The 68638-nt window shown below is 60.1% G+C and overlaps 2 protein-coding genes and 1 long non-coding RNA gene across 4 annotated transcripts; 1 reads left to right on the forward strand and 2 right to left on the reverse strand.

The window, feature by feature from the left end:
• Positions 1 to 11146: 11146 nt before the first annotated feature.
• On the reverse strand, positions 11147 to 42127 carry FBXL18 (F-box and leucine rich repeat protein 18). 2 transcript variants are annotated; one of them, XM_047779466.1, is made up of 5 exons: positions 42024 to 42127; positions 35175 to 35390; positions 30460 to 32003; positions 25152 to 25370; positions 11147 to 11379 (listed from the first exon to the last, which is right to left on the reverse strand). In XM_047779466.1, the coding sequence occupies exons 2-5, from the start codon at positions 35385 to 35387 to the stop codon at positions 11223 to 11225; spliced, it is 2133 nt and encodes a 710-aa protein (XP_047635422.1). In that variant the 5' UTR covers positions 35388 to 35390; positions 42024 to 42127; the 3' UTR covers positions 11147 to 11222. The 2 variants fall into 2 exon arrangements, with proteins under 2 accessions (XP_047635422.1, XP_047635421.1); XM_047779465.1 differs by lacking the exon at positions 42024 to 42127 and adding an exon at positions 41113 to 41275.
• A 6212-nt stretch (positions 42128 to 48339) lies between these two features.
• Positions 48340 to 51800, reverse strand: ACTB (actin beta). The gene is made up of 6 exons (XM_047779467.1): positions 51648 to 51800; positions 50806 to 50934; positions 50434 to 50673; positions 49548 to 49986; positions 49268 to 49449; positions 48340 to 49122 (listed from the first exon to the last, which is right to left on the reverse strand). Exons 2-6 carry the CDS (start codon positions 50926 to 50928, stop codon positions 48979 to 48981), a joined length of 1128 nt encoding a protein of 375 aa, XP_047635423.1. The 5' UTR covers positions 50929 to 50934; positions 51648 to 51800; the 3' UTR covers positions 48340 to 48978.
• A 6424-nt stretch (positions 51801 to 58224) lies between these two features.
• Positions 58225 to 59016, forward strand: LOC125126708 (uncharacterized). Its single transcript, XR_007134760.1, has 2 exons — positions 58225 to 58405; positions 58830 to 59016. It is a non-coding gene; the product is annotated as an uncharacterized LOC125126708 (long non-coding RNA).
• Positions 59017 to 68638: the final 9622 nt, after the last annotated feature.

A 68638-nucleotide genomic window follows, 5' to 3' on the forward strand; every position in this document is an offset into this window, starting at 1 on the left:
GGGCCAGGGTTGGCAGCACTGAGGCTGGAGTTACTCTGGGGACCACACTCGTGCGGGGCCCTGCAGTCTGGCCCATGGCCAGTGCCCAAGCCCTGCACAATTACCCAGGACCTACTGTGCACTGGGCGGGGGCGGGGGGGCAGGTGGTGTGTGTGTTTAGACAGCAAGCAGCACCATGGGGCCAGGGAGGGTCCGCAGTGTTGGGACTGGCTGGCTTCTTTTCTCTGCCACCTGCGGGTGTGTCACTCGCCTGCAGGCCCAGCACCACCCACACCCACGTAAAGCTGGACAATGACCCTACTGCATCCAGGGTTTGCTGTGCTCGACTGTTGGCTTAAGATTTAAAACTTTATTTTATTTTTGCTTTTAACAGCCACACCCACAGCATATGGAGGTTCCCAGGCTAGGGGTTGCGTCCGAGCTACAGCTGCCGGCCTACACCACAGCCACACCAGTGCCAGATCTGAGCCGCATCTGCCACCTACACCACACCTCACAGCAACACAGGATCCTTAACCCACTGAGCGAGGCCAGGGATCAAACCTGCAACCTCATGGCTCCTAGTTGGATTCGTTTCCTCTGCGCCACAACGGGAACCCCGAGATTTAGAACTTTAAAGGCATTCTAGGAACAAAAATCTCTAGTGTCAGTTTTTTGCTTTTGTTTTGACAGTCACAAGGGTTCCCAAAGCTTGACTTGTGACAAACTGGTCGGAAGAATTGCTACCTTTTCTTCCTTCTTTGATTTTTTTTTTTTTTTTTTTGGACAGCTCACGGAAAATCCACTGAGGGAGGCCAGGGATCGAACCCACAACCTCATGGATCCTAGTCGGATTTGTTTGTTTCCATTGCGCCACGACGGGAAGTCCTCTTCCTTCTTTGTGTGAATCCAAGTCCCCAGATACTGAGCGGCCAAGCCCAGCCGATGCCCAGCCTGGGCACTGGGACCGGAAAACGGACCAGCATCTGCCCCGGGAGTGGCTTCTTATCATCCAGGTGGGGATGGAGGAGCCCGTGGGGCCCCAGGATGCAAACCGACTCCTGCTCAGTCCCGGGACGAGGCGTCTGTTCTTTCTGGGGATGGACGAGCCACGTGCACTGACACCTCCAACCCCAAACACCTTTGGACCCTGAAATTTTCTTCCTAAGAATGCTTTCTGTCCTGAAGAAAAAACTAGGCGCAAAGACTACGTTTATAAGAAGGCTCACCACAGCATTGTTTGCAAAAGCCAAAAATGAGAAACCGCCTCGATGGCGAATCATTGGGGATCAGATAATAACTCGAGTAAATAATTAGAGCTGTCACCAGTCTTAGTGCGGATTACGGGAGGCAGAAATAGGTGCACCACAGAAACCATCAAAATGAACACTGGGCAGGAGCTCCCGCCGTGGGGCAACAGGATCAGTGGCGTCTCTGGAGCCCTGGCACACAGGTTGGATCCCCAGCCCAGCACAGGGGGTGAAGGATCCGGGGTTGCTACAGCGGCAGCGTAGGTCAAGAGTGTGGCTTCAATCCGATTGCTGGCCCAGGAAGTCCATATGCTGTGGGGCAGAGGGAAAAAAAGCATTACTTGTTAAACTAGATTGAAATCAGCATGAAAGAATACCTTCACAAGAAGACTTGAACCTGAGTCTGATGCAGCTTCCAGTTTGCAGGAAACACAGATGAGGCTGAGCGGCTCGGAGGGAGGCCGTCAGCAACATGCAGACAGCGGGAAACTCTCCGGGCCAGTTGGCGCAGGCTCTCAAGCTGTAAATTGTTCAGGAGAGAGACAGAGGGATGGGATCCTCTGGCCAGGACTTTTGGATCAGCAGATGGAAACTGTGCAAGAGCGAGTGAGCCGAGCTGCGGGGCTGCGAGGCTGGTCCGAGAAGCAGCGAAGGGCGCGCTGGCTGGACAGGCAACATGGGAGGGGGGCGAGGGAGGTGGTGGTGACCCGAGTGGCAAAACTCTGCTTCCACACTCGATGATAACTCATCAAGCTCTTTGTTTTCTGCGATTTTCGGCAGTCATTTTTTTTTTTCTCTTAAGAAAAGGTTAAAAGAAATGCAGGCCTTTCACGCCCTCCCCGCCGAGGAGGAGAGCGGGGCTTTGCGGCTTGAAACCACACAGTGTCCCCTGGCATGCGGCCCGGAGCAGGTGGCCGGCGGCAGGCCGTGGCTGCAGGGAGGGAGCAGAGCCCCCCTGGCCTGTTCTGCAGAGCAAGGTAACAGGGCACAAAGCATATGGCTTCTCTCTGCTAAAAACCCGGCGAAGTCTTTGAAGGATTTGCCCTCGGCCCCCGGAGCCAGGGAGGGGTGCCTGGGCCTCCTCGAGGGCTGGCGCCGAGCTCTCCTCCCCCCACCTTAGGAAGGGCTCGTCCCTATCACCAGCGAGACGCTGAACCGACCTCACAGGATCCAGCCTCGTTCTGGGCAGCCCGCTCCCCCAAAGACCCCTCCACAAATAGCTGGTGAATCCGTGTGCTGCTGGTCCAGATTTCGCTCTGCACCAGCTCCTCCTGCGAAGGCCTCTTTTTGAACCAAACTAGGTCATCATATCCTGAAGGGAATCTTGCGACTTGCCTTTGGGATTAATACACCGTGAACGGTTTTCTGTTTTATTAGATCTACAGAAGATCTGATCTTGCTGAGAGCTTCATTCTAGAATATGCTTTTGTTTTCGGATTTTCTGTTTTTGTCTTTTTGTCTTTTTAGCGCTTCACCCATGGGATACGGAGGTTCCCAGGCTAGGGGTCCATTCGGAGCTGTAGCCGCCGGCCTACACCACAGCCACAGAGACGGGGGATCTGAGCCGCATCTGCAACCTACAGCACAGCTCAGGGCAAAGCCCGATCCTTAACCCACTGAGCGAGACCAGGGATGGAATCCGTGTCCTTATGGATGCTAGTCAGATTCATTAACCGCTGAGCCACGACGGGAACTCCTAGAATATGTTTTTAATGACATTTTTTTGGCTGCACCCATGGCATGTGGAAGTTTCTGGGCCAGGGATGGACCCCAAGCCACAGAAGTGACCTGAGCTCTAGCAGTGACAATGCCAGATCCTTAACCCACCAGGCCACCAGGGAACTCCCTAACAAAATTATTTTATTCACTTCATGGATTTTTTTCTGTTTTTGTCCGCTCCAGGGGCATGTGCAAGTTCCCAGGCCAGGGACTGAAACCGAGCCACAGTAGCAACCCAAGCTGCTGCGGTGACAACACTGATCCTTAACCTACCGTGCCACAAGGGAACTCCTCATCACTTTGTTTTTATGTGGATGTTTTTTGCTTACATCTCAGAATTAATTTCATCTGTGCCCAACAGAAAATCTGGAAAAAGAAGAGAATTAAAACACACACACAAGGCGTTCTCCGGTGGCCTGGTGGTTTAGGAGTCCCTCCTGTGGCTCAGGTTCTCTCCCTGGCCTGGGAATTTCCACATGCCAGGGGTGCAGCCGAAAAATAAAATAAAATGGAACGCACACATAGAGAAATCTTTCTACCTGCAGGAAATGCACCTGCATTTCCTTCCTGTCATTCTTTGCACCCGAGGCATATGGAGGTTCCCAGGCTAGGGGTCGAATCGGAGCTGCAGCTGCCGGCCTACACCCGAGCCACAGCAACGCTAGGTCCGAGCCGCCTCTGAGACCTACACCACAGCTCACAGCAATGCCAGATCCTTAACCCACTGAGTGAGGCCAGGGATCAAACCCGCCCCCTCATGGTTCCTAGTCGGATTCGCTTCCGCTTCGCCACGACGGGAACTTGCTTTCCCGTCATTCTTGGACTCGCCTGTTCTCCTCCCTCACCTTGCAGGCGGCCCGTGAGTGCGGGAAGGATGGGAGAGGGAGCGGGGACGCCCCTGATGGTGCATCCCTGACTTGTTGCAGACACTGTGTCACTACCACAGGCTTCGTGGTTTAAAACAACCCGAGTCAATTTTCTTACAGTTCTGGAGGTCAGGAATCGGACTCCAGTCCCACTGGGCTAAAATAAAGATGTCACCGGAGCTGGGTCACTCCGGCGGCTCCAGGGGAGAGTCCGTTTCCTGGATTTTCCCAGCTCCTGAAGACCACCTGCACCCTTAGCCTGCGGCCTCTTGCTCCAGCGGCGTTGGGCTGAGTCTTCCTGCTGCCGCCTCCAGGTCCCCCTCGATGAGCAAGGGCGCTCTTGATTCCAGCGGGTCCGCCAGGACAACCTCCCCATCTCAAAGCTGCTGATGCGCAAGCCCAATTCCACTCTGCCGGTGACCCGGCACGGCCGCAGGATCTGGGGACGAGGGCCTGGACATCTTCGGAGACATCTTCTACCTTGGCAGGTGGCCTGTCCTGGGGCTGCCCCCAGGGCCCCCGTGGGAGGTGAGTGGGAGCGAGAAGCTGGGCTCCTCTGACACCACACCCCCCAATCCTGGAAGAACCCACTGGGGGTCGCCGCCCTCCCTGGACACAAACGCAAATGGTGGGGTGTCACCATTCGACAGGACTTACGTCCTCTTCCATTTATTAATTTTAGGAGTTCCCGTCGTGGCTCAGAGGAAACAAATCTGACTAGGAACCATGAGGTTGCGGGTTCGATCCCTGGCCCTGCTCAGTGGGTTAAGGATCCGGCATTGCCGTGAGCTGTGGTGTAGGTCGCAGACGCGGCTCGGATATGGCGTGGCAGTGGCTGCGGTGTAGGCCGGCAGCTGTAGCTCTGATTGGACCCCCAGGCTGAGAACCTCCATATGCCACGGTGTGGCCCTAAAAAGCAAAAAAAAAAAAAAGAAAGAAAGAAAGAAAATTAATTCTAGTTTATCTGCACTGCTCACCCGCATGGCTTAATGATCATCTGTGTCCTGGGGAATCAGAACATTGGAAATCAGGGCAGCAAGTAAAGCCCCCTCCCCGTGCAGGGAGCGGTCGCTGGGGGGCCTCCTCGTTCCGAAGCCAAGGGCTGAGCTGCGGGCCCCCATCCTCTGCAAAGACGCTAAACCCGCCCCTCAAAGGCAGCTCTGCTTCTCCGGCTTCCCGAGAGCTCCTCCCAGCCTTAAACAGTTCCTCCTTAGACCCAGAAATTTCACCACCAAGAGTCTCTCCTAAGGGAAGAATTCTAAATACAGACAAACGCTCGGGCCCGAGGCTATTGGAGGCACGTGGCGCTAACGGGGCCGGAGGGCAAAGCCACATCCCTACCCTGACGGGTCGGGGGCAAACACAGCAGGAGGCTGCCGCCGTTGGGGGGCGTCAACCAGGACCCGAACCCGCCGATCCGGCTACAGACGGTTTAAAGGCCGAGAACAGAGAACAAAGGCCCGAAAGACATGAACCAAAAGGCCGGCAGGGGTTCCAGGGGATTGTTCCCTCGCTGTGGTTCCTCCTGTCGGCGTGTGTCCAGGCTCCTGGGAAGAACACGACAGAGCGTTCCCCTTTAGGTGAAGCGTGTGTAAAATCAAGGCGGTCCCTTTGTGCGGGTGTGACACGGGAGTGCATGCGCGAGCCTGCCAGTGACGGGGAACTGCAGTGTGTGTCTGGATGTTGTGTGTGCAGTGTCTGCGTGTGACTGGCTGTGAACATGGATGGGTGGGCAGGTGTGAGGACGAATGCTAGCTAGGATTATCTGTGTGGGGGGGGTGTGCAAATGTACGTGTGAGTGGACGCCTGTGTGCAGGTGAGTGTGTCTGTGTACATGTGGGTGTGAAGGCAGGAGGGCACCTGTGTGGTGTGTGAGCAAAGAGGTGAATATGTGCACGTGTGAATCCCCGTAAGTGCTCGTGTGTGAGTGAGATGGGCAGGAATGTGAACAGCGAGGGTGGGTGTGAATGCAGGTGGGCGAGGGCCTCGTGAGCGTGAATCAGTGCGTGGGGCATCTTGTGTGGACTGTGGAGTGTGTGTGCCAGTGTGTGAATCTAAGTGTGACTTCACACACGTGCTTGTGAGAATGGTTGGGACATGCGTGTGTCATACAAACACGAAAGTGGGGTGTTTGTGAACCTGCCTGTGAGGGCGGTGTGAGTGTCAGGTGTGTGTGGATGTGTGCCCGTGAGCCTGTGTTAGGGTGTTTGTGAATCTGTGCGTGTGCAGTTGTGAGTGGATGAGTGTGGGGGGGGGTGAATGTTGGTGTGTGCACATGTGCGAAGGCCCACGACAGGCTGTGTCCCTGGAGGGGCAGCCCCTGTGGTGGGGAGGGGACCCCCTGGAAACCCCGCCCACTGCCCACCAGGAAGAGGCCGGGAAGCGACACCGTGGCTCCCATCCCCCCCCCCAAGGCAGCCCAGCCCCTGCTCAAGTCTGCAAACCCTCTTGGGGGGCTGCTGCAGGAGCCCCTCGCACCGTCCACCCGTGGTGACACCAACGTGGGTGACGGCTCAGGCAGCCTCGGGAAGGACGGAGGCTCCTGCCTGCACGCTACCTGCAGCTCAGGTGACTCCCGCCTCAAGGACCAATCCCGGGGCTCAGGAGGCATCACCAAGCCCTCCTCGGCCCACCTGAAGGTCCCTGCCCTGGTCACCGTCCTGCAGCACCTCTGGAACCCACCCCTGTCCACGGCCCCTCCCAAGTCCAGCGCCTCCCCAGATGCCTCCCCACTGCCCTGACCTCAATCCACCATCCATCCACCGCTGGCTGCGGGCAGATCCCTTTCCTAGAGCCCAGGTCCCCTTCGGGAAGTTTCTGCCTGAAACTGATGCTACAAACAAGCCAGTCACCAAAAGACAAACACGGTACGATCCCACTTCTCTGAGGTCCCTAGAAGAGCCAGGTTCACAGAGACAGACAGTGGGGCGGGTGCCAGGGGCTGGAAGGCGACTGGAGTTGGTGGGCAGAGGGGCGGAGTCTCCACGTGGGAAGACGGAAAGGGTTCTCGAGGTGGGCGGTGATGGTTACACGACGAGGTGAGTGTACCCACTGCCCCCGAACCGCAGCATCACAGCGGTTCAGTCGTAAACCTCGTGCTGTGTACATTTGCCACAACTGAAAAATATAAACACGGGTATTAAGTAAAAATTAAGCTGACTGGGTCCCCGCGGCCCCGGAGCCTTCATGCAGAGGGCAGCTCCAGGCCACACAGGGTCCCTGGAGGCCTGCCCATCACCCCCGGCCCCCCGCCATGCATCTCATGTCCCCATCCAGGGACCCCCAACCGGCCCCAGTCTGTCCTCAATGCCCGAACAGCAGCACCCGCCCTGGGGGGACTGCAGAGGGGTCAAAAGGGAAAGGTCAGGGGGCACCCCTGCTGGAAGCACCACACAGCTGCCTGGTTTTCTAAATCAAGTCCACTTTATTTGAAACTTTCCACATGCCACAAATTTACATGGAAATACCCATTCAAAATGTAGTTGGAACACAAAATTCAGGAGCGGCCTCCCTGGAGGACCGGGAGGTCTGTCATCGAAAGGCAGGTGACACGTTCGGTCATTTAGCACCTGGTCACACACATGCTGCGGGACACACTGGCACTCACCTCCGCCCCCCTCAAAACCACTCACCTGCTGAGCACAACCGGCCAGAGAGGGGCGCGGTCTGGGGTTGGCAAGGCCCAGCTGCGGGGTGTCAGGTGCACAGGCGCAGGCCCCTGCCCGCCCCCCTCTGCAAAGGCCCTCCCAAGTCAGATTTAGCCCAAGGGCAGCCTCTGACTCTGCCCTGGTCACCCCCATCTCCATGTCCAGCAGGCACCCCGACCTTGTGATATTAATGGAAAACCTCATACTTCAGTGTTTTTTGAAAGACCATTATTATTATTTTTTGTCTTTTTAGGGCCACACCTGCGGCATATGGAGGTTCCCAGGCTAGGGGTCCAATTGGAGCTGTAGCCGCCGGCCTGCACCAGAGCCACAGCAACGCGGGATCCGAGCCGCGTCTGTGACTTAACACCACAGCTCACGACAGCGCTGGATCCTTAACCCACGGAGCGAGGCCAGAGATCGAACCCACGACCCGATGGTTCCTAGTCGGATTCCTTAACGGCTGAACCACGACAGAAACGCCCCGAAAGACCTTTAGAGGGTACCTTAGACCACACTGGTCAGCCTGTGTCAGCCCCGCCGTTCGTTTAAATCTCTGTGGGCATCTGTCCATCTCACAAGACCTCGGACGCTTCTAATTAGAATCCTGCGCCCCGGAGGCCAGTGAGACTGGCGACCAGGCTCTGGGTGCCTGAGCCCCTCCGAGCAGCCCTGTCCCTTTCCTGTCGGAGGGGCGGGAGGGGACTCCAGCCTCCCTCACCTCGGGTCTCACCGGCTGCGGCTGCTGGTTCAGACCCTCGGGCCGGCAGAGGCCCCCCCCCCCCCACCCCCCGGCCTGGCCCGGCCTCTGCCAAGCCTCTGCCCCCGGGCCGAGTGGCCTGCGGCTCCAGGGTGACTAAGGGGTGTCGCCCTCGGCCCCCCGCCCTGCGCAGCCGGCGCCGCCCCAGGCCTGCGGGGAGGCGGCCGCTGGTCCGCGGAAGGGCAGCGGGCAGGCGGAGGGCGCCCGGGCCGCAGCGCCTGAGACTGCAGTGTCCTCAGCCCTGGGCTCGGACGCCAAGGCCCCCGCAGGCGGGCGGCGTCTGCGCACCTCCGGGCCCGGCGGCCGGCCTGCTTGGCGGCGCGGCCGCGAAGCCACCGCCCCAGGAGCGGGCCGGGCGGTGGGCGCGCGGGGCAGAGGCGGCCCCGGGAGTCGGGGGCGACTCTTCAACAGAGAGAGAAAGGCCCTCAACGCCTCCTTCACGCCCGCCTCCCGCGCGACTCGGGCGCACGCACGCACCACGCATGCGCACCATGGAGCCGCCCCCGCCCCCTGCAGACCACATGCACACGTGCGGGCACACAGATGCACGCGCACGCACACACGGGCTGCAGTGCGGACCAGGCCCCTCTCAGCAGGCAGCATATGGTCAGCCGCTTAACAGCCCCGTTCTGCCAATTGGGGACCATTAGGGTGGGTTCTTTTCCCAGCGTAAAAGGCTGCAGAATATAAATTGCAATTAACACCGGTGCCAAAATAGCACTTAGCGAGAATAAGCACATTATTAACATCTGGTGAGTCCTGTCTCGGGCGTAGAAGCAGCGGAAGTTCTTGCTCTAAGTAAAGGATGGTTGGGGGGGGCACTAAAAATACTAAGCCTACTGTTCGGGGGCTGCTTTCCAAGGCCGCTGGTACCTCAGCCTCTCCTTCCCTGTTCGTGGCATAAATGATGCTGCTGGTTAAAAGTGCTTACTCGTGAGAAAAGGCCCTTCAGGCAACGCCTGTGGATAAACTCCTTAGTGGAAAGACCCCTCTGGGGCCTGAGCCCACGCTGCCCTGGGGGACAGGAGGAATGTCCCCAAACAGGGCCCAGAGGTCCCAGAGGTGGCCTGGGCTGCACTGTCCTGCTGGTCAGGCTGTGGCTGGCCACACCCTGGCGTTGAGGGTAAAGGGCGGTCAGCCACCACGCTGCCCCCTTCCGGGTCCCCCTCCTGTGGTCTCAAGGTACCACTGGAACGGAGTACCCAGGAACGGGGGGGGGGGGGGGGGGGGGGGGGGGGGCACGACCTCTCAGACCTCATCCACAGCTGTGTAGCCCTAACAGGGCCTTGGCCCTGCTCCTCAGGTCAGGTCAGGACCACGAAGGTTGAGGTCAGGCTGTAGCTCTGGTGCAGGGGATTCACCAGGAGGGGCTGGCAGACAGCTCCTCCAGCTGGGAGGCCAAAAGCTGAAGCCACAGCCCAGCGGGTAAGGAGGGTACCCTACGCTCCAGGCAGGAGCCAGCTGCAGCCACAGCAAGAAAAGCAGGGTGCGGGAGGAGGCCCTGTCTGCCCGGTGAGGGCAGCTGGGATGGAAGGAGGCTGCCAGGCAGACGGCACTCATGGAGAACCAAGCAGGGCACTCGGGCTGGCGAGTCCCGGGACCCAGGCCCTAAGAGCACTTGGCTCCCGCAGCCGAGCCCGAAGGCCTCCCAGACCCCTGAGCCTGGTGTGGTGGGGCTGCTGGGCTGTCTGCCTCCTGAGAAGCCAGGGAAGGGCAGGCGAATGAAGGCCCTGGGACCGGGTCTTTAAAGGGCCAACTGCGGGCCAGGCTACAGGGGACAGAGGAGGAAGACAGGGGGCAGCCCAGACAGGCGGCAGCAGCAGCATGAGGCAGGCCTGGCAGACTCTGCACCCTCAGCCCAGAGGGAGAGGGATGCCAGGGGCCAGACGGGCCCCAATCCCCGGGGTCCTGGGGAGGCAGGCTCTGGCCACACCCAGGTGCCCCTGGCTAGAAGCTGCCGCGACAAGGCTCAGCGTTTCCTGGAAGTTTCCAGGAGCATCACCGGGAATGTCGGAGGCAAGAGGGTGGAGGGAACCCACCCAGGGCCCCTCAGAAGCCCAGAGGCCAAGGGGCGTCCCCGCTGGGAAGGCAGAGGCCCTGGACCCTGGGAGGCCGGACCTCGTTTTTGGAAGAGCTGCGCTGAGTTTTTTTAAAGTGCTAAATGAAGCTGTCTGCAATGGGGTAACGTGATCGCTGCCCGGGCCTCACACACCCATTCGGCATTGTTCTAATAATTCAAGTTTTTCTCGTGAAGCAGGTCTATCGGTTTCCCCGGAAACACGGATCTTTACAGGGGCCTGCGGCCTTCAGAGCTGGAGGCCCTGCCCAGCGCTCCTGGGTCCCCGCCCCCGGCCGGCAGCCGGTCCTGAACCTGCCCGAACAGCATCTGGCTGGAAACTGCCGGAGACACGACTGGGCTGAAAGGAACGAGAACCCGAACCTGCAGCCCCAGCCGCACCACCTGCAAGGTCCTCGCCGCCTCAGGCGCGTGGCCGAGGGGGAGCTGCAGGCACGCCGTCACCAGGTGGCCGTGCAGGAGGCCGGCGTGGACGGTGCACAGGGCGAGAGCGCCCACCAACACACAAGCATGGCCAGCCCGCACCGGGCCCGCTGCCCAGAGCCCGGAGGCAGGGGACCAGGAACACGAGAGCAAGGGGAAGGACACTGCTGGGCATGGGGGGACCCGGCCCCCGAGGAGTCGGCGCCCGGCGGTGTGCTCCTCACTGGAAGGCCGCCCTGGCCGCCCTCGCGCCGCCGCCTCCTCCTCGCGGGTCTCGGCCCCGACATCACGGAGCGGAGTCCCCAGCGGCCCCCGGGGGACGGTCAGGGAGGGGGCTTCCTTCCTCTTGGGGCGCAGAGGGGATCCCGGGGCCTGCGGGCGCGGGGAGCAGCAGCCGTGGCAGAGGCCGGAGGCCACACGCCTGTCCGGAGCAGTCCTGCTTCCTCAGCCACGGAGTCTCAGAGGCCACAGGCGGCGACGGGCAGGGGGGGCCCACTCCTGTCACCACCACAGATTTGGGGGCTCCTCGGCCACTCTGCTCTTAAATAGGGTGACCTCGTCCAGGTGCACCATGGGGACGTCCCGGATGACATCCGTCAGGCCCTCGTGGAGCAGAGGGAAGATGACGACGTTCAGCGCGGGCCGCTCGGCCTGGAAACTGAACCAGAGGCGAGGGTTAGCAGGACCGCGAGGGAGGCCGAGGCCGGGGGGCGGCCGCCCGCGCGCAGCGTGTCCAGAGCATCGGCGGCCGCAGACAGGCGCCTCCGGGGCCCCTCGGGCTGGGGGGGGGGGGTCGGGGCTGCTGTGCCCTGTCCCACTTGCCCCGCCAGGCCGAGGCGTCGAGGCCCAGGGAGGCCAGCCTCCCCGCAGCAGGAGAGCAGCCTGTCGGGGCAGACCCCCCACATGCCTGGGCAGCAGGGGGGGGGGGGTCCCTGGCCGCAGAACTGATGGCTGGAGCCAGCGGAGGCCCCACAGCCAGAACACCCGCAGGGGAGTGAAGGGAGGGGACTGGTGGCCAAACCCAAGTGCCCACAGGCCACCCTCAGAGGACACACACTCCCGCCAAGTGGTGCAGCCCCTCTGCCAGGAGAATAAGCCAAGGTGGCCGCGGGCAGCCACGTGCCTTCGTCTGAACGTGACCAGCGGCGGTCAGACTGTCCTCCCACCTCCCGCAGCCGCAGACAACAGGCTCCGCCCCGTGGAACGGATGACAGTTTCCATGGAGTAGCTGCCGGGCCGGGCACCACACCAGGCACCCACAGACATTAGCTCATGTCACCCTCCCCTTGAGCCCAGGTGGCCAGCCAGCGAGGTGACAGCCTGGCCATGGCCCCCCCCCCCCCGCAGCCGGTCAGCAGCAGAGTGGGCCCCTCCCCTCAGCCACGGCACCGTCCCCACTTGTCCACCCACCCCGGGCAGCAGCCAAGAGAAAAGCCAAGTGCCAGCCTGGAGGGAGCTGGAGGCGAAGGGGGCGCAGGGGTCCCCCCGGAGCCCACAGGGGTTGCAGGAACCAGGGCGCCTCTGGTCACAGGGGAACATCCATCCCGTGGGCCTCGGAGGCAAGAGGCAGGAGGGGCTCCCACGGACCCGCACCTGCTCCAAGGAACAAAGACGCCGTGCTCGTAGCCGGCCCCCCACCCCGGTCGCGACACTGAGCTGAATTTATGACATACCTAAAGCGAATGCCAGAAAGGCACTCACAAAATTTGATGTTTTTGGTGATAGAGGTGCTGAGGAAATGCCTCCCGGCTCCGCGAGCTGTGTGCTGCTCCCGGCAGCGGCGTCTGCGGCCGTGAACCTCAGAGGCAAGTCCTCGCCTGCACTCCTGCTGTGTGATCTACCCGACTTGAAACGTATTCTCGGGTGTGCGAGCGAGGGCCCGGCCTCTGCCGGCCCGCCTCCGAGGCTCACACATGAGCTGCTGTCGAGGCGCCGACGGGGGTTCGTTTCTCACCCAACGCCAGGAACGCAGCTCTGGGCAGCTGCGGCCCTACCATCCCAGGGACAGGGACGCGCGTGGGTCTGCGGTGTGGGCGGAGGTACCACCCCAGAATCAAACCCACTTCCTCCTCCAGGCTTTCTCCGCAGTTCGCACCCAGGTCAGCTCCATGCTGGGCAGAGCTGTGGGGGGCCCACCCGCACTCACCTCTCTCTGTAAAGCACCCCACTGCCCAAGGAGCCAGCGGGCCATCCCGGCTGGAGCCCCACTGTCCCCACCCAGAGTGACGCCTGGTGTTCGTGACAAGAAAGTGGACGAGGGGCAAACACAGAAGGACCTCACTCGCTTCCAAGGGCAGGGCCGGGGCGCCCCAGGGTGGGGCTCCCCGGGGTGGGGCTCGCGCACTCCGTGGGCTCTGCAGTGTCACCCCGTCTGCGTTCGAAGGCTCATTTGTATGATTCCCGTACAGTCTGAGATTTAGGTAAACGGATGCAATGAAATGAAGTTTCTCTGCAGCCACCTCATCCAGAACTAGGCTGGTGACTGGCCGCAGGACAGGGCAGCTCCTGCATCCTCTCCCCTGACCAGGGCTAATCGCATCACTGAAGTCAAGACCCGAGCCTGCAGCCCCCAGCCTGGCGTCAGGAGGACAAAAGCCAGGCCGGTGAGGTCAGGTCGACGGGTTCACTTTCAGGCCCGCGTGTGCGTGCACTCCTGTGACACCGCCACCCTGGGCACCCCCCACCCCACTCACTCTCTCCTCCACGCACTCCCCAGGCCTGGCTCTGCCCTTGGCAACCCCCATGCCCTCCAGGGCAGCAGCACCGGCACAGAACCTGCATCCGGCACAGAACCTGCATCCGGCAGGAGAAGAGGCCAAGCCCTCCTCCCTGGCAATGTGCAGGCCAGGCTCACATCTGGGGCCAAAAGAGGCAAGATCTACAGACACAATGTGCTAAGTGCCAGGCCCGTGAGAGGGGCCGCTCACTCACTCTGAAACCCGGCACCTGCCCCGGACAGTCTCACAGCAAGAGACGCCAAGGGAGTGATCGCATGGGGTCGCCAAGGATGCTGCCCTCCCGGAGGTCTCAGAATCGCAGGTTCAGAAAAGTTAACCTAGACTCACTCTGCCATTTATAACAGCTGCAAGGGAGGTGCCACACTGAAGAAAACTTTCTCCCAAGGCTGTTAAAAACATACCATGGGGGGAGTTCCCATTGTGGCTCAGGGGTAATGAACCTGACTAGTATCCATGAGGATGCAGGTTCCATCCCTGGCCTCGCTCAGTGGGTTAAGGATCCGGCGTGGTCATGAGCTGTGGTCGCAGATGCGGCTCAGATCTGGCAGTGCTGTGGCTGTGGTGTAGGCCGACGGCTACGACTCCAACTGGACCCCAAGCCTCCATATGTTGCAGATGCGGCCAAAAAAGAAAAATACAAAAGTAAAAAAACACGAAATAAAAACACACCCAGGGATTTAAAATGGGGCCTTCAGCTATCTGAAACACTCAGTCACCCAAACGCCTTCTCTAAGGGTTTCAGGAAGCAAATTTTCTGTCTGTTTTAAAGTCTCTGGTTTGTTTGGGTTAGAAAGCCCAGGGGCTCAAACAGCCCCGCCCCCGAGACCGGCCTCCACTCCCCCTCGCTCTCCTGCTGAGCTGAACAGATTCCTTCCAGATCTGGCTTGGGTGACACCTCGAAATGCAACCAATGTGAATCAGGTCTGGAGGATTTCTTTCCAGCTCTCAGGCCTGTGTCTACTCTGACCCAAAGCAACAGAACGCCCAGCGGGCTCAGGCCTGGGACGACCTCTGCCCTGGCCACCAGGGGGCGCTACCGCTGCTTGGCCATTTTCTAGGGAAACAGTTTAGGAACTCCCTTTACTATAATATCGATAAACATCATTTAATACAACATAATCATATCTGTGTCTCTAGTTGTTTCCTCAGAATAAATTCCAGAAACAGGACCACTGGGTCAAAAGCTGTGAACATGTCTACACTTCAAAGATAGGTCTACATGAAGATCCCCCTGTGGTAACAAGCCGGACGAGGAACCATGAGGTTGCGGGTTCAATCCCTGGCCTCGCTCAGTGGGTTAAGGACCCGGCGTTGTCGGGAGCTGTGGTGTAGGTCGCAGATGCGGCTCGGATCCTGTGTTGCTGTGGCTGTGGCGCAGGCCGGTGGCTACAGCTCCGATTAGACCCCTAGCCTGGGAACCTTCATATGACGAGGGAGCGGCCCAAGAAATAGCAAAAAAAAAAAAAAGGCAGCAGCAGCAGCAGCTGGCTGAGCCACCCACCCCACTGGGGCTAACAGACCGCTGGCTGTTCGGAAAGAAGAGGGGTGGGAAGGGCCTCCCTGCTCTGCATCTCATAGGGACCAAAGAACTGGGCTGGTCAGGAGACAACACAGCAGCCAGAGCCCTAGGACCTCAGGCCCGGCCACCGCACAGGGGGGCCCCGGAGGCCCCGGAAAGGTATGTCCTGCACCGTCACTGGGCTGCATGGTCGGGAGGGGCTGACTCAGGAAGCAGCACTGCCTCAATCATCTGGAAAACACCTGCCTGAGAAACTAGAAAAAAAATGCAGGCCGGCAGCCCCTTCCTCCCCAAATCAAGTCTTACAGAAAAGCCAAAGTCAAAAGCGAGTTTATAAAAGCTGCTCGCCCTATAAGGGTTACCCTCAAAAAGCACAGCGGCGGATGGCGTGCAAAGCCTTCCTGAACTCGGACGCTGCTCTGGGGAGGCGTGTGGGGTGCACCTGCTGAGCTCCTCACTAAACCTGGAGGGGCCCAGAGGGCACCCTGGAGCTGCCTGGAACCTGTCCTCGTGCAAAAAGGGGGCGGGAAAGGCCCCGGGCATCAGCTGTCATCATCTGATGCGGCGTCCCCAGGTCCCACATGGAGGGAGGGGATGAAGTTCCCGGGCCTGGACCACGCGGTGGGAAACTCGAGTGCGAGGCTGCCCCCAGAAGGGCCTGAGCAAATTGAGAGGCCAGCCCCTCCCCGGGGACGCCCACGTGGATCCCGGGTCTCCTTCCAGAGACACGACGACGCCTGCGTCTGTTTGCCACCTGCCCTGAGAGACGGTCCCTTTGGGGACATCGGCCGCTTCCCTCTTTGATGTGCGTTTTCACGCCACCGACCGGGCACATGATAATTTGTTTCCCAGTCTCCTCCGGGTGGACACTCGGACAACCTTTCACTAAAAGGAACAGCGCTGTGCAGACCACACAGGACCAAAGCCTGGAGGTGGAGCTTAGCAGGTCAAGGGTGTGACTTCTGATCCAGGGCCACCTCCGACCCAGGGCCACTCAGCACCGGCGAGAGGCCGGGCTCCTCCCCCCACTAACACAAGGGGTGGAAAAGGCAGGGCCGCCGCTACCACCTTTATGCCAAAGTGCGCCAAGGGCAGTGCAGCCCGTGTGCCCAGCACCCCCCAGACAGGCCAGGCCCAGAAGCGGTCCCCACCTGGACCCCCAGCAGAGCGGACCACGGCCTGGTTTGGAACTTTCCAGAAACAGAGTTGTTCTTGGTGTACTTCAGTCCCTGTTTGTCCTACGGGGGAGACTGGGTGTTTTCTCTTGAGAGTAACCCGCAGCCCCCCTCCTGCACCCTCAGACCCCTGCCTGCTGGGCTGGTCTCGTCCTCACCGTTGTGCAGCAAGGACAGAAGAATCAAACCTCTGCCTGTGGGAGCACCTGCAGGTCCCTGTCCCGAATCTGTCATTTTCTATAAACGATTTTTTTAAGCATGCAAAGGTATTCCATTTCACTCACAAAAAAATATAAATTAAAAACAGTGTCAACAGACGAAAGGACGGAGCAAACGTGACCTACCCCCACACCAGAGTATCACTCAGCCCTAAAAGGAAGGGGATTCTGACACCTGCTACCACACAGACGAACCCTGAGGCCGGTCTGTTAAGTGGCAGAAACCAGACGCGAATGGACAGACACCAGAGGATGCTGCTTACGTGAGCCAAGGGCACAGACAGCAAGCAGGACGGGGGGCGAGCGGGAGCCGGGGCGGGGCGCTGCTCAGTGCACGTGGAGTTTCTGTTTGGGGCAATGAGAAAGTCTGGGGTGTAGACTGCGCTGGTGGGCAGACAGCTCTTAAGGTCACTGAGCAGCATGCTAAATGCTTAAACCACACCTTATGTTCCAGACGCTTTTATCACAATAAGAGTTTAAAGGAAGAGCGGCATCTGCCTGCAGAGAAACAGAAATGGGCTCAAGGCTCAGAACCCGGGGCCGCCCAACCGTCTCCCGGCCTCGCCTCCCTCAGGGCTGAAGCCAGGAGCACCGCTGCGCCCAGACCATCACTGGAATCGGTCCCCGAGGCCCCTAAGGAGAAGGGAGGTGTGCGGGCCGCGGCAGGGCCAGGCCGGGCTCCAGTCACAGAAGAGACAGCCATCCTGTGTCGTCCTCGGGGCCGGGCGGAAGGGACCCTCCAGGGCGCAAAGCACTTGCCTGGTGCCCAGCAGGTCCCCGGGGCCGTCTGGTGCTGCGGCGGCACAAACACCCACAGGAGCCTGACTGCAGACGGAGGCCCGAGGGCCCAGCCCCAGCTCCCCGAGTCCAGTGATTCTGGCCCTAGATTCCTTACCTGGAAAACCCGGGGCCCCGGTGACAAGAGAAGAATGTCCAGGCCACTCATCTGCTGCTCTACACCCAGGCCCCACCCAGTGCGGGAAAAGGCCTCCTGCCCAGCAGTGGGTGCGGTCCCAGCCCTTGGCCTCCCCTCGGTGGCCTGGACAACCTTGACCACAGGAGATTCGGAGCAGTGACAGTCTTCCACGCCGGCCAGCAGCTGAGGCTGCACCAGGGCTGCTGGCGATCCTGCTGGCGCTGCGGTGCGGCCCCCGTGCGGCCTGAGGCCTGCCAGCTCCCAGACCGGGCCCTCTTGAGTGTCCCCCAGGAACAGAGCCAGAGCTCACCGGCCACCCAGCTCTGAGTCAAGGCCAAGGATTCCCCCCACCCCGAACCCGCGCAGTGAAACCCTGCTTGCCTGGTATTTCCTGAGAGACTCACGAATCTCCAGTGCAGGTCGGAAGAACAAACAGACCCTGGAGATCTGCCATGAGCAGGGGCGAGCTGGGTATGGGCGATGGGGTTTCACTGCCCCTTTACACAATTACGTCCACAAAACAGCACTAACGCTGTATTTTATGTTTTTGGCCGCACCCACCAATAAATAAAATAATTTTTTTTTTTTTTTTTTGGCAGAAGTTCCAGGGCTAGGGATTGAACCTGGGCCACAGATGTGACCTGAGCCACAGCAGCAACAATGCTGGATTCTGAACCCACTGCGCCACCAAGGAACTCTGCTAACTCTGCTCTGAATTTTACTTTATTTCCCTTTTTTGGCCACCCCATGGCATATGGAGTTCCCAGACGAGGGATCAGATCTGAGCCACAGCCGCAACCTACACTACAAGTGCCACCATGCCAGATCTCTAATCTGTTGTGCCACGCCAGGGATCGAACCTGCATCCCAGCACACCAGAGACGCCACCGATCCCATTGCACCACAGTGAGAACTCCCTAACTCTGTATTTTAAAATCCACCTTCCAGGGTTCCCATCCTGGCTCAGTGGAAACAAATCCAAAGAGAATCCATGAGGATGCGGGTTTGATCCCTGGCCCTGCTCAGGGGGTTAAGGATCCAGCATTGCCGTAACCTGTGGTGTAGGTCGAAGACATGGCTCAGATCCTGCATTGCTGTGGCTGTGGTGTAGCTCCAATTTGACCCCTAGCCTGGGAACCTCCATATGCCAAGGGTGCAGCCCTAAAAAAAACAAAAACAAAAAACAAAAGCACAATAAAAGAAAATAAAATGAAATCCACTTTCTGTTTTGAAGCTACCAGTGTGGCTCCACCTGGAAGCCTGGGGCCCAGGGGCAGGTGGGCCCTTCCTCCCGCTCGGCGTGGCTCTGCCAGGTCTGCCGCCGCCTGCCAGCCCCGCAGGCCCATGCGCCTTGCCAGCATGAGCCAGGCCGGAAACAGTCGAGGAAGGCTCAGGGGAGGGAACTGCCACACAGGCCTCTGGCAGACAAGAGACCCCGACCAGTGGAAGCTGGCCCGGGGGATGGAGGACCAGGCCTGCTCCCGCACCAGCACCGAGAGACGGGACGGCACCGCTCTGACCAGGGGCCCTCAGGCTGACAGACCCACGCATCAGTGACAAGTCAACACGCGGGGCCCAGAGCAGACAAGGTCCCGGGGCACCGGCCTTGTGGAGAGCGCTCGCCCACACCAGAAGCAGTGTGCCCTCACCTCAGATGGCTCGCACAGGGAGGCATCAGGACAAGCGCCTCTCCTGCCCACACCCTGCTGCCTCTGCCCTCGGACAGGGAGCTACAGGCTCCTTCCAGAGGCAGCAGAGGGTGGCAGCATGGCCACCAGCCTCCACCCCTACTGGGCCTTTTCCCCCAGGGATGGCGGGACAGGCCCAACCTTACAAGGCTGGGCTGCCACATCTGCCAAGTAGGGAGAAGGCATGGCCACCAGGCAATGGTCAGGGGACCTCTGTACCATCACCAGGACAGGCACCAAGAGCCAGTGACGAGCCACGGCAAGGGGGCAGGAGCGCCAGGGGGCAGGGATTCTGTTCTACAGACAGCAACCCGGGCTCACAGAGGGAAGTGACAGTCTCAAGTCGCAGAGCCAGTGAGCGGAGAGACGGGGTGGGGGGGGTGGGGGGGGGTGGAGGTGAGCAGGTTATGCGATCTGACGGTGCAGGGATCACGTGTCACCCCACCGAGGAAACCCCAAGAAGAGCGAATGCGGACACTGCCCTCGCCCAACCCCAGAGTTCATGAGGCCTTGCAGGGAACTTTCAGGAATGAGAGTCAAAAAACCCAGGACAGCTCTGAAAGCCCCTGGGCAGGGCCCCAACCCCCCTGCCCACGACAGGCCACACAGCCTGGCTCCGGCTCCTGAAGCTGCCCACGTGGCAGCTGGACCAGGCCAGAAGCCCCTCGACCGGTCGGCAGGAATAACTTGGCCGGGACAGGGTGACTCAGGGTTTCCAGAGGAGACACGAGGCTCCGCTCGCTGGGCAGGGAGTCCTGGAGGCCAGGAGGTGGGTGGGGGAACACCTCCCAGAGCAGGAGGCAGGCAGGACAGCTGCACCTGCACTCTGGAGCGGCCACAAGGGGGCGCTGCGCTCCAAGGCGCTGTCCCCAACCTTGGACTCGCCGGCGGCGCTGGGCCACCAGAGGAGCCCCAGGTGAGGGAAGAGGCAGACGAGAGCCGCTCCAAAACCTTGCAGGGCCAACTGCCACAGGGTGTCAGAGCGGGGCATAGAGGCTCATGTTTCAAACTTGAAAGAGCAAAGTCAAGATCCGGAAAATAAAAAAAAGATACAAAAGGTGCCTCTGTACACACGACACCTCCATGGCTAAGGCCACCTCCGGGGCCGTCCCAGCTCGTCTTGTGAGGAAGGAAACTGAGGCGGCCCGCCTGGGGCCAGTGCCACCTGGGGGCTCCCAGAGGGGCCAGAGCTGCAGATCTGCCAAGCACCACCCACCGAGACGGATCCACACGCAGGGCAGACGAGAGAACTGGCAGGAAGGTGGTGACCCCAGGAAGAGGCGACACCTTCCTGGGGATAGGACTGCAGACGCCACACCAGCCTCACTGGCTAAGTCACAGCGAACACACAAGACCTCAGTGCCACAAAGGTGAGCGGGCAGGTGCTTCCTTAATTCTCGGAGCTTGAGGCGGGGGGAAAGGGTGAGAAACAAGAACGAATCAAAAAAAGTGACACCTGCAGCTTCTCTTTCTGTGACCTGGGGGGTGGGAGGCAGGCTTGCTGAGATGCTGCGGGCTGGGTACTGTGCGCCACAGCACCATCTGCTGGGCGCCTCGCAGAAAAGCAGCTGGGACCCCACTGTGCTGGGGACACAAATGCCTTGCTTCCCCACCCCACACTGAGGCTTAGGGCACAAATCTAGAGGGCTTCAGGGAGGTGGGACCAACAGAGACTGCACACAGCCTGGCACCAAGGGGGTGCTGGTGAAAAGGGGGCCCAGAGCAGGGGCTGGAAGGATGCTGGCGGCAGGGACCCACAAAAAGGGGGGCCCAGCTGCGCGTGCGCACACACACACACGCTCACACAGGGCGCTCAGCACCTCGGCCAGACCAGGCGCTCAGTGGGTTCCCGCCAAAGGCCCGGCCTGTGCCAGGGGCTGGGACACAGGGGACAGCGGGGCTGGTGTAGCTTCTGCCCAGGAAGTCCACGCAGCCAAGCCAGCCTCAGGACTGGTCCCGAATAACGTGGCCCCCAAAGATAAGAAGAGCTATCCCACGCTGGCCCTTGAAAACCTCTGCCTACGGGGGAGGTGAGACAGTGATGATGCTGGCAGAAAGTGCCACACTCCCCAGGGAGTGCAGCTGTGTGCAGTCGAAAGCCCAGAGGGAGCTCCCCACCCAGCGGGAGGGCCGCCCCTGCAGGGGCGCAAGGAGAGGAGCAGGCTGCAGGCAGGACGAAGGGTGGCAGACAGGGGCCTCGTGAACGGAATGGAGACTGAGAAAGAGGAGCTCGGGCAGGGGCTGGCACCTGGCGCCAGGTCCAACCAACCCCCTGTGTTGAGGGGAGTCTGAGGAGCAGAAGGACAAAGTGGCCCATCAGCCAATGCTGCCGCCTGCGTGGGCTCGCCCTTCTGAAGGGCCTGGGGACGTGGGACGGCCTCCACCCTAGAGAAGGCTCCCGTGCACACAATGCCCAAAGCTGGTGCCCCACTGCAGGAAGTCAGGGCTCAGGGCTGAGGGGTGCCACAATCCACACGGGCCTGGGAGCCCAGGCCCGGCCACAGGAGGGAGCCGACGGGCCACCCAAGCCCCTCCCGCAGAACAGGAGGGCCAGGGAGGGGTCCATTCCCCAGGCCCAGCCCAGTGAACAAACGTGAGGGTGACGAAGAGCAGCTTTGAGGGCAGAGCCAGACACAGTGACAACGCTGTCATCGCCACACCCCAGAAAAGCGGGCAGAGAGCAGGAGGGAGAGCGCGCTGGGCAGAGCGGCCGCAATCCCTGCCCGGTACCCCGGCTCCCAAACAGGCACCATCTCTCCCAGAGCCCACACGCCCCGGGCACCACACAGCTTGGATCCCAGTCAGCATCAGCCCTGTGTCCCCAAACAAGGATGCTGAGGGTGGGGACACGACGGTGAGTGGTGAGGGTGCCCCCCTGCCAGCACCTGCCTCCCCAGGCTCCACAGCCAGAAAAATCCAGGCCTAAGTGAAGGATACTCAAGGATACGTGGAGTAGGAGTTCCCGTCGTGGCGCAGCGGTTAACAAATCTGACTAGGAACCCATGAGGTTGCTGGTTCAATCCCTGGCCTTGCTCAGCAGGTTAAGGATCCGGCATTGGCGTGAGCTGTGATGTAAGGTTGCAGACGCGGCTCGGATCCCGCGTTGCTGTGGCTCTGGCGTAGGCTGGCGGCTGCAGCTCCAATTAGACCCCTAGCCTGGGAACCTCCATATGCTGCAGAAGCGGCCCTAGAAATGGCAAAAAGAAAAAAAAAAAAGGATACACGGAGTAAACTACGACCACCAGGCCAGGACCACAGGCCCACGCAGTGGGTACCAAACAGCACTGCCAGGAACTGCACAGCTATACTCGAGACTTTGTGATAACCCACAAGGGAAAAAAATCTGAAAAAGAATATATATATATGTAGGAGTTCCTGTCACGTCTCAGTGGAAACGAATCTGACTAGGAACCATGAGGCTGCAGGTTCGATCCCTGGCCTTGCTCGGTGGGTTAAGGATCTGGCATTGCTGTGGCTGTGGTGTAGGCCGGCAGCTGCAGCTCTGATTCGACCCTAGCCTGGGAACCTCCATATGCTGCAGCCCTCGAAAGACAATAACTAAATGCCATCTTCTCCTATTATGCATCTCAAAGGGCTTGGGCAGAGATGGCCGCTGGCACACACCCATCAACCCTCACCCCAGTCAACTCCAGATGGGCCATTCGAGGTCACCTAAGACTGAGGTGAGTGGCCCGACATGAAGTCGACACAGTCAGTTATTCTGAGACTTGAACTCCACCCCCTCCTGGCCCCCCCGGTGTGAGCTGGAAGGCTGATCCCAGGGGTCTCTGTACTCGACACGGGCCGCCCCCCACGCAGGCCCCCTGTAGCAGGAGAACGGCCAGAGCGCCGCAGAGGCACCCAGGGGCGAGAAGTCGCGGAATCCGCAGCACCGCGCTGCAGTGGGCCCTGGGGGCACCCCTTCATTGCACTGCCTCCCTCCAAATCCTGGCAAAACCAAGGTCAGCATCTCCTGCTGGACAGACGTCCAAACTCACTTGACCAGAGGGATCTGGCAACTTGCTCCGTGAACACCCAGCAGGATCCGTGTTTACAGGAGCTCTGGGAACCTTCTGCACACACAGCGGGCACGTCCATCATGGCTGGCGGTCACCGGGGAGACCCCCCGTCACCATGGTTCAAAACCCACGTGGCTGTATTTTGCACACAAACCACGAGCTTTGCTACCTGGGATCTCGGACCTGAGTACAGTACAAGGGGCAGATTTAAGGGCATCTGGGGGCCAGTGGGGAAATGTCTTTAAGCCCAGAGCCGGAACCTGGAACAACGGTGCACACAGTGGGTGGGAAACCAGGAGAGGAGAGGGGCAGCCTCAGGACGCCAGAGACTGGGCCCCCCCAGGTCCTCCCCCGCCCCCCAAGGAAACCCGACAGCGGAGTCCCCAAGGGACGTAAAGAGATGTCAGAGACGGGCAGGCAACAAGCTCATCGGACAACGCTCCGGCGGCAGGAGGCCCGGAAACGTCTGGCAGTGTCACGCACGGGCAGGGACGCAGGCCAAGAACTCACAGACCCGCAGGGGAGGCCTGGCCCGGGGACCACCTGGGAGAACAGGCACCTGGGCAGCACCCGCACACCCCGACCTGCCAGCCTGCCCGCAGGGAAGCCCGCGGAAGCTGCATGGACAGCACGGGCCGCCGGCCCCGACGCCACGTCACACACTCACGGACGCCGCAAACCCAGGGAACAAAGCGCCGCGCTCCTCGCGGACCCTCGGACGGATCCCCACCATTGAAAAGGTAAACGCACACTGGCAGGTTCAGGGGGTCAAAGGGGCTTGATTTCAGTCAACATAGGATGAGCCTTTATTTCTGTTTTTTAAGTCTCCTAAATGCCAAAAGGCATACAGGAAAAGACGGACGCAAAGAGCAAAGCCTACGTGGGTAAACTTACAGGAGGTCCCCAGACTGGAGGCAGAAAGTAGAAGGAGCGGCTGCGGGAGGCGAGACGGGGCTAGTGTTTAATGCGGATGGTTTCAGGTCAGAATGATGAAAACATTAAAACGGGGGAAAAAGAAAAACAGTTGAAATGGGAAGGTGTGTTAGGTGTATTTTCCCACAATTTTTAAAAATGCAGCCCTGTAAAAAGAGCGAGCCAGAACCGCTGTACGGGACGGGGAACTGTATCCAGCCGCCTGCGACGGAACTCGATGGAGAATAAGCTAAGAAAAAGGATCTGTGTCTGCGTAGGACGGGGTCACTTTGCTGTACAGCAGACACGGACACAACACTGCAAATCAACCCTAAAAAAAAAAGAATGAGGCGGAGCCGGATGAGCTCAGAGGGAATGATTTCCAAGACACGTCATTAAGTGAAAGGCAAATCCAGAGTCAGGAAGAAGCGGGCAGACCAGACACGCACGTAGCTGCCCATCTGCGCAGAAAAGGCTCGGCAAGGGCGACCGAGAGCCAGCGCCCCCCCACCGGCTCAGGGCGACAGCAGGGGGACAGCAGGAGGGCTGGGAGGCCGCGCGGCTCCAGCACCCCCCCATCCAGGGCTCTGACCCTTCCAACGTCAGGAAGGCTCCGGATACCAGAAAAGGCAGGACCAAAGCACGCAGGACACGGGGAGGGGGGGCTCCCACGAGGAACACGCCCCCAACGACGGAGGCGGGGAGACTGGAGGCCGTGAGGGAGGAGCCCAGGTGCCACCGTCCTCACTGCCTGAGGTGGCCCCAGACACCCAGGGCTGGCAGCCTCAGCAACCACGGCCCCGCGCCGGGGAGCGGGGAGCGGGGAGCGGGGGGCCAGGCTGGCAGCTGCTGGAGGGAGGGTTTCCGAGCAGAGAAGGGGCAGAGGGCGGGGATCCTGGGAGGCGGGGAGGGATTCGGAGGCAGGGGCGGGATGGACTCCTTCTCAACAGGAACACCAACGGCAGATACTCTACGGACAGCCGGCCGGTGCTCTCGGGAAGCCCCAGGATCACGAGAGCCGGGACTACGGAGACCGGCAAACAGGCGGCCGGGCAGGACGGGGCCTTGGAAGCGAGTCCTGCCCAGAAAAAGGGCGAGATGGGGGAGGGACGGGATCCGGAGGCTGCAGGTGGATCAGGGGCACCACGCTCGTCCCGGCTCCAGCATCCGTCCCTCGGGAGCACGGGCCACGCCGGGTGACTTGGGTGCGAGCACGCTGGAGAAGCGGGCCCGCCCACCACTCACCTGCGGAGAAGGGACTGCTGGAGGCTCCTGCAGGTGCTCAGGGACTCGCCGGTGAAGAGGTGGCACACGACGACGTGCAGGCAGCGCGCCATGAAGGCCAGCACGGCCTCGGGCTGCAGGGTGCCGCTGCGCGACACCAGGCACAGGCGTTGCAGCGCGGAGCACTGGCTCAGCGCCTGGAAGAACTGGGCGTTGGCGCTGAAGTAGGGCTGCTCCAGCCTGTGGGGGGACAGGGGACGGTGTGAGACCACGGGGAGGGCCTGCCCGCCACGCGCCTGGCCCGGGACCCCCAGCACGCCTCTGGACGCTAAGGAGGGCCCAGACCGGCATCCCCATGGCCCGCCTACACCGCGGCCCCCTGAGGGCACGGATCCCCAGGTCCACCTGCAGGTCCGACACAACCAGCTGCCCCAGACCCAGCCACGTCACTGCGTTGGTGGTGCTGCCTGCTTGGTGCCGAGAGGAGAGCGGGTGGGAGCTCAACTGTGGCCCCCAGAAGACCTGCTGCATCCTAACCCTCGGCACCCACGACACCTGAGACCTTATCTGCAAGCAGGGTGTTTGCAGAGGTGAATAAAGGTCGTGGGGAACTGGGGTGGGGTCCAGTCAGGAACACCCAGGGAGCCCTCCATGTGACATGTCCACAAGCCAGGGAACACCCAGCACTGCCAGCAGCTGGGGGACCGGCCTGGAACAGGCCCCCCCAGAACCTCCAGAGGGACCTTGGACCTCCGGCCCTCCCAACCGCCGGAGGATGACTCTGTTGGGTTTTTTGGTTGCTGTCTTGTTTTGTTTTGTTTTTTTCACTTTTGGCTGCCCTGCAGCATAGGGAGTTCCCAGGCCAGGGATCAGATCTGAACCCCGGTTGCAACCTAAGCCACAGCTGCCGCAACGCCAGATCCTTAACCCACTGTGCCAGGCCAGAACTGAACCTGCACCCCAGCACTCCCAAGATGCTGCCAATCCCACCGCACCACAGCAGGAAACCCGACTCTGTTGTCTTAAGCCACCTGGCTCGGGTCATTCGTCAGGACAGCCCCAGGACACGAACGCAGAGGCCGGGGGAGGACGCTGAGGGCACTAACAGAGCCAGAGAGCCTCTGTACTATATTCCCCAGCAAGACCACAGGGCAACAGCACCCTTCCGGAAGAAAACACAAACAACCTGCTAACGAGGGCCAGCCCTGGCGACCAGCAGCAGCGGCGGCGGCAGGCTCGGGAACCGTCAGCAGTACCTCCGCCCTTCACAGGTACGGAAGCACAGCAATGCCCCCCCGCCTTTTTTTTTTTTAGGGTCGCACCCGCGGCATATGGAGGTTCCCAGGCTAGGGGTCGAATTGGAGCTGTAGCCTCCGGCCTACACCACAGCCACAGCAACACAGGATCCGAGCCTTGTCTGCGACCTACACCACAGCTTGTGGCAATGCCAGATCCTTAACCCGCTGAGAGGGGCCAGGGATCAAACCCGCATCCTCGCGGATACTGGTCGGGCACATTTCCACTGTGCTAAAACAGGAACTCCTGAGGTGCTTTTAAAACCCACCCGCGACTGCCGAAGGAGGCCCCGGACACCCTCAGGGCTGGTGGAACTAGCGGACACAGCTGCCCAGAGCAGGCAGCCACGCAAGACCCACAGGGGACCCCCTGGAGGCCTGTTTTTCCCCGTAAACTGACAAGGCCAAGTTGGTGACTTCCTGGGATGCCCTGAGACAGGGGTCTGCAGCCATGGGGGCTCGTGAAGAGAGAGAGAGACGCCTCTGAGATGAGCAAGAAAGGCCCACTCCCACCCCCGAAAGGCGGGGGGCCTGGATGGGGGACAGGGTGTCCCCGTCCAACACCCCCGAGGCCTCCGGGAGGAAGGAGAGCCCGGGTGCTCTGCGCGCAGCAACGCCCTGGGCGAGGCGGATCGGGACGTGGGTAGAGGGTCATCAACAGGCCCCTACGAGAGCCGCGTGGGCCTCGTGCACCAGTCTCCGTCGTCCCAACGCCCGGGGACACGAACAAGGCACAGGACGGGGAAGGGGCCTTACTATTAGGTCTGTTCTGTCCTGTACAGGTGCCACCAGTCACCCAGTGAGAGGCAGTGAGACTGGTTTGTTTTATTTTAATCACATGTAAGGAGAATTTCCAGGAAGCTCCTGATGATAAAGCTGACGGGGGAACGCAGGTCCCTTTGCGATAGGATTTTGAAAAGCCTCATACTCCCGTGTGGCAGGAAGGAAGCCCCCGGCAGGGCTGTGTGGGGCCCAAACACCAGGGAAAGAAGCTTGGTCACGGATGAGAGCACGGCCTCGCCCCTGGACGCCCTAGAGCGGACGTCATCCCTAAAGACCCAGGGAAAGTCAGGGAGCGGGGGCCAAGGACAAGAAAGGCCTGAGCCCAGAGGGCTGGCAGGAGTCTTGGCTGCGGTGCGGCTATTTGGAGAAGCTCACGTTTCTTAAGAAAAGGTTTGAACATACTTGGTTCTATCTTTTCAAAAAATCCTACAGTTGGAGCTCCCCCAGTGGCTGTGGTGTAGGCCGACAGCTACAGCTCCGATTCGACCCCTAGCCTGGGAACCTCCATATGCTGCGGGTATGGCCCTAAAAAGCAAACAAAATCAAAAACAAAAAACAGTAACCAAAATGGGTAGCACTAGCCACGTGTGGCCTTTTTTTCTTTCTTTCTTTTTTTTTTTTTTGTCTTTTTAGGGCCGCACCCATGGCATATGGAGGTTCCCAGGCTAGGGGTCCAATCGGAGCTATAGCTGCCGGCCTACACTACAGCCACAGCAACACCAGATCCAAACTGAGTCTGTGACTTACACCACAGGTCACGGCAACACCAGATCTTTAACCCACTGAGCGAGGCCAGGGATCAAACCCGCAACCTCATGGTTCCTAATCGGATTCATTTCCCTTGTGCCATGATGGGAACTCCGCCACCTGTGGCTTTTAAAAAAAAAGAGTAACCCCCCACACACACAAAAAAGTAGGAGTTCCCATAGTGGCTCAGTGGTTAATGAATCCAACTAGGAATGCATGAGGTTACAGGTTCGATCCCTGGCCTCGCTCAGTGGGTTAAGGATCCGGCGTTGCCGTGAGCTGTGGTGTAGGTTGCAGACACAGCTTGGATCCCGAGTTGCTGTGGCTCTGGCGTAGGCTTGGCAGCTACAGCTCTGATTAGACTCCTAGCCTGGGAACCTCCATATGCTGCGGGTGCAGCCCTAGAAAAGGTAAAAAGACCAAAAAAAAAAAAAACAGTAAACCTAGGGAGTTCCTGCTGTGGCTCAGAGGAAACAAACCCGACTAGGAACCATGTGAATGAGGGTTTGATCCCTGGCCTCGCTCAGTGGATTAAGGAGGCAGCGTGTTGTGAGCTGTGGTACAGGGTGCACACTAGGCTTGGATCCTGAGCTGCTGTGGCTGTGGCAAAGGCGGGTGGCTGCAGCTTGGATTCAAGCTCTGGCCTGGGAACTTCCATATGCTGTGGGTTCAGCCCTAAAAGCAAAAAATTTAAAAAAGAGAGAGAGAGAGACAAAAACTCCTACAGTAGCATTCCTCTGTAGCCCTGGAAGTGGCAGAGCTGGAGGTGGGTGGGAAGGGCTGGCCAGGCGCTGCTGAGGTGCCAAGTTCCGAGCAGGGAGGAGGCTATGCTTCGCCCCCAGGTGGCGAAGCGGGTCTGTGCTACCTGCTGGGGCTCTAGCTACTCAGGCAGACAGAGGGTAGAGACGGGGGAGACGGAGCTGCGTCTACAGCCTTTCAAACAGTGTTTTCAAAGCACCAGCCACTCGACTCGCCCCCTGGAGGAGGCCCCCGTCCCAGGGGCAGGCCTGGGGGGGCTGCGTGCCGCGTCCACACCCGGCCAGCTCCTCCACGAGGCGGCAGCATGTGCACTAGGGACAGGGGAGGAGGAAGCGGCCTCGCCCAGCAGTCCCTCAACCTTGACCCGTAAGGACGTGGCCTCTGAAGCTCGCTCCCTAAGACCGCCTGGCCTCGGGGATACTCTGAGGGCACAGGCAGGCACTGGGGCCGCCCCTCGCCCGCCTGCCCAGCTCTCCGGCCCCAGCTCCGAGCAGCACCCAGGTCCCCAGGAACTGCTTCCAAGAAGGCCTCTTGCTTCCGCCCAGAAGCTGCCCTGGTCCCCAGGTCAAAGGGCAGCCGGGTGACGGGGGTAACGCTCTCCCCTGCCAGGCAGGGCTTCTCGCCAGGCAGGGCTTCTTCAGTCTCGGGAAAGAAGGCGCCCCTCTCCGTCCAGCCTGCAATCCTGCCACTGCCGAGGTGTGGCATGCGCAGCCCCAGCAGGACGGTGTTCCTGCACCGCCTCCCCGCGGGAGCGGCCCTGGCTGCACAGCCCTGGCTGCAGAGGCGGCTCCTGGCCAGGAGCCCCGGCTGGCACAAAACTCGAATCCATGGGCCTCGCTGGTGGGGACAGTGGAGGCGGTGGCTGCCACCATCTCAAAACATCCCACGGGAAGTTCAGGAGCTGCCCGGGGAGGAGGCCCAGGGAGGCAGCCCTGCGAGCGGCATGCCAGCCTCTCCTAAGCGCGAAACCCTTGCCTCTCTGCAGCACCTGCCCATGGCAGGCGGGTACCACCTGCGCCTCTCACTCCAGCCTCCTGGGCTGGGCCTGCCAAAACCACAGGGACCCAAAGGAACGGGGCCATTTGGCCAAGGTGTAGAAACTGGCGTTTGTCCTGAACAGGCAGGTCCCGGCTCCGATCAGATGTGGTCTCGGCAGCCAGGGCACACAGAGAACCCATTAAGGGTGCCGGTCAGGTTCTCGGGCCAGCGCACAAGACCCACTTGTCCCGAGTCCTGCAGTTGACCCCAGCCACAAAGTCACGCTGCCGTCACGGCCCTGCTCCTGGGGAAGCCCTGGGCCACAAGGGCTTCCCCACTCTGCCAGTCGCTACTGAGATGCAGGTTCAATCCCTGGCCCAGTGCAGTGGTTAAGGACCCGGTGTGGCCACAGCCGTGGTGTAGGTGGCATATGTGGCTTGGATGTGAGCCCTGGCCTAGTAACTTACATATGCCACACACACACACACACAGACACAAAAAGTACAGCTCCCCTCCCCCCGCCCCCCAAAACAGTAGAATGCCCAGGTGTGACGCTCACCCCCTCCGCTCTGCAGTTAAGAATGACGTCCCCCTCGTGACCGCCCCAGGGACCAGGATGACGGGCCGCGCACACCGTCCCCGCCAGGCGCCCCCGCCTCGAGACCCTCAGCCCCTGGGGGGGCGGGTCTGCACGCCGCCTGTCTCGGCAGGCCTGCGAATGCCTGCCGGCGCCCCCCTCCCCACGGCGCCCGCAGAGGCGCCCTCACCTGAGGTCCTTCAGCCGCTTGCAGTGCTGCAGCATGTCCGAGAGGGCCGACGTGTAGACCACCTTCCCCATCATGCCCAGGTTGGCCAGCGAGAGGGACTGCAGCTGCTGGCACTGCAGGCCGATGCTGACCAGCCCGGAGCCCGTCAGGATGCTGGGCAGCTGGGCCAGCGTCAGGTGCCTCAGGAAGGCCAGCTGGCCGATGGCAGCCACCTCCGAGTCCCCGACGCTCTGCGCCCGGCTGCAGGGCGGGAGGGAGTTGCGGATGGCGGGCTCGTTGCGTGGCATGGCCGAGGAGAAGTTGGAGCCGATCAGCTCGAGGCGGTCCAGGAAGGGCACGCTCTTCAGCAGCGACCAGAACACGGAGGCCGGCTGGGGGCCCGCCTGCCCGGGGAAGGGGCTGGGGCAGGTCTGCACGCCCACGCGGACCTTCTTGCCGAAGCCACGGGGCACGGCGTGCATCGCGGGCTGGGCGGGCGCGCGGTCGGCCCGCGGGGCCGAGTCGGCCACGGCGCAGACGGGCAGGGACAGGGAGCGCAGGTGGCGCAGCCTGGCCAGCAGCTGGCAGAGGTGGCGGCCGGGGCCCTCGGGGCTGTGGTGGTGGGCGGCCGACAGGTTGAGGTGCCGCAGGTTGCAGCAGGCGGCCACCAGCGTCTCCAGGATGCCGCTGTCGATGTCGTCCTCCGCCTTGCGGAGCAGGGAGTCGGGCGCCAGGCAGTGCACGCAGCCGCTGAGGTTCAGGCTGGCCAGGCTCCGCAGGTCCCTCCCGCCGTTGAGGACGCGCTGGATCAGGTGGCCGCCCGACAGGGCGCAGCGGCTGAAGCTGAAGTAGAAGGGCCGCCTGAAGGTCATGTGCTGGAGCAGGGCCGAGCCGTTGAGCCAGGACTTGGGCAGCTGCAGGGCGTCCAGCGCCACGTTGCGGGCCATGGACTCCAGGAGGTTCTTGGTGGCCCCGCTCTCGGCGAAGCTGCCGGGCACGGAGATGAGGAAGGCGTGCAGGTTCTCGGGCGTGCGGTCGCTGAGCACGGCCAGGTACAGGCGCACCACCTCCTGGTTGATGTAGCCGGGCGCCAGGCGGGCGTAGAAGACGCGCAGGTGCTGGTAGTGCGGCACGTTGCTCTGGCCCACCATGAGCTGGCCCGACAGGACGGCGCCCTCGCGCGTGCGGTCCAGGATCTCGAAGTAGAGCAGCAGCTTCTCGAGGCTGGTGCAGCAGGGCACCACGCCGTACGAGGGCGTGTATAGCGTCTGCTTGAGCTCCCGCACGCGGCTCAGCGTGGCCTTGCACTCGCTGCTGAGCTGGCTGGCGTCGAAGCCGGGGCTCACGTCGATGGCCAGGGAGCGCAGGTGCTGCAGGGCCGACAGCACCTTGGAGAGGCGCAGGGAGGTCAGGTGGCAGCCCGCCAGGTTCACCTTGACCAGGCCGCGGCAGCGGGCCACGTGCTCGACGGTGGCGCCCGACAGCCAGTAGCAGCCGGCCATGCTGAGCTGCTGCACCTCCCGGCCGATCTCCCGCACGAGCTGCTTCACCTTGTCCTCGCTGGCCTGCAGGCGGGGCGGGAGAGGAGGAGAGGGGCTGAGGCGCAGGCCGCCCCCACCGCCCTCGCTCCCCCGGGGCGTGCCCTCCCCCACGACAGTCAGGGGGCCACCCCGGTCCCACTCCAGCTAAAGAGGGACACTCGGGGCCAGAACCGGGGCCTCTGCCCCTCCAGCAACCGTCAGGAGCCCCGGGCAGGAGGGGCCGGCAGGAGGGGCAGCCCCTGCGGACAAGTCTGGGGGCTCCTGGAAAGGCGAAACGCAGTCACCAGGTGACCCAGCAACCCCCCGGCCAGGTGTGTTCCCAGGGGACTGGAAGCGGAGACCGAGACAGACACCCGCATGCCCATGGTCGCGGCCGCACTGTTCTCACGAACAACCCCGCCACCCGTCCAGGGAGGAAGAGGACAAGGAAGAGGGGCCCGTCCCTGAGTGGAATTCCACTCTCCACGGGCCGGCGCGAAGCTGTGGCGCTGCTACGTGACCCTTGAGGACAGGGTGCTCAGTCAGGGCCGTCCTCGCTCAGCCAGTCACAAGGCCACACGCTGCATGAAACCGCCGGAATAGGCAGCATCAGCAACGGAAAGGAGAACAGAGGTCCCCAGAGGTCGGGGAAAGGGCAATGGGAGGGACTGCTCAGTAGTTGCAGGGGGTCTGCTGAGAGGGATAAAGTTTTGCAAAGAGCGAATGTATTTGTGGCTATGGAATTGCACACTGAAAAACGGTCAAGACAGCAGCGTTCCCGCTGTGGCACGACAGCCATCACTGGAAGCGCCGGGACGTGGGTTCCATCCCTGGCCCAGCACACAAGGTTGAGCATCCGGCATTGCCACAGCTACGGCTCAGATCTGATCCTTGGCCCAGGAGCTCCATGTGCCTGGGGATGGCCTGGGGATGGCGGGGGCGGGGGATGGTTAAGATGGTAAGCTTCATGTTAAGCGGGTTTTTTTCCCCAGTCACACAAAGGAAGCAGGCCCTGGAAGCAGGCTCTGCCTGTTACCTTCCTTTACATAACATGTGCTTTCACAGTGTTGAGTGTTCCTCAAAAATCTGGCCCGGGAGTTGCTGCTGTAGCACAACCGGGACTGATGGTGTCTTTGCAGCGCCAGGACAGATCTTCCACCCCAGCCCCACGCAATGAGTTAAGGGTCTGGCACTGCCACAGCTGTAGCAGAGGTCACAACTCCGGCTTGGATTTGATCCCTGACCCTCCCAGGAACTCCATGTATCTTGGGGAAGCCATCCAAAAAAACCACCTGGCCCGGATTGCTTGAGAGCCACGCTATGTCCAGCCGGGGCCCAGCAGCCACCAAGGCCTTTGGAAAACAAAGCATCAAGCATCCGTGTACGTTTCTGATCACTTCTCAGGGCAAATGTCCACCCCGGGAACCGTGCAGGCGAAGGACACGCTCCAAAGAGTCTGTGCTGGGGCGCCTGCCCCGCCCCATCCCATCCAGGAAAGAACCCTCGCGGGCAGAAGCCTGACCCTGCACTTCGGGGAGTAAGCTCAGCCCCCACCAGGGAGGAGCACAGGTCTCTCACAGAAAGAACCAGAGCTCTCAGGGGCCTCATTCCAGGTTGCAGAGGCATCACTTCCCAAACAGCAGTAACAGTGAGGAGCCCCTCCCAGTCTCCAAAAATGTGAATTAAGGTCAAAACCTCTGTTTAAGATACATCATTGGAGGGAGTTCCCATGTGGCTCAGTAGAACCGAATCCAACTAGTACCCATGAGGACGCAGGTTCAATCCCTGGCCTTGCTCACTGGGTTGACAATCCGGCGCTGCCATGAGCTGTGGCGTAGGTCGCAGAGCGGCTCAGATTCGACCCCTAGCCTGGGAACTTCCATGTGCTGTGGGTGCGGCCCTAAAAAAAAAAAAAAAAGAAAGAAAGAAAGAAAAAGAGAAAAGGAAAGAAAAGAATGGCTATGTGTATATGTGTAACTCAATCACTTTGTTGTACAGCAGAAGTTCTCACAACATTGTAAATATCAACTCTACTCCAAAAAAACTTTAAAAAATGGAAAAAAAAAAAAAAAACAGCATAGGAGAAAATCTGCATGACCTCAGGTTTCACAAAGATTTCCTCAACAGAATACAAAAAGCATGAACTCAAAAACTCAAAAAACTGGGAGTTCCCGTCGTGGCTCAGTGGTTAATGAACCTGACTTGCATCCATGAGGTCGTGGGTTTGATCCCTGGCCTTGCTCAGTGGGTTAAGGATCTGGAGCTGCTATGAGCTGTGGTGTAGGTCGCAGACACAGCTCAGATCCCGTGTTGCTGTGGCTGTGGTGTAGGCCCGTAGTTACGGCTCCATTTCGACCCCTAGCCTGGGAATCTCCATATGCCGCAGGTGCAGCTCTAAAAGACAAAAAAAAAAAAAGCCAAAAACTCAATAAATTGGACTTCAACAAAATTTAAAACTTAAGCTCTTCAAAAGACATCGTTAATGGAGTTCCCATTGCAGCGCAGTGGAAACGAATCCAACTAGGAACCATAGGGTTGCAGGTTCGATCCCTGGCCTTGCTCAGTGGGTTAACGATCCAGTGCTGCCATGAGCTGTGGTGTAGGTCGCAGACGTGGCTCAGATCTGGCATTGCTGTGGCTGTGGTGTAGACCAGAGGCAACAGCTCTGATTAGACCCCCAGCCTGGGAATTCCATATGCCACGGGTGCGGCCCTCAAAAGACAAAAGAAAGAAAGAAAGAAAAGACACTGTTAATAAATGAAACAGCAAGGCAGAGACTATGAGAAAAAATATACACAATCCGTATATCTGACGAAGGACTTGTTCCAGCATATACACAAAGCTCATGAGGAAAAAGACAGACAATAACAGGCAAACGCCTTGCACAGACACTTCCCAGAGGACACACACACGGTCTGCGCACCTGATGAAAGCATAAGCCACGCCTCCGTCCTCAGGGAAGCCAGGTTAAAACCACAACGATACACCTTGTCCCCTGCATCAGAATGGCTAAAACTGAAAAGACTGCCAACACCAAGTGAGGACAAGGACGCAGAGCTGCTGGGGGCGTTAGGCGGTGCCTCCCACCAGGACTCTGTGCTCCCAGCTCCCTCGGCATCACCCCTGCAGGCGCCCACCGGGGCCTGGCTGTGCCATCAAGCACCCAGCTGGTCCCCATCCTGCCCCACGCCAAGTGCCAGCTACGCACAGCCTCACCTCGTAGTCCTTCTGCAGCAGCACGGTGTGCGTGAGGCTCTTGTCCAGGCACAGAGCCGCGAGCTTCCGGCAGGTGCGCCGCACGTTCAGAACCAAGTCTGTGCTGGGGATGTGGCTCAGGATGTGCAGGAGGATCTCATCTGAGAAGCCCAGCAGGTGGGCACCATCTGCCACGGCGGCCGCTGCAGGCGGAGTGCCACCATCCTTGGACATGTCCTGAAACAAGGAGCACCAAATCTTAACTGCAGAGCGAGGATCCCCGATATTCTTCAAGAGCCCCTTCTCTTTCCTGTTTCTTTGTTTCTTCTTTGGCTGCGTCCACGGCATGCCAATCTTCCCCAGCCAGGAATCAGACCCCACGCCACAGCAGCAACCAGAGCCGCTACAGTGACACCACCAGATCCTTAACCTGCTGAGCCACCAGGAAACTCCTCAAAAAATTTTCTTTTTCTTTTTCTTTTTTTTTTTTTGGAAACTTACAAGAGATTCTTCCTACTTAAAAGTCAAGTCTGGCAGGTTTCCGACTCTACTCACAACCACTGGCCAAGGCTGTCTCTCTGTGAAAGCTGCTGTCCCCCCTCTGCCCCAAATGTCAGGCTGTGTGCTTAAAACCCCATCAAGAGAGAAAGCTAACTCGGCTTCACCAATAAGAGCAGGGTCTCACCTCCCAGGGCCACTGGGGTGTATAATGAGTTACTATCAGCTCCACAGAGCAGGGTCAGACGCGGCTCTTTGCAGCACCATTATCAGGGGTAAGTAAAAGGTGAGAATGAAACTATAAATCCCTTATAAATAAGACACAGCACCTACCAGACAAAGAACAGTTTTAAATCTTAAGATTCACAACAAACAACAGAGATGGCGCAACTTATCTCCACTTATCACACTTTTTGGTTAGACACCCGTGCTGCTATGTCCAGTAAGATGCCCACACAGTTATTGCTCCACTGTGCTCTGGCAGCTACCTGCAAAAGGTTTTCTAGCTACCGTGGGCTTCCTGGCCTACTGGGAGGGGCTTGTACAACCAAGAGGGCCTCAACCTGTGTTAGTGCGACGTGAAATCCCCAGATCAAGGCCGAGGAAATGAGGGAGTTCCCCGTGGCGCAGAGAAAAGAATCCAACTAGGAACCATGAGGTTGCAGGTTCGATCGATCCCTGGCCTCACTCAGTGGGTTAAGGATCTAGCATTGCCGTGAGCTGTGGTGTAGTTTGCAGACGCGGATCGGATCTGGTGTTGCTGTGGCTGGGGTGTAGGCCGGCGGCTGTAGCTCTGATTTGACCCCTAGTCTGGGAGCCTTCATATGCCGTGGGTGCGGCCCTTTAAAAAAAAAAACAAAAAACAAAAACCCAAGGGAATGGGGATGCTCTAAGAAGAGCCCGTGCGGGGGGGGGGGGGGGGGGGGCCTGGACCTTCCCAACATGCCCCAAAGGGACCCCCTGCCTCTCAAGGGTCCTGAGGGGCTGCCTCTCTGACACTCCCAGGAGAGTGTTCGGGATTATTTCCACCACCTTTTCCGGGAAGTCTGTCCGTGAGCCCGCCCCCTCCAGCCTGCCTCTTCTTCCACTTGGAAAGCCCTGCTGCTGCCATGGCAACCGCAAAGCCGGAGGAGGAAGGACCTGTCAGCACACCCCACACAAGCACCAGGGGTTTCCAGGGAACTCAGGCTGCGCACGCGGCCAAGCCCTCCAGCCAGGAGAGGCTTCCTCCTCGCATCCCACCCCTTCCACGGCGTCGCCCCTCCCAGCCTCCCTTCTTCGCAGGAGGCAGCAGCCAGACTTGCCTTCACCTCCCCCTTCCCATTGGATGTATCTGCAGCCCTGGCTCCCTCCTCCCGCCTTAGGAGGGCAGAAGGCAGCATCAGACCCAAGGCCACAGCTGCCCCGGGTCACAGAATCCTGGGTCTAGTGCTTCAAACCATGAGTGACTTTTCTGAGGAGTTTCCCAGACCCGATCATTTGGGAACACCCCAGGCCCCTGGTAACAAGCAGATTCCCTGGAGTTCCCTGGGGGCTCAACAGGTGAAGGATCTGGTGCTGTCACTGCTGTGACTCTGGTTACTGCTAAGGCGTGGGTTCAGTCCCCGGCCCCGAGAACTTCCACACATCCCAGGCGCAGCCAAAAAAAAAAAAAAAAAATCAGATTCCCAGACCCCACTCTAGACCTGAGGACTCCACCTCCAGAGGGGTGCTGGGACCAGGGGGATCCCCATCAGACAAGCTTGGTACCTGGGGTCCTGGGGACGAGAGGGATGGGCTGGGCCTGAATTCCACTGAGCAGCCTGAGGCACCCCAATCTACAGGTTCATCAAAGTAAGAATGCCACCGCAGAGCACTCGGGACCTGGCACCAAACGCTCTGTGCAACTCCAGCATCAGATAATTTCCACGGTTACACTACTGAATACTGACTTTCTCTTAAAACCACCTAGACATTACAGGAATTAAAAAAAACAATCAGGAGTTCCCGTGGTGGCTCAGTGGAAACAAATCTGACTAGCATCCATGAGGATGCAGGTTCGATCCTTGGCCTTGCTCAGTGGGTTAAGGATCCCGCGTTGCTGTGAGCTGCGGTGTAGGTCACAGACTCAGCTTGGATCCCACGTTGCTGTGGCTGTGGTGTAGGCCGGCAGCTTCAGCTCTGATTCGACCCCTAGTCTGGGAACCTCCAAATGCTGAGGGTGCAGCCCTAAAAAGACAACAACAACAACAACAAAAAATAGCCACATGACCCAAAGTCAGAGGACAAGCATCATGTAAGGCGGGGCCTGATCAGCTGGGCCTAAAAGTGCCCTTTCCTCCACCGCCAGGCAAGGGCTGCGGGGTGTCCTGAAAGCCCCAGCAGGGCACTGCCTGGAACCTGAGGAAATTCCGGTTCAGGGCCAGGTGATCTTTGTCAGGCGCATCCGGGAACCATCCGGCTAGAACCAGATGCCAAGATGAAAAAAGCTGGGAGAGTAGGGCTTCAAAGAGATTAGTTTCTTGATAACCTGTGCTTTATGCACATTTTCAGAACGTGTAGCATGTCACAATCTTTCAAAAAGTTAAGCAAAATTAAGTACCGGGAGTTCCCGCTGTGGCTCAGCAGAAAGGAATCTAATATCCAGGACACAGGTTCAATCCCTGGCCTTGCTCAGTGGGTTAAGGATGTGGCTGCAGTGTAGGCCGGTGGCTTCAGCTCTGATTCGACCCCTAGTCTGGGAATCTCCATATGCCATGGGTGCGGCCCTAAAAAGACAAACACACATACCTGCATACATAAAGTAATAAATAAATTAATAAAGTAATTTGAAACCTAGATACCCACCCCCTCAAAAAAAAAAAAAAAAATCCTGTCAGATGTTTACTATCAGTCAGGCACCCAAAGAAATCACAGGATTTACAAATCAACTGACGAGGTGTCAGGGATGTAAATAAGCCAGGAGGCAGGAGGGGGTGAGAGGGTCAGAGAGTAAAGCCAATCTCGGTCACGTGTGAACTATTAAAACTAGTGGACCAGTATCCATGAGGACGCGGGTTCAACCCCTGGCTTCACTCAGTGGGTTGGGGATCCGGTGTTGCCATACACTTCAGTTGCAGCTCTAAAGAGAAAAAAAAAAAAGGCAGAGCCCAACTTCTCAGAAACTCAGGGAGTAGTCTCCTGGGGAGCTTTTTTTTTTTTTTTTTTTTTTTCCTATTTATGGCCACACCCAAGGCATATGGAAGTTCCCAGACTGGGGTCAAATCAGAACGACAGTCGCCGACCTACACCACAGCTACAGCAACATTAGATCAGAGCCGAGGCTGCAACCCACACCACAGCCCATGGCAACACCAGATCCTTGACCCACTGATTGAGGCCAGGGATCGAACCCTCGACCTCATGGTTCCTACTGGGATTCATTTCCACTGCGCCACAACGGGAACTCCCTGGGTAGCTGCATTTTAAACCCAGCAAGGACTTTCAAATCGGACCACCGCATTCTGGCATCAGATAGTAGGGATGGGTGCACAAACACGTGAATGTATTTTTTAAAACCACTGCATTATTGGGAGTTCCTGTTGTGGCTTCAGTGGGTTAAGAACCTGACTAGTATCCATGAGGATGCAGGTTCGATCTCTGGCGTCGCTCAGTGGGTTAAGGATCCAGCGTTGCCCCGAGTTGTGGTGTAGGTCAAAGACGCAGCTCGGATCTGGCGTTGCTGTGAGCTGTGGTGTAGGCCGGCAGCTGTGGCTCCAATTCGACCCCTAGCCTGGGAACTTTCATATGACATGGGTGAGGCCATAAAGAAAAACAAAAAACAAAAAACACTGCATTATGCACTTTAAACATGTAAATGTGGCCCAAGAGTTCCCCTGTGGTGCAGCGGCCCGGGTCACTGCTGTGGCACAGGTTTGATCCCCGGCCAGGGAACTTCCACACGGTACCAGCGTGGCCAAAAGAAAAGTGTAAATTTTACGGCATGTCAATTATAAGCTCAACCACTCAATCAGTAATTAGACTATCCCAGAGAAACGGACCGGGACTTCCCGTCAGGACAGAGCAAGACTTCCCCCTCTCCCCTCAAGCCAAAACATGCTCACAACGCAACAAGAAGCCTCGCCGGGCAAGTCCCGACATGTGCTTCAAGGAAAAGAGGGGCCCTGGGGCCAGCACCACAAAAGACCAAGGTCCCAGGAACAACCCCCGCCAAGCACACGCAACTACCCAGAATTTGTAAAGGCAGCCAGGCTTCCCCCGCCGCCAGACCCTTCCCGGGGAGCGGGTACTCTCTGGGCCTTCAGTCCTACCACCAGCGTGTAGGTAGGTACCACACTCTCTCCCTCCATCAAGGGGGCACTTGTGGAGTTCCCGCTGTGGTGCAGTGGGTTAGGAGTCCAGCTGCAGCAGCTCCGGTTGCTGTGGCAGCACAGGTTCCATCCCCAGCCCAGGGGAGTGGGGTGAAGGATCCGGCGCTGCCAAAGTGGGTTGCAGCTGCGGCTCAGGTTCAGGACCTGAGCCTGGGAACTTCTGCATGCCTGCAGCAGGGCCATAAAACAAAACAAAAGGAGGCAGAGGCACTTCTGAGCCAAATCCACTTCCCGTGAGGAAGAGCTCTCAGAAACTCCAGTCACCTTTCAGGGACTCATGCGCCTTCCCCTCCTGGTCCCCAGTCTGAGTTCTGGATAACTGTTACAAATACAGGTGCCCACAGGTACACAGGAAGGTAGGCAGGAAGCAACAAGGGGGAAGACCCCATATCCTGGTCTGCAGAGAAAACACCTTGCACCACATTACAGATTTGTGGAGCACTGGGCGAGAAATTCAGGATAAGTCACGAGTCCCCCAGGTGAAACAATTTTTCCCCCACTACCCTCCAAGTCACAGAACAAAGAGGCTCAGAGAAAAGCGGGCTGAACAGAAACCGAACGTCCAGAGGTGGAGGAGGAGATGGGTAGTGCGCAGGGAGGAGAAACGTCTCAGAGCTCCAAGGGCTGAGCCAAGGCACGGGGCCATGGGAAGAGGGCCTGGGAGGCCTAGCGGAGCTGGAAACTCTGGGGAAGGGAAAGGGGAGAGAAGTCTGGGGATCAGGACTGCGGGAAAGCGGTGGAAAACCGAAGGTTGAGAGGGCTTACGCCTTCGGATACAGGGTGAGGTTCTAGGGAGCGGAATGGCACAAGACGGGGGCAAGGGGAAAAGCCAGGGTCAGGATGGGAAGGAGCGGACGAGGCCAAGGCCACGGTCAGCGCAGGAAGAACCAAGTCAGGCCGACGCCGGGGTCGGGGGTGGGAAGGCCCGAGCGGGCCCCGAGTCGGGGTCAGGATGGGAAGCACAGAGCCAGCCGAGGTGAGGACGGGAAGGATGGAGCAGGATAGGGGGCGGGACAGAAAGGACGCAGGGGACCCGGAGCCGGGGTGGGGAGGACCGAGCGGGGCCAAAAACGCCGGACAGGGAGGAGAGAAGAGCGAGGCGAAGGCCGTACCTCTCCGAAGCTGGCCATGTCGAGGGCGGGCCGAGCCGCGGCCGCTGGAGCCGCAGCTCCGAGGCCTCCAGCCTGGTGAGCCAGGATGCTCAAAGCCGGCGCGTCCGCGGCTCCACAGAGACCCGAGCAGGGGGCGGGGGCCGCTTCCACTTCCGGCGCCCAATGACACGCACTTCCGATTCCCCGCGGGCAGGCCGCGCGCGGCCTCCATGTTGGGTGCGGCGAGCGGGTCGCGGCCCCGTTAGGGCGCGGGGTGAGCCCGGGAAGCCTGGCTGGCCCCTGCTTGCTCTCTGACTTCGTCTCCCTCTTTTCTACCTTCTGCGCGCCCCTTTCCGGCCACAAGGGCTTCCTCGTGCCGGCCAAGCCTTCTCCTGCCTCCAGGGCTTTGCATTTGCCTGTCCCAGTGGCTGCGGTGTTCAGAAAGCACCTGTCAGAGAGCTGGTCCCTGACCACCCCGCAGAAAATAGCATCGCCTCCTCATCCTCTTCTTATCCTGTGTTTTCTCGGGTTTGATCGCGGGCTGAAAGAACTCCATAGTTCTTTGCATCATCTGACCTACTGCATCTTTTTTTTCTGTCCTCCCACGATAAACCGTATGTCCCTGTACCTCTAAAGCTGAGCACTGAATAAATATTTTCTGGGTGAGTTACTGTATGGATGATATACTCTCACCTGTAAACCCTTTGAATTTAAAAATCATTTACCGAAGGGAGTTCCTGTTGTGGCTCAGCAGTAACAAACCCAACTAGTATCCCTGAGGATGTGAATTCATGGCATCCCCGCCTCCTGGAGTTCCCTGGTGGCACAGTGGGTTAAGGACCAGTGTTGTCACTGCTGTGGTTCAGGTTTAATCCCAGGCTGGGGGAACATCCACATGCCACAGGCACAGCCCAAAAAAAAAAAAAAAGTACCAATAAAAATGCTCATGGGGGAGTTCCCACTGTGGTGCAGCAAGTTAAGGACGTGGAGCTGTCTCTGAGGTAGTGCAGGTTCACTCCCTGGCCCAGTACAGTGGGCTAAGGATCCAGCTTTGCTGAAGCTGTGGTGTCGGTCGCAGCTGCAGCTCAGATTTGATCCCGGGCTCAGGAACTTCCATCTCCTGAGGGCACAGTCAAAAAAGAAAAAGGGGGAGTTCCCGTCGTGGCATGGTGGTTAACGAACCCGACTAGAAACCATGAGGTTGCGGGTTCGATCCCTGCCCTTGCTCAGTGGGTTAAGGATCTGGCATTGCCGTGAGCTGTGGTATAGGTTGCAGACGCGGCTCGGATCCCGCGTTGCTGTGGCTCTGGCATAGGCCGGTGGCTACAGCTCCGATTTGACCCCTAGCCTGGGAACCTCCATATGCCGCGGGAGCGGCCCAAGAAATGGCAAAAAAAAAAAAAAGGAAATGAAGATGTTGACTGAGACATGCTCCCTCCAAAGGCTCAAGGGAGAATCCTTTCCTGCTTCTTGCCAGCTTTCGGGGGTCGCCAACAACCCTTGAAGTTCCGGGGCTGGTAGCCACGTGCTCCAAGCTCTGCCTCTGGGGCCATCTTCCTCTTTGCACACACATTGGGGGGTGGGTTGGTGGGTGGGTGTGTAGCCTCTCCTCTTCTTATAAAGACACCAGTCATGTTGATTTTGTGTGTGTGTCTTTTTAGGGCCACACCCACGGCATATGGAGGTTCCCAGGGTAGGGGTCCAATTGGAGCTGTAGCCGCCAGCCTACGCCACAGCCACAGCAACACAGGATTTGAGCCGAGTCTATAACCTTCACCACAGCTCACGGCAATGCCAGATCCTTAACCCACTGAGTGAGGCCGGGGATGGAACCCGCAACCTCATGGTTCCTACTCAGATTCCTTTCTGCTGCGCCACAACGGGAACTCCGCCAGTCGTGTTGAATTTAAGATCCACCTTAGGCCGGTATGACTTCATCTTAACTAATGATAACAGCAAAGACCTTGTTTCCAAATAAGTCACCTTCTGAGGTTGCAGGTAAACCTGAATCTTTGGGTGACACTCTCAACGCAGTACATCCAGCTTCATATCAAACCCTCCCTGGGACTCATTTCCATCCAGCCTCATCAGGTTGAGCCAGTTAGTCTCGAGAGGCCTCTGATGGCATCTACTGTGGGTGGCCCACGGTGGGGACAGACACAGTCCTTGCATCAAAGAGCTCTTGGTGAAGCCCCAACCGTGAATCCCAACTCTGACTCGGGCAGGCATCTGGGGGAATTTCAAAGAAGCCCAGGTCTCTCCTCTAATCCTCCTGGCTCCCTGAACCATTGCTTCTCTCCCCCTAGAAGCTGGCATCAGGTAAGGTTCCCCTTGGGGCAGACATGCTTGTTTTCTCTTCCCAGCTAGAACGGGGCTTCGGCAGCAGCAGGCGCTCCTTGAACATTTGTGAAATAAGGAATGGATGAAATGAGATAATACATGCCATGGTCCAGCCCAGAGGAGCCATTCAGGACTTGGAAGCTGTAACCAGTACCATTGTTATTCATTCTTTTTTTTTTTTTTTTCTTTTTTGGTCACCCTGAGGCATACAGAGTTCCGTGGCCAGGAATCAGATTCAAGTCACCATTGCCACTTAAGCCACAGCTACAGCAACACTGGATCCTTAACCCACTGTGCCAGGCCGGGGACCGAACCTTCTTCCCATTGCTCCCAGGACACCACCAATCTATTTGCACCAGAGCAGGAAGCCCACTGCTGCTGATTCTAATGAGGAAGGGGCCCGTGTTTCCCCGGGGCAGTTCTGAGAAACATTTGAATTAGAAATCCCAGAAAGAGTCAGGACACTGTAAACCAGCTATGAGGGAAAAAAATAAAAATCATTTTTAAAAAAGAAAAAAGAGAAAATATCCCCGCACGGTGCACTCTAGGCAACTCGGACAAAGTCGTCTTCAAGGCCTCGCTGCTCTCTCGCTGTCGCGGGCCTTTGCAGGTTTGGGTGACACTTCCTCACTGCGTCCCCAAGGGCTGGTGCTCTGAGAGCCCTTCCCTGCCAGCACCTGGCTGCCCAGGGTGGGGGTCCGCAGCGGGCCACATGGGTCGTCGAGAGCCTGGGGCAGAGGCTGGAAATGATGCTGGCAAAGATGAGGGGTCTCTGTTGTTGCCCCCCACCCCCGTCCACCTGGAAGTGGGGTCTGGAGAAAAGCAACTCTTTCCCAATACAAAGGACAGCAGTGACCATTCCTAAGTCAGTTTGCATGTACCTGGCACATGCCCAGGGCATCCCACCCGAAGTGTTACTCAGCCCCCGCGGGATAGACCCAAGCATCACCCCATCTTGCAGAAGAGGACGCAGGTCCCCGGGGGTGAGGGGCAGAGGTGCAGCTTGAGTCCACGTCACCTCTAGGCTGGAACCCAGTGGCCTCCAGTCCTGCCTCCTTAACTGTATTGTCAGGAGGAAAAGCCCTCTGGGCGCTGGGAGCTGCAGGGAGCATAGATGGAGCCTGGTGAAGGCGGGCGAGGCAGGGAGAGGGCCTTGGACGAAGCCCACCCACCCGGAGAGCCTCCAGGCATAGGCCACCGTCACAGCACCCCTACCCCGGAGCACCCTGCTAGCCGAGTGCTTAAGGATCCAGCATTGTCCCTGCTGTGGCAAGGGTTCGATCCCTGGCCCAGGAACTTCCACATGCTGCAGGTGTGGAAAAAAAAATTATGGAGACACTAAAAGATCAGTGGCTGTCAGGGGTCAGGGGACCAGGGGCAGGTGGGCCAGGCAGAGCTCAGAAGCTTTCCAGGGCATGACGCTGTAACGGTAGACGCACGTCCAAACCCACACAGGGCAAACCAGGAGTGAACGTGAGTGTCATTTGTCACTTGGGTGACAGGACGTGTCTGTGCAGGTTCCTCCATGGTCCATCTGGTGGGGGTGGTGACGGTGGAGGGGATTGTGCAAGTGTGGAGGGAGGGGGTGTATGGAAATCTGGGTTCCTTCCTCTCAATTTGGCTGTGAACCTAAAACTGTTCTAAAAATTAAAGTCGCAGTTCCCGTTGTGGCTCAGCAAAAACAGATCCGACCAGGAACCATGAGGTTGTAGGTTTGATCCCTGGCCTCGCTCTGTGGGTTAAGGATCCAGTGTTGCCATCAGCTCTGGTGTGGGTCGCAGACGCGGCTCAGATCCCGTGTTGCTGTGGCTGTGGTGTAGGCCTGCGGCTACAGCTCCGATTCCACCCCTAGCCTGGGAACCTCTATATGCCACGGGTGTGGCCCTAAAAAGCAAAAAAAATTAAAAAAATAAAGTCTATGACTTTTTTTGGTGGGGGGTGGGGGTGGGAGGAGCATGTCTGCAGCCTTCAAAAGTTCCTGGGCCAGGGATTGAACCCACACCACAGCAGTGACAATGCTGGATCCTTAACCACTAGGCCACCAGGGAACTCCAGGGCTCTTCTTTTTTTTCCCTTATTTTTGGCAGCATATGGAGTTCCCAGGCCAGAGGTTAGATCCAGGCCACAACTGCCACACCACACCCTTTTAACCCACTGCGCCAGGCCGGGGATCGAACCCGCGTCCTGGTGATGCAGAGACATGATCTTGCGCCACAACTGGAACTCCAACTCCAGGCTCTTAACTGTGATTTACTGAAACATAAACAGCCATGTGTGACCCCAGGGGGCAGAGCAGCAGGACTATAAGCCCCAGGAGGGCCAGCCAGCCCGTCCCCACATCACCCCCCCTCCCTCCCTCCCTCCCAGCGGGGCTGCAGAAGCACAGGTTGCATGTTAAATAAGTGGAGCATGGGAAGCAAAGACACCAGCCACTGGCAGGGGCCCTGGCTGTCCTCAGCCCCCTTGGCTGATCCCAGGCCAGCGTGTGTGTTCAAATGCTGCCACTGCCCCTCCGAGGTGCCTCAGGGCTTCAGAGGGACACCTGTCTGACAGCAGGAGCAGCCTCCCTGCATCCTCACCTCCGGGCTCCAGGAGGACAAGTTGGGGGGAAGGGAACCCCCCGGGGCTCCCAGCCCCGCGCTGGCCAGGACTCCCCGCTCTCAGGGCGGGGCTGCCTCGCAGAGGAGGGACCATCCCCGGAGAGGCGGTTTCAGCGCCTTGAGAAGTGGCCCTTAGGTGATCAGAGTGGCCTCATGGGGGAGCCAGCCACCTGGGAAGCAGGAGCTCACCACCCAGGCCGAGGTGGCCTCAGGTCAGAGCAGAGATGCTGCCTGTCTGTAAAGCAGGGGAGGTCCTTCTGTGGGGGCTGAACCGGGCCGTGTCTGGCCATTGATCTGCTGGGCTTCACGGGTGCCAGGGTCCATCACCAGCTTCCTCACGTGGCAGGCGGGTAACCAGGGGCCAGGGGCCTTGTCCCCCTTTGGCTTTGGTTTCCTGATCTGTAAAGTGGGTGCCGAGGAAAGCAGCAGGCAGTGGGCCTTCCTCTGGCTCAGCCAGGCCTGCAGACCAGCCAGGGCTCAGAGGACCAGCTGACCCCTGGGGAGCGGGGCAGGAGGAGCAGGACCTCAAGGGTCCGATGTGTGTCCTTTCAAAGGGAAGCGCCTGCCCACAGGCACCCTCCAGCTGTTACCCGTGTTCCCATTTCTCCACTGGGCGGGTGCAGTGACGTGACCTCCCAGGGCCACAAAGACCAGACCCCAAGACCACCCTCCCATTCATGGCCAGGGCCTCCGTCCTCACCTGGGGCCTCTGCCTGAGACCACCCCCCACCTGCCCAGGTGACTGTCTTCTGGCCTCTGGGGGACCAGCTCCCAGCCCCCTCCCTCCAAGGAAGCCCCCGGCTTAAGAGGGACCCACCCCCATCCGCTGGGTTTCTGGTCTTTTTATTACCTTATTTGTTGTTCAAAAGAAGCAAAACGATGATTGCTTTTTTTTTTTTTTTTAACCTGCATCTCTCCGTTTTGTTAACCACCCAGCCTCCGCTCTTCCTTCTTCTCATTACCAACCACTGGGAGTTGTACCTTCATGTTTATTCTCGGGCACCTCCTGAGGGCGGGGGGATCCTTGTTTCCAGACTGGCAGCCCCTCGTCTGTGTCCCAAACTTCAGCACACAGTAGGCACTCAGCTACTAGCTGTGAAACGGTTAAGCCATCCCCGCCACAAAGCTCCCAGGAGCCAGGGTTCCCCACTACCCCTGAGTTAGAGCAGAAGAGCCAGAACTGGCCCGAGGGGCTTCCCTTCCCAGACCCCGGTTCCAGGGCCTCTGACTCTGCTCTTCTTTCTGCCCAAGTGAGAGGCAGCTCAGGACACCCTGGGGAAAAGGCCCCTTCTGGACAGGACGGCAGGTACTGACAGACCTGGGAAGCCCGCCTGGGGCGCCCATGTGGTTTGGGGGCCCATCCCCACGCCCCGCAGTCTCCTCCCCACCTTTGTGCTGACAGTTCCATTTCTCGCGTCCCTCCAGACCTGGAAGGGACCCGTCCCCAAGGGCCACAGTCCCCAAGGTGAAGGGTAAACCTGGAGAGGTCCACCGGAAGGGGCCCCCTCAGGGCCTCAAATCTGGATGGATTTAGGGGTGCGTTTCTGTGCCTCACTCCCTCCGGAGGTGTGGGGGCAAGATGGGTGCCCCTCCTGGGGGGCCTCACCCTCTTGCCTGCGTCCATCACAGCTTCTCAGCAGACAGGAGGTAGTCCAGGCTTGGTTTTCTTCTTCTTAACCAGGGAGACCCTGCCCTCCATGGCTGCTTCCCTGCAGGTCCCGAGAGAATGAGGCCAGGGCTGCACTTAAAGGAATGGAATAGCCAGTGTGCAGGGTGGCACCCACTCTCCATCCAGGGAGGCAGAATCCACCTCTCCAACACGTGCCACCCCCAGGGCCAAGTGGGGCCACTTTCTGCCACCCAACACCCCCTCCCACAGGCGTAGGATGGATGGCACCACCAGAGACCCCTAAAGAAGTCCCTTCTGCAGGTGTCATAAAGGCCACCCCCTGGCCATCAGGACAGGCACAGGAAGAGGTGAGGGAGGAGTGTGGCCAGAGAGGCCCCATCCCCACCCCAGGAGGACCCCAAGCTCAGCAAGAGAGGGCGTATCCAGGAGCCAAGGTCCCCAATTCCCCTGACCCAACACCCTGGCTCCCACTCCATCACCAGGACCTCAGAACCCAATGAGAGATGGAGGTTTCAAGGCCAGGTCAGGGAGTTCATTTAAAACAAGCAAGACAAGAGGCCAGAACCCTGACCTCTCCCATAACCCAAGACCCCTCAGAGCTAAGAGGTACCCCAAATGCGCCCCCGTCCCCCACCCTTCTCCCCAGCACCCAACAACGCCAGCCACCACAAAGCCGTGTTTCTTTTTTAAGGTGTGCACTTTATTGAACTGGTCTCAAGTCAGTGTACAGGTAAGCCCTGGCTGCCTCCGCACCTCAACCCGCTCCTAGGGGGACCAAAAGCCTTCATACTTCAAGTTGCGGGACAAAAAAGGGGATTGTGATGGCTGACCACTCAAAATAAAACAAACAAAAAGAACAAGTATTAAGGCGAAGATTAAAAAAAATGTTGGAGTACATAATTTACACTAAAGCGATGCTATTGCCCTCCTCGGGTGGACCTGGGCGAGGACTGGCCCTTCTCCGCAGGGAGAGGCGGGGCAGCTTTTGGGAAGGCAGGGACTTCCTGTAACAATGCATCTCATGATACTTGGAATGACTATTAAAAAAAAAAAAAAAAAAAAAAGAACAATGTACAATCAAGGTCCTCGGCCACATTGTAAAACTTTGGGGGATATGCTCCATCCAACCGACTGCTGTCACCGTCACCGTTCCAGTTTTTAAATCCTGAGTCAAGCGCCAAAAAAAAAAAAAAAAAAAATCAAGACAAAAAAAAAAACCAAAAAAACAAAACCAAATAAAGCCATGCCAATCTCATCTCATTTTCTGCGCAAGTTAGGTTTTGTCAAGAAAAAGGTGGAATGCAACTAACAGTCCGCCTAGAAGCATTTGCGGTGGACGATGGAGGGGCCGGACTCGTCGTACTCCTGCTTGCTGATCCACATCTGCTGGAAGGTGGACAGCGAGGCCAGGATGGAGCCGCCGATCCACACGGAGTACTTGCGCTCTGGAGGCGCGATGATCTGCAAGGAGAGGGGGGGACAGTCGGCGTGAGGCGGGGCGGCGGCGGCCAGAGCCCTGGTCCCCGGAGCACCCGCGCGCCACGGCGGCTGCCTGGACAGCCACGCCGCCCAGCCACCCCGGGCCGAGCTCAGGCCGGGCACTCACCTTGATCTTCATCGTGCTGGGAGCCAGGGCCGTGATCTCCTTCTGCATCCTGTCGGCGATGCCTGGGTACATGGTGGTGCCGCCCGACAGCACCGTGTTGGCGTAGAGGTCCTTGCGGATGTCGACGTCGCACTTCATGATGGAGTTGAAGGTAGTTTCGTGGATGCCGCAGGACTCCATGCCTGAGGGGAGAGAGGAGCCCGACTGAGCTTCCGCTGTGGCCACCCGGCGAGCCAGGGGGGGTGGGGGGAAGAAGGCAGGGCCAGGGCTCCGTGCTCACCCAGGAAGGAGGGCTGGAAGAGCGCCTCGGGGCAGCGGAAGCGCTCGTTGCCGATGGTGATGACCTGGCCGTCGGGCAGCTCGTAGCTCTTCTCCAGGGAGGAGGAGGACGCGGCGGTGGCCATCTCCTGCTCGAAGTCCAGGGCGACGTAGCAGAGCTTCTCCTTGATGTCCCGCACGATCTCCCGCTCGGCCGTGGTGGTGAAGCTGTAGCCCCGCTCCGTCAGGATCTTCATGAGGTAGTCGGTCAGGTCCCGGCCAGCCAGGTCCAGACGCAGGATGGCGTGGGGCAGGGCGTACCCCTCGTAGATGGGCACCGTGTGGGTGACCCCGTCCCCGGAGTCCATCACGATGCCAGTGGTGCGGCCAGAGGCGTAGAGGGACAGCACGGCCTGGATGGCCACGTACATGGCCGGCGTGTTGAAGGTCTCAAACATGATCTGTAGGGAGGGAGGGACGCTGTCACCCTCGGGAAGCCACCGGGGGGCAGTCAGGCCAGACTGGGGACATGCAGAGAGTGCAAGGAACACGGCTAAGTGTGCTGGGGACCCCAGGTCGGGGAGTCACGTCAGACCTACTGTGCATCTACGGGATACACACTCCGAGGCCCCTTTACGGCAGCCTCATCGGCTTTTGTCACACGAGCCAGTGTTAGTACCTACACCCACAGCACCTTATGCTTTTAACACCTAGTCAGAAAGGCAAACACGAGAAAGACTCCATCTGGGAAAAAGCAAATAGAACCTGCAGAGTTCCAAAGGAGACTCAGGTCAGAGAAGAAAAGTCCTAGGAAAATGGCAGAAGAAAGAACAAGTGAGAAAGGGCGTGGCAAAGAGGGGCAAGCGAGGAGGGGGCGGCCGCCCGAGAGAGGCCAGTGGGCCACTGACCTGGGTCATCTTCTCACGGTTGGCTTTGGGGTTCAGGGGGGCCTCGGTCAGCAGCACGGGGTGCTCCTCGGGGGCCACACGCAGCTCGTTGTAAAAGGTGTGGTGCCAGATCTTCTCCATGTCGTCCCAGTTGGTGACGATGCCGTGCTCGATGGGGTACTTGAGGGTCAGGATGCCTCTCTTGCTCTGGGCCTCGTCCCCCACGTAGGAGTCCTTCTGGCCCATGCCCACCATCACGCCCTGCGGAAGGAGGGGCGAGGCGCCTTCAGCCCGGGCCCGGCCCCACCGACCCCCACGCAGAAAGCCTCCCCCTTCCCTCCACCTGCTACCAAGACCCCACCCACCAAGTCAGCCCCGAGGGCGGCGCCCTACCTGGTGTCGGGGGCGCCCCACGATGGAGGGGAAGACGGCCCGGGGAGCATCGTCGCCCGCAAAGCCGGCCTTGCACATGCCGGAGCCGTTGTCGACCACGAGCGCAGCAATATCGTCATCCATGGCGAACTGCAGGGGCAGCAGGGCCGTGAGCCGGAGGCCGGGTGCGGCCGCCTCCGCCCTACTCACTTCCGGCGCGACGCGCGCTCGAGCCGCCAGGGGGCGCCGGCGCGCGCCCAGATTGGGGACAAAGGAAGCCGGCCGGCCGCGTTATTACCATAAAAGGCAAACGCTGGTCGGAGGCGGCCCCGAGGCGCGCGGCAGGAAGCCAGGCCTCCGCCCCCTCCCCACTGGGCGCCAGCCCCGCCCCGCCCAAAAAGCGCCACTCGGCGGGCGCGCGGCGACCACACCCGGGACGGCCGGTGGCTCCGCGAGGAAGTGCGCGCAGGCGCTCTCGCGCCGCGGCGACCCCACCCCTTCCGGCCGCCCGCCCCGCCCTCGCCTCCCGGGCCTACGGCGCACACGCACGCGCACTGGCGTCCCAGCCCCCACCCGGCTCGGCCACCGCGCCGCGCCCACCCACCCGCCCCGCCGCCCGGCTGCACTGCTATCCCGCCGGCGGAGCGATCGGCCCGCTCGGACAAAGAATCGCCGCCGCTAGGGCTCCCAAAGTAACACTCTGGGAGCGCTCCCCGAGCGCAGCCCGGGCCCCGAACGAGGAGCGCATGAGTCCATTCCCGGCACCCGGCCGGCTGTCCACGGGGCCGGGGCGGAGGGGGCCACCTGCCCAGAAGAGGCACGGGCCCAGCGCATCAGCGGCCCGGCCGGTGCGGGGACCCTACCTGGTAGCGGTGTAGACCGGCGGCGAAGGCGGAGCGGCAAGGGCGAGGGGCCTGTGCTGGCGGAGTGGACGCAGTCTCGGCTGTGGCTGTGCGTCGCGCCGCCGGGTTTTATGGGGCGCAGTCGCGGCGGCTCGAGCCATAAAAGGCAACTTTCGAAACGGCGAGCGCTGATTGGCCCCGCGCCGCTCACTCACCGGCCTCGCCGCACAGTGCAGCATTTTTTTACCCCCTCTCCCCTCCTTTTGCAAAAAAAAAAAAAAAAAAGAGAAAGAGAGAGGGAGATGGACTGGCTAGGAGAGAGCGAGAGCGAGATTGAGGAAGAGGGAGGGAGAGAGTTTTGGCGTCGGCCGCCCTTGGGTGCTGGGCCCCAACAGTGGGCCGCCGCCCGCCTGAGCAGTGTCGGGTCCGGCCCCGCTTGGCCAGGCCTGCACCCGGCCTGCTGGTCTCCGGGTCTCCCCACCCCGGCACCCTCCGAATGTGGATGCCCCAAAGCAGTGAGCGCCCCTGTGGGCAAGGGTCAGCACGGATGCGAGAGTCCCTGGTTGCTGTGGGTGCATGCTTAAGGAGCAGGTGGGGGAAAGGAGTGATCAGAGAGTCACCCTCCCCTTGCCGACATTAGCTCAGCTGCCCAGAAAGCCTGGGTAAGGGGGGGGCCCCGACTGGGGGTGCTGAGCTTGCTAAGTGGGGGTGCTGAGCTTGCTAAGGGAGCACATTACTTAGAGACCGTGGGCTGGAGGGCTATGGTGGGGCATGCTTGAGTCAGGGGGCTTGGAGACACATAGCAGGGGCTTCAGGACTGCAGTCTCTAGGGACAGGACAGGCCCCAGGGGCTGGTGGCTGGAAGTTCCCCATGAAGAGGGCTCCAGGCCTCCCTTGCAGCAGGCCCGGGAGAAGTGGGCTCCGTAGAGCAGAGAAGCTGTTCCCATGGAGCTGGGCTGCAGCTGAGGCTGCCTGGTCACACCCAGCCAAGGCCAAGCCTGGGCCGTTAGCTGGCGACCCAGGCAGCTGCCAAGCACTGCTGGATGCAGGCAGGCAGGGCCACTGAGCACAGCTCTGGGACCCACCATCCATCGTCTGTCTGTCACGTGCAGCCACAGCTGAACTGCCCTCCTAGACCATCTGGAGGCCACCAAGGACTGGGGAAGGACATTCAATGTGCCAGAGAGGAGTTAGGGGGAGGGAGGTGGGGCAGCAGGGACCAGCTGGGGCCCACTCCTGCCCTGGTCTCTCCACCAAACCCTGGGTCAGACCTGGGTGCCCCCAGGTGTTCCCAGTGGTTCCCTGCTCTGGGAACTGCCAGTCCAGCAGGGAGAGCCTGCACCCAGGCGGGGGCCACCAGTGAGCAGTGAGTGGCTGAAGGAAGCCCAGGGGCCACGGAACCCCAGGAGGAAGCCCAGCGGGGCAGCGTGGAGGTGCACCTTCTCCGAGGCCGTGACAAGCTGAATTTTCCCACAAAGGAAACAGGGCAGAGGGGTCCAGGTGGGGGCCCTGGCCTGCCCTCAGGGGTCTGTCTCCAGGTCTGCCTAGGGCTTTGCTACGCGTAGTAGGTGCTCCTTGAGTGTGTGTTGAAACCAGCGAAAGATTAGTCCATATATGGGTGTGGAATCTGGCCAGGGAAGAGGCAGCTTGGTCCAGCCCCCTGTGGGAGGCCAGTGGCAGGGCACTTGGAAGGTTGCAGAGGCTACAAACAGGTAGGAAGGGTGACCGTCTCCCAGCGCACTGCAGAGCCTGCAGGCTCAGGGCCACCAGCTAGCATCCCCAGGGCACAACTCCCCCAACCCCGCCCCAGGCCTGGGCGAATGTTCCCTCCCTCCCAGGAGCCAGACTGCGCTCCCTGTCCCAGGCCTTGTGTCTCTCAGTCATGGGCGAGGGGCCAGCCACCTCAGGACCTGCCAGCCCTGTGATTCGGGGGTTGGGGCGGGAGGTGGGGTTTGCTGCCGGTTGATGGGCTGCTTCTGTTCACTGAGCCCGGTGGCGGGGCTGGTCACACTGGGACCACTGCAGGGCCCCTGGGCAGGGCAAGGATGGAGAGCCAGGCTGATCCCCAGGCAGGACCTGTGCTGCCACCTGGCCTCTTCTCAACCAGGGCCAGCCAAGGGGCACGCTCGCCCCCACTGACCTGGGGGCCTGGTACCCTCCTGGCCCTCTGTCTGCCGCAGCCCAGTGGTCTCCTGTGCCGGCCAGGAGCCCCCCCACCCCACCGCGCCTGCAGCATCCCCCTCCTCCTGCGGGGCCCTCCCCAGGGCCCTGATCTGTGGGCTGAAGAAGGGACGGCCTGGGTGTCCTGGGTCCTGAGAAAGGACCCCGAAAGAAGGAGGCCTGGGAGGGGGCTGGGCAGCCGCCTGGGGGAGGGGAGGCGCTGGGGGGGGGCGGGGAAGAGCAGCAGGAGGAGGAAAAGAGGAAGTGAGGCGGCCAGAGGAAGAGGGAGGAGACCTCGGGAGAGGAAGTGAACAGGTTCTCGGCTGGCCAGGAACTTTGCCCTCGCAGGCAGGGAGTTTTCAGAGCAGCCCAGGCAGGCGCACAGCCCCGGCCCCCCGGCCGCCCCCGCCCGTGGGGACCGCTCTTGCCTTTCCGGGGCTTTTTTCTTCTCTGCAGTCCCCTGCCCGCCAGGCCCCCAGGCAAGGGGACATTTACAGCCCACGCCAGAGAAAAGCCCGCCTCCTCCAGCCCAGGCCGCCCTGCTGGCTGCCCGGCTCTGGGCTGGGGGCCCCGCCGCTGCCCGCCCCTGCGGGGACCCCAAGGCACATTTTTCAGAGGGAGACACTGAGCTGGGACCCAGAAGGGGAGGAGACCTCCCGCCGAGACCACCGGCTCTGGGAGAGACCCTGCCAACAGTCCAGCAAACACGGCCCTTGTTACAGATGCGGACACTGAGGCCGGGCTGGAAAAGGGCCCAGGGCACAGAGTCCCCTGTTGGGGGTTCGAGGTGCAGGGCCTGGAGGCCCCTCCCTGGGTAAAGTGTCCCCCTGCAGTGTCCCCAGGGACTGGGGCCAAAGGCTGTTCCAAAGTCTGAATTCCTGGGTCCTTCCTTCTCAGCGCTTATCTCCTAAGGCCCAGAGAGGCAGCCACTAGCCTCCGGTCACACCACCAGTGTCCTGAGGCTCCAAGCCTGCTCGCCCTGCCACCTCCTTCCTCGCCCGTCCTCGCCTGCTCCCAGATGGTCTCCAGAGGAGAGTCTGGACGTCGGAATTTACTGGACTTGGGGTTCCTCTGCCTCCTGCCCCACTTTGCCTCACCCTTCAGGGCCAGCTCTCGGGCTGCCCGCTCCAGGAAGCCTGCCAGGACTTGCTCCCCCACCAGAACAGCGGTCGCCTTCCTGCCCAGAGAGGGGAAGTGACCCAGCCAGGATCACTCAGCAAGGGCACAGGCAGGAGCTCAACCCCCTGGATCACGCTGCTCCTACATCCCACACACCAGCCCCAGGCAGCCAGGCACGCTTCCAGAGAGGAACAGCACCAGACACTGTTTTGAGCAATCCCCTGAAGAAGCAGATGTGATCCCTGAGACAGGCCTCAAACAAGAGAACAAAAGAGAACAGGTTCTGATGCCCAGGGAGGAGAGCAGTGGATTTCCTGGGGCAGGCCTCTGGGGTGCCCAGCCAGCGGAGGGAGGCCGGGCTGGGCCCTGCATGCTCTCCTGGGCATTCGCCAAGGCCTTGGTCCCCAGCCCAGCCTCCAGCCAGAGTCTGTCCCAGGGCTGTCACTAGGCAGCCTCCAGAGCCTCAGCCCGCCCTGGGGCGTCCCCTGCTCCCCGATGGATAGAGTCATCTGCCAAGGGGGATCCCTGCCCCGGAGAAACTGGGAACTTGTGACACTTCCTGGGAGAGTTTTTAAAAATCCTTAAAAACCACCCTCTCTCTTCCTGTCCCCAGGGCACCCTGGGGAACTGCCCAGCCTCCTGGGGAGTCCCCAGCCCAGCCCATCTGAGCGAATTTTTCAGAAAGAGGTGCGATTTTCCCTGGCCATCCCCGCTGCACACACAGCTGAGCCCTCTCCTCGGAGCCCCGGGCCCTTCTGGGCCCATTGTCCCCATTCTCCGGATAAGACCTCGAGGTGACCCGGGCAGACCCTGACTGCTGAGAGGGGGCAGTCCCTCAGGGCCTGACAGTTGTCCCAGGCAGACTGGAGGCATCCCAGCCTCATGCCCCACCCCCCACCAAGTTGTTGTCCCAGGACGTCTCTGAGGTCCATTCCTCACCCGGGCCCACATTAGCCCACTGGGAGTGGCTGGTGGCCTGCCCGAGTCACCTGGAGGCCAAGGGAGCTGGCCCGGGACAGGGGCCTGAGAAGCTGGGTGACAGGTTGAACCAAGTGGGGTGGGGTCAGCAGCACTTCAAGTTCAGGCCAAGCGGGGTTTCTGGAGGCTCCTCGGCCCAGCACCCCAAAGTGCTGGCAAACCCACCCGCATGAATGGCACAGACAGGAGGCTGTGTGGACCCTACACCTTGGGCCTCTGTCTCGGGGCTGTGCGAAGGGGCAGGGCGCATCTGGCTCCCAGGGGCCGGGGGCAGTCAGTGACCTGGGCTCTCAAGTCTCAGGCCCAGGGCTGGGCGCCCATGGCTGTGGTCGCCGTTGGGACCCAGCCCCTTCCTGGCTGGTGGCCTGGCTCCTGCACCTTCCCTGCCTGGGCCGGGGGCTCAGAAATGCCCTGGGAGCTGGGGGCAGGGGCAGTGGAAGTGCTGGGGGCTGCCCCTCCTGGAGGAAGTGAAAGGGGAACGAGCAGGAGGGGAGGGAGGTGTTGGGAGCGTTGCCGGCGGGTGGGGCCAGGGCTGACTCACAGCCACAGCTCACCCACCTCAGGGTGCAGCCCGGCCACCCCGTCCACAGGAGAACGAGGGGAGGACAGCGTCCCAGAGGGCCCGCCGCGAGCGGAGCCAAGCCGAGCCTGTGCCACCACGCAGAAAGTTCACCCCGCCCCACTCCGGCCAGGCAGGAATCTCCCCATTTCTCAGACAAGCCAACTGAGACCAGTGAGAGCCAGAGACCCGGCCTAGCAGTTAATAGCCTGCGATTCCCAGAACGCACCAGAGCCTGGTGCGGGGTCAAGGCCCCTGGCCAGGCTCAAAGGGGCCGGCTGTGTCCCTGAGGCCCCAGCTGGGGAAACTGAGGCTCAGAGTGGCCAGTGGGCAGTGCAGAGCTGGGCTCCCTCCCTGGTGCCCAGGGCCCCACGTGGGGCCAGTCCTCAGCTGATGCCACTCCTCCAGCCTGGGGCCCGGGGCCCGGGCCCGGCCAAGTGGAAACCCGATCGGCTCCCCCACGCAGCTGCGGAGCCAGGCCCTCCTGGGCCAGAAATCTCAGCCGCCCGCTGGGCTGGCCAGAAACCTGAGCCTGCCCTGCGGCCGGAGCTTCAGTGCTGCCAGGGATACAGAGCGGGGACCAAGCCCGGGCTGCACTGTCCGCTGGAGACACAGTCCTGACCCAGTGAGACTGGTTCTGTGCGAGCCCAGAGAAGCCCCAGCCACGGGCGTGGGTTTGGCAGGTCAGGCAGGGAAGGGGTTCCCTTGCACAAGGGCCGGTGGGGGGGGACGGGGGCAGCAGGCAGGGCCCTCCCCCCTCCATTTCCCAGGTCACTAGGGAATGACTGGGGCTGTCACATTCACTCACCTGGGCTGCTGAGACCCATGGCACTGGGGACACACAGATGGACCTGAGGACACAGGTGCCCACAGCTGGGACCAAGAACACAGGGTGGGGCTTGGTCCAGACCCAGGCAGGACTCAGCAGTCAACGCACTGCACACAGTGGGGCCACATGCCGTGCCCTCTTAGCAAACCCAGTGTGAAGGAGGCCCCCGAGCAGGCGGGGAGCCCCAGGAGAGAGCGTGCCATCCTCCCCCGGCCATGAGGCCCCCGCAGGATGGTCAGCTCAGCACAGTATCTTTGGGGGACCCCGGTCCTTCCTTCTCTGATCCACCGTCAAGCTCTGCACAAAGCAGGACTCGGTTCTCTCTCACCCCTGGATGTCCTTGGAAAATGACAAAGCATCTCTGGGCCAAGCGGGGTCAGCAAGACCCGGCGTGGATGACGCCGTCTGGCTGGGCCTCCCGGGCCTTTGAGGGGCCTGTCACAGACAGCCTGGAAGCTGGCCATCACCTGCCTACCTATCAACAGGGAAGCCGAGGTCCAGAGATGGGCAGAGCTTACCCAGTGCCACAGAGCACATGCGGCAGGCTGGGGTCCCGGCCTGAGGGCTGGGGGTTGGCCTTTTGTGTGCAGCCAGGACAGCAAGGACAAGGCCAGGTTTTCTGCGGGGAGAGCCAGGCTGGTCCGTCCAGCACAGGACAGGCCCCCACTCCACTTAGCCAAGAGGCATGATGGCTCTAAAGCCTGACCTGGGGAGTTGCCATGGTGGCTCAGTGGGTTAAGAACCAGACTAGTATCCAGGAGGACGTGGGTTCCATCCCTGGCCTCGCTCAGTGGGATAAAGATCTGGCATTGCTGTGAACTGCAGCATAGGTCGCAGACACGGCTGGGGTCTGGCATGGCTGTGGCTGTGGCGTAGGTCGGCTGCTGCGGCTCTGATTTGACCCCTAGCCTGGGAGCTTCCATATGCCATGGGCGCGGCCCTAAAAAGACCAAAAAAAAAAAAAAAAAGAATTGGATGGAAACTTCTCAGTGCTCAGCTCCAAAGTCTCTCTGCTTGGACACAGGCAAGCTGGTTGGGAGTCTGTGGCCTTGGCAGACTAGCTCCCCTTCATCACAGAGCCGCAGGGAGGGGACAGATGCGCCAGCAGACGTGCTTGAGCAGAGCCTGCCCAGGGTGAGTACAGGGTGGCCATGCAGGCGACTCGGGCCAGGATCGCCCTGGCCCTGTGACATGAAGGCCACGGGACCACGTCTCGTCCCAGGCTTGCTGGAGGCTACAGGAGCTGGGAGGGGCTCCAACAGGGGACAGCAGAGGCGGTGCACCCTGATCCCCCGGAGCCCCCTCTCAGTTGGTCCCCTCCATCCTGGGCCAGCTCCCAGAGGAGGGGGCGTGAAGCCCTGGAGGAAAGACCTTCCGCTGTGTGTGTGTGTGTGTGCACGCGCGCGCGCGCGCATGCACACATGCTCATGTGTTGTGTGCGCCTCTCCCGTGCCTGTCACACATGAAGCAGGGCCCAGGAGGGGTGGGTGCTGAGGAGGGGGAGTGGGTGGCCACCACCTTCTCCTTCACGTCCTTCTGGGTTGTTCTTCCCGCACAGAATCCCAGCACAGTGTTTGAGCAAGAAAGAGAGCGGCAAAGCGAGGAGAGAGGTGAGCAAAAGCCCTAAAGGGGCATTTTAGACAAGAGGCCACGCGAATCTTCGCATGGCCAGGAAAGACAAAAGGAGCTCAACATCACGGGTCATGCGGGAAATGCAAATAAAACCACGGCGAGATACCACTTCACCTGCTACAGCAGCCCGTGTGCCCTGGTGTCTGTGTGCTCCGGTGTCTGTGCAATCCGGTGTTTGTATGATCCAGGGTCTGTGTGCTCTGGTGTCTGTATGATCTGGTATCTGTTTGATCCCGTGTCTGCGTGATCCTGTGTTCGCAGAGCTGAAGGTCAGCAGAGCCCATCTGTGTGCAGAAGTCTGGATGGTGGTGCCTTTTGGGGGAGGACTAGCTGGAAAGCGGGTGAGGGAAGCTTCTGGGACCTGGACATGTCCTTCTGTCTGGGTGCTGGGTACAGCGTTCAGGTCATGTAGCTGCACGCCTTTGAAGCCCATACTTTCCCAAGATGGTAGCTAGTTTTGGAGGGTGGCCCAGCCTCACCTGGCCTGTAGTCCTTAGAGCCCCAAATTCCTGCTGGCCTCAGGGCCTTTGCACTTGCCATTCTCTCTGTCCATAGTGGACCCTTCTCTCCACACACATCCTTTGTGCTTCTTTAAGTTCTGCTTCTCTTTCAGGGCTCGGAGTAAACATCCCCTCTTCCAGGAAGCCCTCTGGGGATCCCACTCCTGCACTTTGTCATGTTCATCCAGCCAATTCTTGGATGTATCTGTGCGATTATATAGGTTTACTCTCTCCCTCCATGCTCCACACAACTGTTTTTTTTTCCCCCCCAGGGCTGCACCCAAAGTGTACAGAAGCTCCCAGACGAGGGGTGGAATCAGAGCTGCAGCCCACAGCCTACGCCACAGCCACAGTAATGCGGGATCCAGGCCGCGTCTGCAACATATACCACAGCAGCGCCAGATCCTTAGCCCACGGAGCGAGGCTGGGGATCAAACCCACATCCTCATGGATACTAGTTGGGTTCATTCCCGCTGAGCCACGACAGGAGCTCCAGGGACCACATTTAGTTGGGTCGCTGTGGGTTGGATGCCCTTCTGATGGTGCAGGGTTAATGCAACTTTTGCTTTTCATCTGCAGATGGAAGGAAGAAAGGGAGGGAGGGAAGAAGGAAGGACCGTTTCTCTACAGAAAGCACAGGGGGTGCAGGAATAGGCGTGAGGTCTCTCAGGGGTGTGAGCATCCGGTCTCAGGAGGGTGTGGGCACAGCCCTGGCAGGGATGGTGTCCCAGGACTGCCAAAGCTGATGAGGAATCGGCCTAGGGAGGAAGGGGTTGGACCAGCTCAGGGCTCACACCTTCCAGCGGATGTTGACAGGAGGGGAGTATGGGAGGGTGGGTGTCACAGGAAGTCCTTAGGTCTCTGGGCTGCAGCTGGCTCACCCAGTGTCTGATAACACTCACAGGTCAGACGCCAGCCTTGTTCTCCAGAGGTCCTCAGGGGAGACAACTGTCTGATATCCTGAACATGAGAGGAGCTGAAATGGAGGAAGAGCAACCCAGCTTGAGAATCAAGCAAGGCTTTTTACGGAAGGGGTCTTTTTGGCTGGGCTTTGAGGTTTGAATAGGAGTTTACAAAGGAGACAGTTTAGAGAGGGCTTGTCAGAAGGGCCTGTTGGGAGAACTGCACACATCTGATGTGGCTGGGACCTTTGGAAATTGAGTCCATAGAAATCTCAGTGGAGAGATCTTGGCTCAACACCATTTTTGTTCTGGCCAACACCCAGTAGAATACATGGAGGCCCCAACTGAGAAAGAGGTCAACTGGGTGAGCAGGATTAGGGGGGAATGGGGTCGGGAGAGCCCTCTTAACACAGCTCAGAGCGGGCTATGAGTACTTACCCCTCGGAAGGAATGTAGCGGGCCTTGAACTCAGGTCCCATTGTATAGATAGGGAGACTGAGGCGGACAGGCACAGAGCTAGGCTAGAATAGCTGGGTTAAGCTTGGGTTCTGGAGCCCATAAGGGCAAGAAACAGGCCCTCCTGGAAGCTAGACACCCTACAGACACAAGTTTACTGGGCCAGCCTCTGGGGCCCAGCACTGGGCGAACCATGACACCCACCAAAGAACTGGTTAGAAACTAGGAACTAGAACTCTGCCACAGGTGACAGCTGAAGGGCCTCCGGGCTTCTCTCCCCCAGAGCTGTCAGGTGCCTGCTGTTCCTCCCCTCATCAGACTCAGCCCCGGCCCAGAGAAGGAAAGCAAGCTACAGGGCCACACAGCAAGAATGTAGCCTTGGAACTCAGCCAGGAGGTGGAAAGTGCTTCCCAAGTCTGGAGATTAGCTGGCGCCCAGGATGCCTGAGGCGGGTGTGTTCCCAGAGAACTGGCATAAAGTCAGGAGCTGGGACTTTGTTGGCAAGGGTGGTGGGGAGCCACAGAGGGTGTGGGAGCAGAAGAGGGGGTGGGGCCAAGTCTGATGTTTCAGGAGATGGTTCTACATTCTTTTTTTTTTTTCCTTTGTCTTTTTAGAGCCGCACCCACGGCATAAGAACGTTCCCAGGCTAGGGGTCCAATTAGAGCTGCAGCTGCCAGCCTACACCACAGTCACAGCAACGTGGGACCTGAGCCAAGTGTGTAACCCACACCACAGCTCACAGCAACACCAGATCCTTAACCCACTGAGTGAGGCCAGGGAGCAAACCTGTGTCCTCATGGATGCTAGTCAGATTTGTTTCCACTGGAGATGGCCCTACATTCTCAGAGGGCCCGGGAGGCTCTGCAACAAACCCTGTAGCCTCAGATTTCGGCTTTCTCTCTGCCTCTGGCCAGATACAAGTTTGTATTAGAAATACTAGAGTTATACAAAAATAACAGTGAGAATAATCACTTGTGTGTCTGTGACACTCTTTCACGTTTCTGACGTTCTATAGATGGATTTTGTCCCCATGGCAATCCCAGAGGCAGGAAGGGCAGCTTTAATCACATTGTTTTATAGCTGTGGGTAGCAAGGCCGACACACAGGCAAGGTTGGGGACCTGCCGGGGGACGGGGTACCCGCAGGTCCCTCGTGTTCACCTGGGTGAGGTGAGGCCGTGAGCCTCCAGAATCAACTGTGCCCGGTACCCAGATGCCCTTCATGAGCCTCTAGGAGGCAGGCTCTGTCCTGCTCAGCCTCCATCAATTGTCCCACGAGGCAGGGGCCTTGATGGTTCCCCAAACCCAGGTGAGGTTCACAGTGGGGAGAGGACACACCCAAGGTCACACACAGCAGGGGGAAGATGGTGACAGGGGGCACTGTGCCATCTCTGGGACTCTAGGCAAGTCACTCACTTTGCCTGGAAGGGGCCTCAGTGTTCTTACCTGTTAAAGGGGGGTGCAAACTGTGTGGGGCTGCTAGAAGGGTGAAATTGAGTGTGAGCCAAAGAGTCAAAAACCATAGAGCTGCAGAGCTCCTGTCGTGGTGCAGTGGTTAACGAATCTGACCAGGAACCATGAGGTTGTAGGTTCGATCCCTGGCCTTGCTCAGTGGGTTAAGGATCCGGCGTTGCCATGAGCTGTGGTGTAGGTCAGAGTTGCTGTGGCTCTGGCGTAGGCCGGTGGCTGCAGCTCCGATGAGACCCCTAGCCTGAGAACCTCCATATGCTGAGGGAGCAGCCCTAGGGAAAAAAGACAAAACAAAACAAAACAAAAACCACGGAGCTGCTGGGCTGTGGTTCCTGCCGCTCTTGCTCCCTGGAGCGGACCGGGGCCAGCGGCCCTCCGTGTGGCATCTGCTCAGGGTTGGTTTGGGGAAGAGGGGGGAGGAGGAGAAAGGTGTTCATGGATCACCTGATAAGGTTCCTGTGCCCTAGCCCACTCCCAGGGTCCCCGTGAGCAGAGGGAAAAGGGCAAAGTGCAGGGGCTGGAATCCGGCCCCTCCCTGTCGTCTAGGGACACTTGTAAGGCATTATCTAGACTTAATCATGACAGCCACCTTTCCCCCGAGGGTGCACGGGGTGTGGTGCCAGCCTTCCGGCTCAGGAATTGCAAGTATACCCCCCTCCACCTGTCCCCACCCTCCCCTGAACCATCACCCCAGGCCTGGAGGCAGGGGGGAGGTACAGGTTACAGGCCTAGAGAGCTTAGAGGCACTCACACTTAGGAAGGGCGGGACCTGGACTCCTGGCCAGGCCTTGCTGACCCCCAGAGGAGAGAGGTGACTGTGCAGGTGTCACAGGTGTTTGCAGAGAGGCTGGACCAGCGCACTCAGGCCCTGCCACAGCCCTAGCACCCGCCACTCAGTTCCTTAGGCCTGCGAACTCTCTTCCAGGCCTGGGGATCCCCGGGGGAAAATCATAACTTATCTCAAGCCACTCACGGGGGCTCTCTTTGGGCAGACCCGCGACAGCATCCCCTGTGTGCAGAACACAGGTCGTGGTTCACATGGCCCAGAGCAGAGCAGAACGCTGGCACCACTCTGAGCCCGGCGCCCTGCTGTCTCTGGGCCTCAGTATGCTCATCTGCCTAATGGAGCCCCATGGCCTCAGAACAGCCTCACAGGGTCCCAGCTGGACTCGGAACCACGCTGATCGGGGGCAGAACACTGGGTTCTCAGGAACCCACAGCCCACCCTGACCCTCTCCCACAAAGCGGCCAGGGCTGGAGGTGGTGGCTGTGGAAGGTGGAGGCCAGGATTCTGAGCCAGTCCCTGCGCGCCACGACCCGGGTCCTGACTCTCCCAGGTCGGCGGCAGCGGGTGTCTAAGTCAAATCAGAGGGTGCGGGGCCCCATCCGGACACCCAGGTGAGTAACTGTCTGGGGTCCCAAGGTGAGCGTGCTCAGACCCATCCCAGGCAGCTCTGCCCCCGGGTCGGGTCGGGTCGGGTCATAGGAAGCCAGGGCTAGGCTGGCAGGCCCGGTGCAGGCCTCCCCTCCCCTGAGCCGGGTGGTTACTATCGGACGCTCCCAGGCCCGCGCGCGGCTCACGTGGCGGTGGCTCTGGGCCTCCCGCGTCCCAGGGCCGCGCAGCGGGCGAGGAGATAAGCCCGGCGCCCCAGTGCGTGTCGAGCGCGGGCCGGGCCGGAGCTCCCGCAGGGCCCGGCCGGTCCCCACCCCGCCCCTCGGGCCGGCCCGGCCCACTTGGCCCAACTCCCTCTCCATAAAAGGCGACGTTCGGGAGCGCCCGGGGAGGGGGCGCCGGCCCCACAGGCTGGGCCGCCCCACGGCCCTCCCCCAGGAGCGGTGGCCGTCTGCGGGCCCCGCGGGGCGACGGGGACGCCGCGCAGCCTGCAGGTTTTCTAAATCCCTGCGTCGTCCCGCCCGGCTCGGGTGCCTAGCCCACCGGCCGACCGCGCTCCCCGCCTTGGAGCCTGCCCCGAGCGCGGTGCCCTCTCCCCACTTTGTGTTTGAACAAACAGATGCCTGCGGCGGGGCGGGGCGGGGCCGGGGGCGGGGCGCTGAAGCGCGTCCGGAACCGGCAACTGTGACCCGACGGTCACACCGCGGCCCAGCTCCCCGGAGAGGCAGAGGCCTTCTACTTCGTGGGAGTGCGTGTGCATTTTGTTTTTCTTTCTTAAAGTCTTGCGTGTAGTCGATTGAAGCATGTGCATTGCGATGCCCCTAGGACTGGGGGTACCCGCTCCTATTTGTACTTAAGCCCCTAGCAATGCCACTAAGCTCCCCTGACCAGGGGCGCGCGCGCGTTCCTTTTGCTCACAGCCTGTCTCCCATCTCTTAGACCGGGAGATGATTTGCATCACCTGAGTTTGTGCAAACGTCAAGCACAACAGCCAGCCGGGGCCAGGGGAGCCCGCAGCTCAGACCCAAGCCTGCCCTGCCCTCCAAAGATCGCTCCGAGGCCCAGCCATCTGGAGGCCAGGAAACAAACAGTGGGTGCTCCATAAATGCAGCTCGGCGCCCTTGGGAGTGTGACTCATCTCTGTCCTGGCCCTGGGCTGGGAAGCAGGGCCTTTGGGTGTCTTCTGGTTCCACCCCGCGGTGGTGCCATGTCCGCTGAGCAGGGCTCGGCCCCTCTCCGGGCCTCAGCTTCCCCCTCGGTAAATCGGGGAGGCTGGGCCTGGCCGGCTGGGGTGGGGGCGGGGAGGAGGGGCAGCCCCGGGGGCAGCGCCCGCAGCGCCTGGGCCGCCGGCGCCCCCTCCCCAGGCTCCCCGCCGCCCCTCGGCCCCCCGGGCGGCCACGTCCGCCGCCCGCCAGGCGGCCAAAAAAGGCAAAGGGCGGCGGGGCGCGCCGCCAAACTTAGTCATCCGGCCCGCGGGCCGCCGGGCGCGCGCCGCGCTCAGCTTCCTTCCCGAACTTCCCGTGTTCCGAGGGGCCCCCGAGGGGTCCGAGGTGCGGCTGCGCCTTTCGAAACGTCCCCGCTTCTCGGAAGGGCCTGCAGCTGCCGGCCCCGGGGGTGGGGCGCCCCCAGGGGAGGCTGGGGGCTTGGCCTGGGGGCTCTGGGGATGCCGACCCGCCGCGGACGCCCCTGTCCGGTGTCCTCCGCCCCGCTCCCCCAGCCGGGTCGTGGCCCTTTAACCGCGGAGCTGCCGGCCAGCCGGCCCGCGGGGTGACCTGCAGAAGATGCCTGCGATCTCAGCGACGCCCCAGGGAGAAAAGTGCAGGGACAGTCAGGTCCAGTTTGTAAAATGGACCAACGGCCGGTGAAGCCGGCCAACGGCCGCCGGCAGGAGCCAGGAGAGATAAGAGGAGTGTGGGCTGAAAGAGGTGACCAGTGCTCCCGTCCCTGGCCAGGGGATGAGCCTGGGAGCGCCCAGAGCGCAACCTCGGGCTGCCTGGTCAGGTCCCCGCAAGGCCAAAGCTGACCAGTGGTGTCAGGCTGGGGTCGTCCGGGGGGGGGGGGTGGTATGGGGGGGTATGGGAGGACATGGGAGGACGGGAGCCTTCCAGGGTGGAAAATTTCTGTGTGCTAATTTTCTTTTCTTTGTCTTTCTGTCTTTTCTAGGGCTGCACCCGCGGCACGTGGAGGTTCCCAGGCTAGGGGTCCAATCAGAGTCCCAGCCACCAGCCCAGGCCACAGCCACAGCAACGCCAGATCCGGGCCACGTCTGCGACCTACACCCCGGCTCACGGCAACGCCAGATCCCCAACCCACTGAGTGAGGCCAGGGATCGAACCCGCAACCCCACAGTCCCTAGTCGGATTCGCTAACCACTGCGCCAGGTCAGGAACTCCCTGTGTGCTACTTAGGGTGGCGACCCCACAGCTGTACACCCAGGAGCCAGCTGTACACCCTCAGCTGGTGACCTGTAGGTAAATTACCCCCCACTGCAGAACTGTAAAAAAAAGAACAGGAACACAGGACACTCCCATTTATCGTTTAGGGACGTCCAGGTAGGGACAAAGGCCACAAAACAGACAGGAAGGGGCCAGCACAGCTTCAGGGTGGAGGTGGGAGGGGGCATGGAGAGCAGCAGTCTACCAATCCTGATATCCTGTATTTCTTTGAGCAAATAGAGCTGAAGAAAATCCGGTGAAATGATTCCCAGAGCTGGGGCTGCCTTGTGCTCTTCTCTTTACTTTTCTGTATATTTGATATAGTTCCCACGTTTCACAAGGAGGGGAAAAAAGCACAGAGCTGGGAGTTGGACCCTCAGGGTTTTTTTTAATTTGTTTTTGGTTTTTGCTTTTTAGGGCTGCACCTGCGGCATATGGAGGTTCCCAGGCTAGGGGTCCATTCGGAGCTGTAGCCGCCGGCCTACACCACAGCCACAGCCATGCCAGATCCTTAACCCACTGAGCGAGGCCAGGGATCGAACCGGCAACCTCATGGTTCCTAATTGGATTTGTTTCTGCTGCACCAGAACGGGAACTCCGCCCCTCAGTTTCTTCTGTACAATGGGCCAATTTGATAATCCCTCCGGGGCAAACTTACTAGAACCATCTGAGGTGGTGCAGGCATGAGCCCCTGGCACACAGTGGGTGAGTGCCAGGCAAAGGGGGCTGGCGTGGACTCCCCTTTCCCTCAGCATCTCCAGGAGAAGGGAGAATTTGCAGGGGGGGGGTGTCAAGGTGGGAAGGTCTTCAGGCCACTGCTCCCTTCGGCTCATGGCCTGGCCTGGCTGGACAGGCTTGTGTTTCTGAGAAATGGGGCCAGCCAACTCCATGCTCTGCCTGTCCTGTCCTGTCCTGAGTCCTGTCCCTGGGGCGAAGGTCACTCCAGGTGAGGCTCAGGCTCAGCACACCCAGCAGGACACAAGCCAGCAGGGCACCAGGCCTTGGATTCCAGCTTCTGTGGCCCTGAAGGACACATGGGTGGGTGCCAGTTGGACAGTCCTGGAGCCCTGCCCCAGGAGCCCCTTTGAAGGAGCACAGCCCCAAGAGCTCCAGAGCCCCGCTGTGGGCAAGCCCCGCCGCAGGGAGGAAGGGAGGAGGGCATGGGGTTGAGAAAGGGCATCCGGGAAGGGAGAGGGAAGAGAAAGAGAAAGGACCGCCAGCTTCTCCTCCCCGGACTCAGGAGCACCCCCAGGTGCGCGGATGGGTCTCCATGACCCTGATGGGGAGGGGAAGGAAGACCCCCCAAATGCTGCAAGGTTAAGGGACGAAGTCAAGGAGACCCAGCTGAGATTCGCAGGCATGAGCAAGAGAGAGACGGACAGAAGCCTGGCCAGGGGACCACAGAGTAGGCTGGAGACGGACTGCAGGGGAGGCCCCAGAGGAGCAGGGGCCCAGGGAAGGGCCCCGGTGCACAGAGAGGTAAGTGACAGTCGATGGAGGGGCAGACACCTCTCTCGGGTGCCCTCTAGTGGGGACATTCTCTTCCCTGGCAAGGTGGACCTGTGAGGTCCCCATGGGATGCATTAGGGACGGGCTGGATGCTCCCTGTGGGGCCCAGACCTCCACAGGCACCCCCACGCATGGCACCCCTTTCCCAGCCTTCCCTCGCCTCCGCAGGCCCTGCCTCACCCCAGGCCCTGCCTCACCCCAGGCCCTGCTGGACAAGAACTGGCAACAGGAAAGCATCAGGCCGGAGGAGCGCCCTCAGGTACCCCAGGGCCCAGGCGTCATCCACCCACCACCAAACGCTCCAGCTGCTGCCTCCCAGCCACCCTACGGGAGTGGCTCTTTCTCTCCCCCTTTTCCGATTGGGAAACTGAGGTCTAGAGGGTACCAGGCATGCCGGCCTCTCACACACACCTGTGCACCGTGGTACTGGGTGCCCTGAATCTCCACACCTGCTGGGATGCAGGTGAAGGTGAGAATCCGGGTTTCTCAGCCTCCCCCACTGGCAAAAGCAGCCCCTCATCCAGTATTGGAGAAATCGAACCTGCCCTGGCTGAAGATGCTGTAACGCCCTCACCTGAAGGGACCCACTGGCAGGTTCTGTTCCCAGAACCAGCGTCAGATTTCAGCATGCCCCAGGAGCCCAGAGGTCAAGGTTAACCCTGGGGGAAACAATTTATGTTCCAAGAGAGACAAACATTGCTAATTTCCACCAGCAGGTACCTAGGAGCTCCAGAGAGATGGGCTCTACTGTATTAGGCCCACGGGGTGACACGGGCGCACTGTGACACTGGATTGGGCTGGACTTACAGGCATGGGCGCACATCCCAGACAGAATGTAATGTGTCAGCTGGTGTAGCTGGAAGGGCCTCCAACAATTTGCTGGTTCTGTTGTCTGAAGTTGCAATCCCTCAGTGGCCTGCATTTAGCAAGGCAGACATGGCAGAACTTCCAGATGTCACTGGAGGAAGAATCCAAAGAGGGTGATTTATCAGGTGTGACCTGTGTGCCTCTGAGAAATCCACCAGCAAGGCAGTGCCCGCGTCCCCAGACACCCACTGGCGATCCTGTGTG

This window comes from Phacochoerus africanus, chromosome 5, assembly GCF_016906955.1.
Source record: "Phacochoerus africanus isolate WHEZ1 chromosome 5, ROS_Pafr_v1, whole genome shotgun sequence".
Lineage (NCBI taxonomy): Eukaryota > Metazoa > Chordata > Mammalia > Artiodactyla > Suidae > Phacochoerus > Phacochoerus africanus.

Coding starts and splice junctions, on each gene's coding strand:
- FBXL18 (XM_047779465.1), bottom strand. Junction 32,004..35,174: donor TGCTGCAGAAGGACTACGAG/GTGAGGCTGTGC, acceptor CCCCGCCTGCAG/GCCAGCGAGGACAAGGTGAA. Junction 11,380..25,151: donor CAGCAGTCCCTTCTCCGCAG/GTGAGTGGTGGG, acceptor CCTCTGGTTCAG/TTTCCAGGCCGAGCGGCCCG.
- ACTB (XM_047779467.1), bottom strand. CDS start 50,928: ATGGATGACGATATTGCTGCGCTCGTGGTCGACAACGGCTCCGGCATG. Junction 49,987..50,433: donor ACCGTGAGAAGATGACCCAG/GTCAGTGGCCCA, acceptor CCCTCCCTACAG/ATCATGTTTGAGACCTTCAA. Junction 49,450..49,547: donor CTTCCAGCCCTCCTTCCTGG/GTGAGCACGGAG, acceptor CTCTCCCCTCAG/GCATGGAGTCCTGCGGCATC.